The sequence below is a fragment of the Chenopodium quinoa genome, unplaced genomic scaffold (genome assembly GCF_001683475.1).
Source record: "Chenopodium quinoa cultivar QQ74 unplaced genomic scaffold, ASM168347v1, whole genome shotgun sequence".
NCBI lineage: Eukaryota > Viridiplantae > Streptophyta > Magnoliopsida > Caryophyllales > Amaranthaceae > Chenopodium > Chenopodium quinoa.
Genome location: NW_018743878.1, coordinates 1780396 through 1852484, shown reverse-complemented (window position 1 = coordinate 1852484; position 72089 = coordinate 1780396). Strand labels below are relative to the sequence as shown.

General features: G+C 41.9%; 1 protein-coding gene and 1 long non-coding RNA gene across 2 annotated transcripts; one reads left to right on the top strand and one right to left on the bottom strand.

Annotated features, from left to right (window-relative positions):
- The first annotated feature begins 34998 nt into the window (after positions 1–34998).
- On the top strand, positions 34999–42810 carry LOC110686570 (probable carboxylesterase 11). The gene is made up of 2 exons (XM_021863182.1): positions 34999–36239; positions 41862–42810. The coding sequence occupies exons 1-2, from the start codon at positions 35356–35358 to the stop codon at positions 42397–42399; spliced, it is 1422 nt and encodes a 473-aa protein (XP_021718874.1). The 5' UTR covers positions 34999–35355; the 3' UTR covers positions 42400–42810.
- A 2598-nt stretch (positions 42811–45408) lies between these two features.
- Positions 45409–46475, bottom strand: LOC110686569. The gene is made up of 2 exons (XR_002504244.1): positions 45836–46475; positions 45409–45612 (listed from the first exon to the last, which is right to left on the bottom strand). It is a non-coding gene; the product is annotated as an uncharacterized LOC110686569 (long non-coding RNA).
- Positions 46476–72089: the final 25614 nt, after the last annotated feature.

Genomic DNA, 72089 nt, shown 5'->3' with positions numbered 1-72089 from the left:
CTAGGCATCTAGCCGTAATCCCCACAATATGTGAATATTATTATAAGGATTTTGAGCGTTTTTATATTCTTAGAGAGGCCGATTTAGATTTCATAATTCATGGAAAAGAAGTAGATCCAAGAAAATTTGCTTCTTTTTTCTTTAATCTTCCTAAGTCTAGTTATTTTCACATTTATAGAAGAAGAGCCTTTTTATTTTGCATGTTTAGTCAACTTTTTCACACTAATGGTAGTAACTATACGGGTCAAGCCATATTAGCAACAATTATGGAGCAGTTGACGCCGGGAGGAATCCTATGCCTGCAATTGTGGGAGATACAATGATGGGATTCGATGAATTGAAAAAGGATCCTAAAGCACCCCGAGGATCTCCTTTATTATTATAGGTAGAAAATCAATACTTTTAATTACAAAAATAAAAAATATTTAATTTTATAATGTAACAATGTTTAATTTCTATGTTTGCAGATTTGGCTAATGGAGCGAATGGGATTAATCAATCCTCCTGATGATGTTGAAAAGTACACTCCAAATTGCTTTGTGAGAAGGAAGAAACGCTTTTCTACAAGGATGGGCTATCGGGAGTGGAGTAAAATTTTCCAAACTCGCGATTCTCCATCAAGTGGGTTGTTCCATGGTGGAAGATTGAGAAGATGAATGGAGTCAACAATCAACCTTTCTGTCGTATCCCAAGCTTGTCAAAATTGACTTTTTATTTTCCTTCTAGAGTCATGAGACAATATGGACTTGCACAAACTATCCCTGCTGGTGATGATCGTCGTCCTCATGAATATTCTCTTTCAAATAATTTTGAGAGGTTCGATGATAATTGATACTTGAGGCCATTATGGTCTATTGTGTCTGATAAAGCTCCTCCTTTGTCTCAGGAATACAAACAATGGTTACTTGCTCGTAACCAAAATAAAAAGAATAAGGCTCGGAAACTAGCTCCTAAGGGTGCAGAGAAGAGTAGCATAAAAGACCGTCTAGGGGACAAGAGGGCTCCTCCTAAAGATCGTCTGGGTCCAGGAATTGTATTCAAGGCTTCTATCATGCCTAAAAAGAAAAGCGTTATAGAGGGTAAAGGGAAGAGACAAGCTATTCCTATAGAGAAGAAAAAGAAAGTTTGGACAGAGAAAAAGATAGGGGTCTTTGAAAAATGAGAAACTTCTTCTTCAAAGGTTTCAATTTGCTCATTTACAAGTTCAATATTGGTAAAGGAATTACCATATGATGAAGAAACCGATAGGAACTGGAAAAGGGCTCGTAAGGAGAAAGAAGAATAGATTTACAGTATTGTTTTTCTTTTCATTTCATTAGACATTTTAATTTGCAGTTTTAATTTTATATTATATAAGGTGTAATGCCATTAATAATGTAGTTTTCAATTCTTTAATTATCAATGCAATTTTAGCCTTAAATAATATTAAATTTATTCTCAATACAATTTTATTTGAAAAAAAATTCCCGAGTATAGAAGTCAGGAGCAATGGATGAACTTGGGGGATATGTCACATCATCCATGAATCGCATTGTTTGCAACAACCCTCCAAACTGGAAGCTGTAGCCAAGGCCATCAAGGGTCCCTACAGATTGCCAATGATGAAACCCAGTTGCGTCTCAATATTTTTTTGAATAACTTAAATTGAACTACTTTCTTTGGGGATGCCAAATATGAGTTCAATTTCTTATTCTTGACTTCTAAATTTCTCAAAAATTAGTTTACGCATTCATGTAATTTGTAAGTAATCCGAGTACTGAAGTTGGAAAAAATTTCGAATCAATTCGAAGGTAAAGAAGTTGATTGTACGTAGTTAATAGGCACAAAAAACGAATCATAACGCGAGTCAACATGTTCATCGCTAGACGATACCACTATTGCGGCGGGACGGATATGCCGTGGTGCGTCGCTCAGCAAGGCGCGACGATCCTTTTGCGGCGCATTCGGTCCTATTGCGGCATGATAGTGAGGCATTGATTCTTGTTCTTTGTGATTGAGATTTAATGCTTTTAAAGGTGAGACTTTAAGTGTTTAAAGTGGTCGCACCCTACCGAAGGGTTGCCTACGTATCCTTAGTATTAAGGAATCAGGCCAAACGTAGCTCTCTTGGGTATGGAACCCGTCAAATTATGGGTAGAACTTGATAGAGGATCTAAACACATCATTATTTCCTTAAAACCTTATCAACAAAACTTGTAAACACTTCACCAATCCTAATAAAAGTATAAAGGTATCGAGGGTCGAACCACGAGGAATGGGAGAAAGGTTACTATAGCCTAGGGTCAAACAAATTCGAAGAATGGGAAGGTGTTGATTTTCTAAACTATGGTCTCAAGTAACTAAATCACTGAAGAAATTCAATATCAAAAGCATTAGGGATTAGGATCCACATGCAATCAAGATAGGAATGCTAATTTAGGGGAATCGATCAACCAAATGTTGCAAGGGAAAATAGTAAGAACAATCAAGAGAACTCAAAAGGTTATCTCTTAGAAGTCAAGCTAGGTTTCCTCTATAAATGACTAGCAAGAAGAATCACAAATCAAATTCAATCAATAAATGCAATCCCTAAATCTAGTGGTCATGTCATTAGGAATCACAATGCAATCTAGTTTGAAAATCAAGGTTATCTACTCCTATCAATCCAAACACATGCACAATTAAATCAACCAATTTAATCACAACATTCAATCAATCAAAATCCTTTAATTAAGATCCATCATTCATACAGGCTTCACCATCAACCTAGCAAAGAATCTAGTCACTAATCATGGTGAATTGAATAAGCTAAACTAAACTAATCATCAAATTTATCATCATCATTGCAAAACAAACTAATTAAGATCAAATCAATCAATAAACTTGAAATTGCAACACTAATCAAAATCAAATTCAAAGAGATTGAATTAAGAAGAAGAAGAGTCTTACAAACTTTGATCAAATCAAAGGAATTGTGCTTGCATTCAAAGTAGAAGAAGATCAAATGTAGAAATCACCAATTTCTCTCTCAAGTTAATCTCTCTTAAATCTAGTACAAAAATGGAAGTTCAAGTCTAATTTTAGTTGTTCATCAAAAATAGAAGGAATATTTATTTATAGTATAACTAACTAAGGAGAAATAAGGAAGACATCCAAAAATAAACCCGTACGGGCGCGCCCTCTCACGAGCTTGTGCGCCCGCGACAATCTGGGTACATAACAGAGATCCCAGGTGGCGTGCCCGCGCGAATGAATTGCGCGTCCGTGCTGGCGCATAATGGAGGCGCGCCCAAGCCACTTGAATAGGGGAAATCCTCCGCTAGCTTTTCGATGTAGGTGGTGCGCTCATCTTGATCATCACTAGATATGGCAATCCCGAAATGGAGTTTGCAGTGGGTTCAACACCATATTTTCATGCGAGCGCTGCACGCGAGCGCAATCATCAATTCTTGAAGCTAGCCATTCCTTGCCTTGTAAGCTATGTAAGACCTTCCACCTTACACTTTAAGCATCCTCTAACCCGAGAAATCATCATGAAGGGTCTTGGACTCCACCTTATACCTACACACAAAGAAAGGAGAACAAATAAAAGAGAAAGATGATAAAATCTACGAGAAATTGAAGAAAATGTAAAATAAAGATGAAAGACATAAACTAGAGAGTAAGAGGCCAAAACTAAGAAAAAAGATAGAAATAAAGCTATTAAAGAGATCGAAAACATCTCAAAATATCGTCATTTTTCCCCAAGCTAAACTTTTGCTCGTCCTTAAGCAAAATAAAAAGCGGGTAAGGAAAGATGAATGGCTTATTCAACAAAGAAAAGAGAAAAAAGGGGATGGGAATATACACTAACTCACTAACGTAGGAATCACGGTTGTTTTTAGCTACAACAAGCCCTTAAAATCCCAAAGTCGCCAATGAGGACGAGTGAGATCTCGTAAGGGTTTCCAAAAGAGCTTAACCCATAACTCTCAAAGAAAAAAACAAGGCAAAGCTTGAAAATTAAAGTGAAAATGAAACAAAAGAGAAAACACATGCTAATGGATGCAAACCTCCTAAACAAATAAGCGAATGCACGTTCCAAGATATCCAAGATTGATTGAAACATAAAACATGTTAAGCATAGAGAACTAATGAAACACAATTCACCTTTATCCCAAACAATCTTACTGCATTCTCCGTACTAGTTTCAAATCCACCTCTAATGAGCATCTCAATGATTCCTCGAAGGAACCGGAAAAGTAGACATTTAGGGCTACTCGACATCTTGATTATGCAAACCGCTCCATAGGCTTGGCTCCTATCTCCCTCCACTAACTTGTGACTCAACCATAAATTTCTAAAGCTCTTTGAAGGGTTGTAATGTAAGGGAAAAAAGGGTAAAGGTAGGCTAAAATTTGAAATTTGGCGGTACACCTAAAATGTGTAGCAAAGGGTGATCAATCCACAACAACATATTCTATCACCAAACAAAAATTCCAACACCCCCAAGCTTATTAAAAGAAAAATTCACAAACATGTATAAAAAAGTGTAAGAACGCTTCCCCCCAAGCTTAAATAGAGCATTGTCCTCAATGCTCTAAACTAAGGAGATCACATTTTCATCAAAATATTTTTGTGCTTTTTATTATTCTTTTTTTTTTTTTTTTTTTTTTTACTTTTCTCAAAGCATTTGCATATGCTCCCTTTTTATTTCACTCTTTATTTCTTTGTCCTCGCCTTTTTTTAGCTATGGACGGATTTTTCAACTTGCACTTGCCTTTATTCACACAATATACACAACACAAACTTGCTCATCAAATGAACCAAATATCCACACTTTAACTCCAAGAAACACCAACTAACTAAGAACCATAAGCTTCACAAAAACCAAAAATGGAACCAAAAATGAAACATGTTTCAGGGTTTTTGGAGTCCCTCGGGAGAGTTACAATACCGAGAATGTGCGCCGACCGTCTATACCTGCAAAACCACGAAACTCCGGTTGGGTGGAGTTCCGCCTCCGACGATCAAGTTAGAACGTCTCCGGATGTATAAAGGTGCGAAAAGTAGATGGATTTTCTCTCTAATTCAAAGAGAATTCTGCAATTAATATTGCTCGGTTTTTGTATTTGTATATATGAATGTGTAATAAATGAGGATTTTCCTCTATTTATAGTAGAAGAGGATCACTTCCCCTATTAGGGTTACAGTGCCACGTGTTAGCATTCGATTGGATCCCATTAGGCCTCTCTGGGACTTACACGTGTCAGCATGCCATTGAGCCACGTGGCATAGAGTAATTTTACCCCAAACATTTTCCCCTCACAGGTGTGACGTGGCTTTCCACGTGGCACCTGTGACAAGTGTCACATTCTGGGAAGGTGACGGTTCGTCTCTTTCCGTCCAATATTTTATTTTTTTATTTCGAATTTGAATTGGAGGGGGAGGTGACGGTTCGCCTTCTACCCCTTCCTATAAATGGGAGGCTTCCTTCTCTCATTTCAACACTTTGCATTTCATCCAGCTTCTTCTTTTCAAACACATCCGGATACCGTCTGAGTGCTCTTTGCTCAACTCACTAAGGTACCGCCTGACTTTAGTCAATTTTCTCTTCTAGCTTTCAATAGACCCACAGCGGGTCTTTTACCGTGTCGGGCATCTTCAAGCCATTTTCTCCAAAAACGCCTGACCACCCGTTTATTTTCTTTAGCATTCAAAACACGCACAGCCGGTCTCTACTGCTTGTGGTATCTTCAAGCCATATTTTGGAAGAACGGTTGGGTCTTCTACAAGTTTCAATTGCTCTTCAAAGGGGTACGTTCGGGCACCGTCTAGGGTATCTCCAAGCAACAATTCATAGCTCCGTCTGCTAGCTTAAAGGAGTCAACCGCCTTCCAAGATTTTTACAACTTCAAGGTACCGTCTCTGCCCCTTGCAAATTTTTTGAGTTTTTCCCGGTTGTATAGGTTGTTAGAGAATAATGGACTCACCAAACACACACACGGCACGGCCTAGGGCATTTGTCAACCGTTCACCGGACACGGCTGAATCTAGGACTAGGGATGCCGTCTGGGGGTGTTTGGACCACCCTTACTCTTCTGCAAATCCGACCGTCTCTGTTCATGTGCAGGACAGAATGGCTCGAACTAGGTGAACGGTTGTAAACCCGAAGTACCATTCAGTTGATTCAGCCAAAGCTTCGGTTAAAGATGTTCCTTATGACCAACTGGGCATACCTAGCATGCCTGAAGATGAGATCTTGGAGGAATCCGGGAGCTCAGACAGTGAAGAGACCATCCAACAGTCTGACTCCACTAAGTCAACGATGGAGCCGGATGCCCCTCAAGAGGACAAGGAGGCATAAAATTGGCCTTCAATAAATAATCCAATGGAGGCGCACATTGAGCACCCGGAACGTGGTCACCTTAAACGCAACCCTTCCGGCATTTTTGGAAAAACGCCCGGTAAGGGCCGGATAGGAGATCGTAGTGCCGCTTGTGGAGGCAGGAGTCGTCTGGGATGACGACTTAGATCATGCCGATGATTACTTCGGCTGTTATGAGGCGGCATTCAAGGCCGGCCTCCGGTTCCCCCTCCACAACACCATAAAGGCCATTCTAAGGGGTTATGACCCTGGCGTCTGGCAGCTCACACCCAACTCTTGGGTGAATATTTTTGGGTATATCACCGCCTGCGAAATGCAGGACATAACGCCTAGCTGGGAGGCGTTTGCACATATACATTATCTCAGTCGTGCCCCAAGCGGCTGGAAGCGTGGTATACACTGACCACACATTTGGAGTATATGATGACGCTAAAAAATCCGTCTAAGTGGAGCATGTGGAAGAGAAAGTTTTGCATGGTCTCTTCCCCTTATCCGCAATAGAACCACCAGCTACATCACTACAAACAAATACCCGGTTCTCCTAGGAAAGAAGTGTGCCCTCCCAAAAATACCGGAGAGGGCTTGGGATCAAATAATGGAGACAGGTCTTTTCAAGAAGACCACCCTGCTTCTGGATGATGGGACATAAGTCACTGTCCCCAAATACTGGGTCCCTCATCCGGATTAGTTTAAAGACAAGGCGTTCCTTTACGCCTGCGGTCTTAGCACTTTTTGGAGCAAACGTACGTTGATTGCTAACCGGCATCTTATGCGGCCTGTATGATGTTTGAATGAAATCTAATTTTATTTTTGTTCTTTAAAGAGAAAGAGCTGGAAATGGTTCCTCCAGAGAAGACTCTGGCTAAGTCAGCCGCTGAGATCAGGAAGGAACAGCTCGAGAAAAAGAAGGCCCAATTGGCGGCCAAAGATGATGGGGTAAGCACCGGTTGATTTTTACCGTTTGTATGACTTGTAGCCCATTTTGATGCTAACCGGTTACTTTGTTTTCTTTTGCAGACGGGGAGCAAGAATGTAACTCGCTCCCTAAGGCAGATGCTGAAGAGGCTGGGAGAGGAGCCCTCCCAACCTTTTTCATAAAGGCGGAGGGTCCTGATTACCCCTGCCCTTGCCTCTGCCGAATGACCACCAGCTCCTGAGAGGCCTACTTCAGCAGGAAAAAGTCTGCGAGATCTGGGCTAGAGCACAGGGCCGGTTAAGGCCAGAACTAGGGAGCCTGAGGTTCCCTCAAGCTGGGTGCTTGTTGTAGCATCCGGTTCCAATGCGGCTGGGGGTGGTGTGACCCCTCAGCCTGAAAATCAAGGTAGTGCTCTCACCTTTGATTCCCCCTGGCCGCTTGGGCCTATTCTAGTCAAGTCTCAAGCTACCTAGTCAGGGGATTCTTCAGGCAGCCGGCAGAATATAGGCGCTGCATATGCTCAGTACTTAACCAATAAATCTCATGATGTAGATGCCTCTTCTCGTTGGCCGGATCCTCAAAACTATGCAAAGAGAATGCTGAGGACCCTTACCCGGTCCGAAAAAGAGGCAGTACCGGGCATCAACCAGGTCAACATTGACTGCATCAACTCACTACTGGCTGAGGTAATTCACCGGTTAGGGTATTTTAGTGCAACTTTGTTCATTGCCGGTTGTAGCATAACTTAGAAGCTAACTTCTTTCCGGCAAACTTTGCAGGTGATGTTGAGGGTTGTTGGAATGAAGGTCCCCTTGCGGAAAAAGCAAGAGGAGGTAAGGGATGCCTAGAGTCGGCAGCCGAACGAACAGATGTTTCATAATATAACTCCCTTATGCTTGAAATCCAAACTAAAAGCCAGGAGATGAAATAGGAGGAGCTGATCAAGGAGCTCCAACTGCTGTTGATACAGCCAACAAAAAAGCAGCCGACTTAGAACTCCAAGTCAACAAACTCAAGGCTAACGTCAAAGTCTTGGGGGAGGCTGATAAGGAGAACACCGAGCTGCGGGCTGAGGTCAACTGGCTGAAAAACGAGTTGGCCCAGACCTAGGTAGAGCACAAGGACAAGCTAGCGGCTGAACAGGACTGACTGGTCACCGAGAACGAGCGCGACTCCGAGGAGCGCATGAAGATGGCCTGGTCCATGATCCATCCGAACACCGACTATACCTTCTTCGACTTGAGGTACAAATACGCTACTGAAGTATTTGACGCTCAAGTTCTCGGGACCGAGAAGCAAGCGCCCTTTGAAGAGTGGGCTGGCATCCTAGTGGAGGAGGAGCACGCGGAATAGATATTGTCAGGTGAGGCTGGAGAAGCCCAAACCTAGCAGACTCAAGAAGCCCCTTCTGCCAGCCAGGGTCAGCCGTCAGAGCAGCAGCATTAGCTCAATCTATTTTATGCTTCTTGTCTACATCCGGCATGCGTGCCCTGTATTTTCTGTATCTTTCCCCGGACATGGGTCCGGCTGACATTTTTAACTAAATATATATATGTCAACTGTGTCGGTTTTGCCTTCATATTATTTGCTTCAGTTTTTTGCAATTTTTCCTCGCACAAAATCTCTCCCTTTTTTTTAATTTGAATTGATACATGCAGTATGCCGGATGCATTGGCTCTGTCATCCCTTGGACGGTCGTTTTCTTATAGTTAATCCAACTCTAAACAGGCAGCCGTTCATACAAGCATCCTGACTAATAAATAAGCGGTCCTTGACCGTTTTTAAAATAGAATTATTCCTAAGTTGGATCTGCTGGCGGTGCTGGCTAAACCCAACCTAGATTACTCGTTTAACCAGCTGCGGATTACCCTTTGGGTATCTGGCAGTGTCATTGATTGGTATGCAAGCGGCCTGTGGCCGGACGTATGCATTTTAACACATTGTGGATTAAATGACAAGATTTTAACCTTGTTTATGGAATTTGTTGCCGGTTGTACTGCTTTTTGGCAAAAGCCGGCTACAAGCCAAGATTTATTTCACCGTCTGCATTGCCTTGAGGAAATGGCCAGTTGTATCTTGATTTCGATTGATCATTCGAACTGCCATGAGTTATCTTTAACCTAGATAGTCGGTTAAAACCGTTTGAGTTATGACCTGTAGAACAATGTACCACCCGGAAGGGAGATGTTCTCTTTGACGAATTCACCCAAATGGGCGTCGCCGGATGCCTGGTCATGTTAAAGCAGGTGGTTTATAATATGCTTGCCTCCATTTTTTGTAACACAAAGTCCCCCACTTTGAGGGGCCGTTTGTGCACTCTTTTGTTGTAGGCCCTCGTCATTCTCAAATGGTATATTTCATGACTCAAGGCGGCATTGCCCCTGCTCTCCGAGAGTGAATCCAATGCTAGACGCATGGCCTCCCAATTTACCTCTTCATCATAGAGCATGATTCGGAGTGTTAGTTCATAAAGTTCAATTAGCATGACAACTTTAGTGCCGTATGTCATGAGAAACGGGGTTTCACCGGTTGCCCCTTTTTCAGTTGTTCTGATGGCCCATAGGATATGAGGCAACTCATCCGCCCATAGACCGCCAGCCTTTCAATCTTCTTCTTAATGCTGTCTGAGATGAGCTTGTTGAAGGCTTCAACTTGGTTGTTTGCTTGGGGGTTACCAACTGGTGCAAAGCAATGTAAGATCCCTTGATCTCCCAACCAGCTCTTGAGGGTAGGTGTTTCAAATTGAGGGCCATTGTCAAAGACCATAGACTTAGGGACTCCAAACCTGGTGATGATGTTTCTTCAAATGAAGACGATGACATCCTTTGTCTTAATGCCCTTGACCGCCTCTTCCTCAACCCATTTGGTGAAGTAATCTACAGCCACCAGGATATACCTCCGCCCGCCTATAGTAGGCGTATATGGACCCAAGATGTCCATGCCCCATTTTGCAAATAGAACCGGGTTGTAGATAGCCGTCAAGTCAGTTGTCAGACGATGTTTGAGCAGGCCAAATGTTTGGCACTTGTCACACTTTTTCACCATTTCCATGGCATCTGCCTCAAGAGTGGGCCAAAAGTAGCCTTGCCGTCTGACCCTTTTTACTAGAGTTCTGCCGCCTATATGTGATGCACAAAAACTCGAGTGCAGATCCTCTAGAACCTCGTTTCCCCTTTCAGGGGTCACACACTTCAGCAACGGCTGGAGGTATCCCTTTCTGAAGAGTTCCCCCTTGTAGATTTCAAAACTTGAGGCTCGCTTTTTCAGCGCAGCCGCTTCTGAAGGGACGTACGGCAAAGTACCGTTTGCCAGATAATCCCGGATGGCATCCATCCAGGTAGAGCTTCGGTCAAGAACTTCAATGGTATCATGTTCAATGCTTCTTTTTTCCGTGACTTCCCAGAAGACTGACCTAGGCGCATCACAAGTGCCGGATGATGCCAATTTGGACAATGCATCCGCCTTATTATTTTTTTTACCTAGGCACCTGACTTAGATGGAATTTGTCAAGTGTCCCGGCCTCATCTTTGACCGCCTGCAGATACTTGATCATCGCCGGATGGGTGGCCTCATAGTCACCATGGTATTGGCTAACGATCAACTAAGAATCTAAGCAGGCGTCAACTTTTCTTATCCTTGCCGCCTTACACATGCGTATACCGGCTAGCAAGGCCTCGTACTCCGCCTCATTATTTGAGTCCTGGAATTTGAACCGTAGTGCGTATTCATATTTTTCCCCTTCCGGAGACTTGCAAATTACGCCTGCACCACAGCTGTTCATAGTAGAGCTCCCGTCTACATAAACCTTTTAGACCTCATCAACATTGTCCAGCTGAGCTGGTCTTGTCATTTCAATAATGAAGTCGGCGAACGCCTGACCCTTCACTGCTTTTCTAGGTTTGAAGGAAATTTCCAGGCTTTGCATTTCAATAGCCCACTTCAGCATTCTGCCGAATGACTCCAAGGTTGTCATTGGCCGCTTGAGGGGTGGATTTGTGTAAACCACCACCGGATGTGCCAAGAAGTTTGGTTTCAACTTCTTAACTGCCATGGGGGCGAGACCAAATTTTTCAACTAAGGGGTATGCTGTCTCTCTCAGCTAGGAGAACGACACTGAGGGCATGATCTGAGACGGCCAAGTACATATAGAGAGCCTCTCCTGCTATAGGGCTAACCAGCCGTGGCAATGAGTGGTGGTGCTCCTTTAATTTCTGGAATGTCGTCTCAGCATTCTCCCCCATTCAAATCTAGTCTTCTTCTTGATTTCCTGGAAAAAGTAAAGGCACTTGTCACCTGACCGGTTGAGGAATCTCCCCAATGCCGCCAGACAACCGGTAAGTTTTTGGACTTCCTTGACAGTGCTGGGTGACTTCATGTCAATCACCGCCTGTACCTTTTTCGGATTGGCCTCTATTCCCCTTTGATCAAACAAGAATCCGAGAAACTTCCCAGACTCAACACCAAAGACGCACTTTTTGGGATTAAGCATGACCTTATGCCGCCTGAGGGTAGTGAACGTTTCTCGGAGGTCAACAAGGTGATTTGTCCGAAGCTTAGATTTGACTATCTTGTCATCAATGTGCGCCTCTACATTCCTCCCAATTTGATTAATGAAGACCGCATTAATCATCCATTAGAAGGTAGCAGGCGCATTATTCAGTCCAAACGACATCACCGTATAACAGAACAACCCTTGATCAGAGAGGAATGCCATCTTTTCTTGATCTTTTTTCCACAAGGGTATCTGATGGAAGCCTGAGTAGGCGTCCATGAATCTCATCAAGGCATGACCGACTGTAGAGTCAACTAGACTGTCGATCTTTGGAAGTGGATAGCTATCCTTCAGACATGCCTTGTTCAGATTTGTATAATCAACACACATCCGCCAGGTACCATTCGGCTTTTTGACAAGGACGACATTGGCTACCCAATCCGGGTAGTGGCATTGCCGAATGAACCCGGCATCCAGTAGCTTCTTGACCTCGGCGACTGCCGCCTGAGATCTTTCCTCGCCGTGGTTCCTTTTCCTTTGCCTAATCGGCTTCTTTTTTGGATCCTCGGCAAGTTTGTGGACAGCAAGATCTGGGCTGACACCTGGCATCTCTTCCACTACAAAGGCAAAAATGTCTTTGAATTCCTTTAATAGTTGGTGCATATCTGCACCCAACGATGCAAAAGCAACCGTGCCCACTTTTACGGTTCATTCCGGACGTCTGTCATCTAAAACGATGTCAATATTTTCACCAGCCGGCTGGGGACGGAGATCCTCTGATCGTTCCCCGATCAGTGATTGCTATTGCTTCTCTTTTTTTACGGCCACCAGGTAGTCCGCCTTTCTCTTTTTGCCGGCTGCTTTGGGAGCAGGCGCGACTTCTTTGAAATCATCAAGGTCGATGGGTTCCTCGCCTTGGCCAGCTGCGGCCACAGTAGGCTTGACATCTGAGAGATAACACTCCCTAGCCGTCTTCTGATCCCCGTTCAGGGAACCCACTGACCTGTCATCCCTCTCAAATTTGATCAGCATAGGGATGGGATGATGACTTTCTTAGACTCGTTGAGGGTTGGACGGACCAGAATCAGATTGTAGACGGTCAATTCCTCGACCACCAAGAACTTGACGACCATGTGTCATCCTTCCCCCTTATCTCTTAGTCAGATCGGTAGGTCAATCCTCCCCACCGGATGCACTACTCCTCCCCCAAAGCCAACTAGGGGGTGAGAAGCCTTGTGCATGCTGCTAGGCTTGTACTTGAGCTTTGCCAAGCACTGGTAGCTGATAAGGTCAGACGAGCTCCCAGTATCGATGAGGATCCGGCCCACCTGTTGGTTGGCAACCTTGCATTCAATGACAATTGGGTCATCATGAGGCCGCCTAACCTTGCCCCGATCATTCTCAGAGTTGAGGACCTCAAGGAAGGTGTCTTTCGATGCCTAGCCTTCATCCACTGAGTTGACCAGTTTACGGATGTTGTCCTTGGTACCCCGGATGGTAGGACCCCCTCCCGCAAAGCCGCCTGCTATGGTAAAGATTTGCTCTTCATAAGTGTTAGAGCTCACAGTCGGCTTCTTGGACGGTTGTCCATTATTTGTTTTGGGGTTACCCTTGGACTTCACCATATAGGACTTTAAAGCCCCCTCATCAGCCAGACGGTTCAATAGCTTCCTGAGGCTATAGCAGCCATTGGTGTCATGGCCGACATCCTCATGGAACTAACAGTACTTTCTCTTGTCCCGGCTGTTGGTGGGACTCTTCATTGCTGCCGGTTTTTCAATGGGAAACCGGTCTTTAATCTCCATGAGGATGGAGGAGCAGTCCTTGTTGAACTCGTACTTGGGGACGTACGGCTTCAACTCTCACTTTTTCTTCTAGGACGGCTGACCAGAACGGTCCGCCGCCCAGACTTCTTTTCTTTTCTTGCTCTCTTCTTTTTAAGCTGGCTGAGCAGACCTGCTCTCTTTCCTATCGGACCTTTTAGGTTCCGACGATTGCTTGATGGCACAGAGCTCTGTCGCCTGTATGTAGGCTTCAGCTTCCATTAATGCCTCTTGGAGGGTAGCAACCCTCTTTCTGACCACATCGAACTTGAAGGTCGACCCGTCCTTCAGACCCTTAAAGAAGTCTGTATAGGCAACTTCGTCAGACAGCCCTTGAATCTAAATTCTCATTAGATTGAACCGCCTGACATAGGACCGTAGTCCCTCCTTGTCTCCCTACTGAATAGCCCCTAAGTCGAGACTTGTCTTTTTGGCAGGGATGTTCATGGAGAAGTTGGACGCAAACAAGTATGCAAGCGTCTTAAAGTTGTTGATGCATCCGGCAGGCAGATTGCCAAACCATCGTTGGGCTATACCCTTCAATGTTGTCGGGAAGCATCGGCACCAGACGGCGTCTTCCAACCCCTGTAAGTACATGAGGTTGGTGTAAGCCATTAGGTGGTCTTCCGGGTTGGTGGTACCATCATAGGTACCAACCAACACATTCTTAACCTTGGCCAGTTGGGCCGCCTTGGTTATCTCCTTGGAGAACGTCGTTGGCTGTTCCCCAAGGTTTAGCAACCGAAACTGCCAGTCCATAGGTTGGACCTGCTGTGCCACCGAACCCCCAAAGAGTGCCGGCTGCATATATGGTGATCCATATGGCATGTATGGCTATTGGGGCACATACGAAGCCGGTTGGATAATCTAAGGGCCAGTACGTACGGACATGTCACGTGAATGACTCTCTTGGTTCGTCTCCAAATACTTCATTACAGTATTTCGGAAACTGTCTAGGTAAGTCGACGTTGAGGCTGGCTTAGACATTTGTTGACTTCTCTTCTCCTAGATGAACATCCGGGCGTCAGAGTAAGTTTTTTTTTACCCATCTGACTGAACTTACTGGATGGCCTTCCTTTGCCCTGATTTAGGGAAACGAAGTCTGGAAAGGTCGATTACGGGCCCATCCGCCCCCTTTGGTTTAGGGTGAGGAGTAGGCACCCGATCTTTGATGTGCTTCTTCCCGGAGGGAGAAGGCTTCTTGGCCGACTGACCCTTATTGAAGCCAGTTGACTTCTTTATTATGTCCTTGATTTCCCTTTTGAAACTCGTCATGAATTTCATGAGCTCGTCTCTAGTGATGGGGGTTGTACCCTCCGCCACCTGGGGTTGCCCAGCAGGCTTGCAGGCTGGGTTGCTAGGACCAGTTTGTCTTCGCCTCTTTCCCTTGTTTCTTTGGAACGGGTGCGCCTAGATCGGAATGACCCGTCTGGGGCCAAATAGGTGTCGACCTCAAAGTCATCACCACTATCCCGGTCCGTATGGACCTCAGGTTCGGTCATAGGCCGCTTGTCCTCACCAGGTGGTATAGAATCGGATGCCATCTCAAAAGTACTCTCCCCACAGACAGCACCAAATGTTTCGGGGTTTTTGGAGTCCCTCGGGAGAGTTAAAATTCCGGGAATGTGCGCCGATCGTCTGAACCTGCAAAACCACAAAACTCCGGTTAGGTGGAGTTCCACCTCCGACGATCAAGTTAGAACGTCTCCGGATGTATAATTGTGCGAAAAGTAAATGGATTTTCTCTCTGATTTAGAGAGAATTCTGCAATTAATATTTCTCGGTTTTTGTGTTTGTATTTAGGAATGTGTAATAAATGAGGATTTTCCTCTATTTATAGTAGAAGAGGATCAGTTCCCCTATTAGGTTTACAGTGCCACGTGTCAGCATCCGATTGGATCCCATTGGGCCTCTTTGGGTCTGGCACGTGTAAGCATGCCATTGGGCCATGTGGCATAGGGTAATTTTACCCCAAAAAAAACAAATGGCTAAAACGCTAGTAATTATGGCTTGAAAAGATGGTAAAAGGCTCAAATGGTTAGCAAGGAGGCAAATGTAAACCCAAAAACCAAATATATAAAAATGAAACCTAGAAAAGAAAAAATAACCACCCTAAAAAGATGCCTTTGTCTTTCTCAAATGGTTCGGTCGAGATCTCAGGAGATAAAAGTCAAGTTCTAGATAAGGTAAGCGATAGCCAAGAATCCATGCCGCTCATGCAAAGTAGGTAGAAGTCTAGAAAAATGAAACCTCACATGGTTGTAGAAAAAACTCACTATTAGCTTCAAATTCACTATAGGAAGCAACATCGTCTTACCATAAGCAAGTAGACTAGGGCTTCAAGGTCCCAAAAGTTCTAAACACACTACCTTAGCATATACTATCTTAGAATCAACCGAGAATACTCTCAAAGCGTGCGAACTGTTAACATTTATGAAGACAATCATTCAAATATACAAGTCCAAATGGTATTATGTCCAAATCATAAGCAAACACAACAAGAAATGCAAAACTTTGCCTAAAAAAATCTTTATTGGAATTTTCATGGTTAACCAAAAAAAAAAAAAATAAACGAAAAGGAAAGAAAAAAAAAAAGAAGAAGAGAAGGAGAAGAAGAGTTCAAAGGTGCATGCAAAATCATATGGTCATTCGACTACATTGCCAATTGCCCGAAACACCCTCAAGGTATTGAAAGCAAATAACCTCAAACCATTCAACTCGTCCTAATCTAAACCTATACAATGCAAACAAGAAAATAAAATAAAGGAAAATAGAAAGATCTCACCAAGTGATCCAAGATAAGCAAAGAAAATAAGAAAAAGGAAGCTTACACCTCCATGTAGCTCCAAGAAAGCTAAGCTTGATCTACAAGACAAGATTATAACAAAAAAATGAACTATAAACAAAACACATGTTAGTAACTTCAAAATGAAATCAATTAAAGAAAAGAGAAAATAGAATAAAAGAAAAATGAAAAGAGAAAAGTTAGAGGGCCGGGTTGCCTCTTGGGAAGCTCTAGTTTAAGGTCCGCAGCTTGACCCTTCCTCTAAATCACGGAGGGTCAAAGAAAACTACCTTGTACAAAGTGGTGGAGAGAGTAGAATCATTGCCAAGCTTTGGCAAAATCACATTATGAGATTCATTATCTTGCATCACAAAAACCCAATCAAACTTATTGAACTTCAATTTCTCCTTCTTTTTCTTAGGAACTCTCTTTATCTTCTTTGTTTTCTTATTCCTTGGAGCTATGTACTCCACACCATCTATGCTTGAAAAACTACTCTCATTATCATGCAAAGCAAGTCCAAACCAATCTGGCATCTCAATCACATCCTCAAGTCTTGAGGTCTCTTTCTCGCCTTCACTAACAAACTTACTATCAACACTTATAGAAGCATCATCACAACCTTCAAGAACATTATTAGTAGACGACGAAAAAGTGCAAGCAATATCATTCATAGGAAACGAATTAATGCACATAGTTCCTTGCACATAAGAAAGGGATTCATGCATGGGCTTCAGCTTGAAACTAGCCGAATCATTACCAACACACAAAAGTGATAATGCCACCTTTCACATCTGTCAAGGTGCCTGAAGTTTCTAGAAATGGTCTCCCTAAGATTATAGGTATGTTGTCATCTTCTGCAATCTCTAGCACAATGAAGTTGACGGGGATAGTGAACTCTCCTATCTTGAGGGGGACATCCTCAATTCTACCCTTAGGGAACTTGATAGAGCGATCGGCTAATTGTAGGGTCATGTTGGTAGGGAGGATTTTACCTAACTTAAGCTTCTTGAAGACGGAATATGGCATGATACTAACACTAGTACCAAGGTCACAAAGAGAATTTTGAAACAACTTTCCATTGATATTGCAAGGTATCGAAAGGTTACCCAGATCTTTCATCTTCTTGGGTAAGTTATTGTGGATAAGGGCACTACAACATTCCCAACCTTCACCGAATCAACCTCATTACACTCTCTTTTCCACTCAAGATTTCCTTAAGGAACTTAGAGTAGTTTGGCATTTGTTTTAAAGCATCGGTGAAAGGGATAGAATAATGCATCTCCTTAAGCATATCAATAAATCTCCCAAATTGATCATCAATCTTGTTCCTCAAGAATTTTTGGGGTAAAGGAAGTTTGGGTTTGACCACTTCATCTTGCACACTCTCTCTCTCTCTTCTTAGCTTTCTCACTAGAAACCTCACACTTCTTGCTTGACACATCATGTTCTTCATCATTGAATGAATCACTCACCCTCTCATTTTCTTAACTCCTCCTAGAAAAACTCTCTTCAAGGACCTTACCACTCCTAGTGGTGATAGAATAGACCGGTTTCTTGAGTTCAAGGCCTTAGGAGAGTAGAGAAGAGAGACTAGAACTTTCTTTCAAAGCATTGCCTAGTTGGGTGATTTGGGTCTCAAGCATCTTATTATGGGTCATCATCTCATTGAATTTCTTATCACTTACACCCATGTACGTAGTAAGCAATTTAGTTTGATTCTCAACAATTTCCTTAAGATTAGACCTAGATGATGCATTTGGTCAAAGGAATTATCACCTTGAGATTGGGTCTTTGGAACAAAACTGGGTGGAGGGCCTCTTTGTGAATTATTTTGAAAATTGCCCCTTCCTTGGTTGTTCTAATTACGTCTACTTTAGTTTTGGTTACCATAACCTTGGTTTTGATTTCTAAAGTTTTGGTTATGATTACCAAAGCCTTACCTTTGATTTTGGCCACTATAATCTTGATTTTTATAGTTACCTCGGAAACCTTGTTTCCTTGGTTCCTATAACCACCACCTTGGTTATAGTTGTCAAAATTCCCTTGATTGTGGTAATTCCTATTGCCTTGACCTCATTGATTATCGAATATTTGACCATTGTTATTAGACACAAAGTTCACATGCTCACTCTCATTGCTATCAAAATCATCACTTGCATCCGAAAAAGAATGAGGGAAATTAGAAGAATCATGATCATATAAACCATAAATATCACAAAATAAGCATCCACTAGGCATATTATTAGAAGTAGAAAGAGGAGTAGGGTTAGAAGATGTACCTCTCCCTTTATTTTGGGAGGGAAGAATAGGTGCTTGTGAAGAAGCACTCTCTAATTTGGCTTTGATAGAAGTCATCTCCTTCCCTAGGTTTGAAATCTGGGATGACAAATTGTTGATGGGATTGAGATGATCAACGGAATAAACCATGGAGCTACTCTTGCTTGTAGACTCTCTCTCACCATCTTGCCAATCCATGTAGTGCCTCACTACATCTTCAATGATATCAACAATTTCTTCCTCCGTTCTATTCATGATTAGGCCTTTGGCTCCCCCATCTAGACAAGACTTGCCTTGAGGAATCAAGCCTCCATAGAAGATTTGAATTATTTGATAGGTTGGAATCCCATGGTGAGGGCACTCTCTTTGGTACTCCATGTACCTCTCCCAAGCTTTATATAAACTCTCACTTGGCTTTTGCTTGAATCTTTGGATGAGTGTTCAAGCTTCCGCCGTTTTCTTTTGGGAGTAGAATTGAGATAGGAATTCTTTTGTGACCTCATCCCAAGTACGCAACAAATTAGGCTTTACCTCTTTATCCAACCACTCCAAAGCTCTCCCTATGAGTGAGAAGGGGAAAATCTTTAGGTGAATGAATTCTTGAGAAACTCAATTCACTTTGATGGTATTTTAATACTTTTCGAATTCCTTGAGGTGGTTTAGAGGACTCTCGTGCTTGGCTCCACTAAATTGTCGCCTTTTTATCAATGTTATCATTGCGAGTCTTATTTTAAATTCGTTTGCGGTAATGGTGGGCGGTGCTATGCCACTTTCAAACCTATATGCACCGGGTATCCCTAGCTCCTTCAATGTTACTCTCGGATTTTCACCCATGATTGCTCTTTCTTCTTCTTGTGAATGATTGGGGCTCAAGGACCTTGAAGCAACTCTCCTTCTAGAAATTTTCCTTTCAATTTCCAGATCAAAAGGCACTAGTGGTCGGGCACGTGCACTATGCATACAATCTCAAAAGAAACAATTGGTAGCATGGCTACAAATGTAGCCTAAAGAGAAATATTTTTTTGTGTTTTCAAATGTAGCCCAAAGAGAAATATTTTTTTGTGTTTTCAAATTAAATGAAATAGACTCAACAACTATACCAAACAAACTACGCCATTACCCGGCAACAGCGCCATTTGATATAGGATCTAAACACATAGTTATATGCTTAAAACCTTATCAACAAAATTTGTAAACACTCGACCAATCCTAAACAAAGTATAGGGGTAAGTCAAGGGTCGAACCACGAGGAATGGGAAAAAGGTTACTATAGCCTAGGGTCAAGCTACTTCTAAGAAAGGGAAGGTTTTAATTATGTAAACTATGGTCTCAAGCAACTAAATCAATGAAGAAATTCAATATCAAAAGCACTAGGGATTAGGATCCACATGCAATCAAGATAGGAATGCTAATTTAGGGGAATCAATCAACCAAATGTTGCACGGAAAAATAGTAATTGCAATCAAGAGAACTCAAAGGTTATCTCCTAGAAGTCAAGCTAAGAATCACAAATCAAATTCAATTAATAATTGCAATCCCTAAATCAAGTGGTCATGTTTTATGATGGGTTTTCAAGTTCTCAACATACTAACATACTATATAATGATGATTTCGAATGAAAATGTTTATGCGGTTGTTTTATAACTTTAAACTAATTCTTCAGATTATAAGTCCACTTTAGAGTTGCTGAAATTTCATGCTACGAGCCATATTTTCATGATTTTAATATACAAGCTTGTAATTGAACTTTGAATTACTAGCTTTGGCTATTGTGAGCAACTTAAAGACATTATTTCAATGATTTAAGCGATTTTAAAATAGTTTAGTATTGCTGTAATATATGTTGCTTGGGTATTAATTGAGCTGTTGTTGTTCTGTCTAGGAGAGGACTTCGTAGAGGGTGACTTCTAACCTTAAAGTGGCCAATAAATTTGTGTACTCAAGGTACGTACAAGTATACGAAGAACCTTGACTTTAGAAGCATGTTTAAGGACTTGGAAAAGACCTAGAATCATGTTATGAGACTTGTGGATTGGTTGAAATTGTTTGGTAATAAGTTGATTGTTGATAAATGTGATGATTGCTTTAATTCATGTATGAGAAATTGCATTGATGTTTCCTATTGAGCATTATTTATGCAATATCTTGCAAGAGAGCTTAGAAGCAAAGCTACAGGTATATATATATGGAATGAATCGTTATAACTACTTATGCAATTGTATTGAATTGGAATGAGTAAAGAAAGAGTTAAGACAGGATTGTGGATTTGAGGTGCCTTATGCACTTAAGGTGTTTATACACCGAGGTAGTTAAAGGATGAAATAATACATGTTGTTTGTCACTAATAAATTAAGAATTGAATTGGAAACTTGAATGATTTGTATGATTGATGTATGATTGGTTGTGTTGATTGCATGCGAGTCATCACCTAATCTAAACTGGTAAATCACGTAAAGTGCAAGAAGGATGAGCAATAAAACTCTGGATTTGTGCACATCTAGAGTAATGACAAACATGGGTTGGGGTTCACGGGGTATTAGCCGTGTACTTTTCAGAGGCCGTCTGATCTACGAGTCTCTTGTTTAAATTCTTTTAAAAATTATAATGAGTTAGATGAGATCTCATACTAGCTATGGCCACGGAGTCGCGCTCGTCTGCCATTGGATGTTTATTAACGTCTTCCGAAAGGAGGCATAGGGTTTTCATATTTAATGTTCCAGAATGGAGCATAGGGGGACAACCCGGTCTATTGCTTAATCCAATCAATTAATGAATTGATCAATGCTATTTAAATAAAAACTTAGTAATGAGTAACTATGGAGTCATGTGTTCGAGTCAATGATAATATTGTGAGTGTATGGAATGCTTGTTAGTATCATGCTAGAACTATTTACTATATTTCGTAACTTGTATGTACTCAGCGTTGCTGATTGCGTGCTTTTGTGTGTTTTTCTTTGGTCATGGCCTTCGCCTCCAATGACCCTGTAATGATCCAATTATTACACTTGTGATATTGGGGAGCAAATTCATCACAGGTTTTTGCATAAACTGTCTTGCATCAGGGTGATGGGATTTGAGTGGAGAGTTGTTTAACCAGTTAGCTTATTTCATAACACAGATTGAATTTTATTTTGGTGTTGGTTCCATTACTTCCTATTTTACTTGATTTTGAATAAGGGTCGTTATGGTTCCAACTTGTAAGACTTTGAGTTTTGACTTCCAGTTTTGAAACTTATATTCTTTTTAAAAACTAAGTTAGTTTTCCACTGCTGATTTCTGAAACTAGCCTTAATGTTTGAACACGTGGCGGTAGCACTCCAATAATTCTCTTACAGGTTATACAGGTTTCACAGGTTATCACAGGTTTTTAGAGGTTTTCTTTTAGAGAGAATTATTGGGGTGTTACATGTTGAGTCTTCAAGTGGAAAGTCAAAACTGCGGAAACCGTAAAAAAATATGGAATCCGCCGCGACATGGCAGAATTCACGCATCGTAACACACTGCCACGTGGCACGCCAGCTCTGCCGTGTATCGACAGGTGTGCCCACATGGCCACACTTTTGCCGCGTCGCGATAGGTTTGTCGCGTGTGACAATTCTTTTTTGTTGTGCTAGCTTTTCCTTAAATCTTGACCTATTTTCCGACTTAAATTCCTATATATACTGTAGCCTTTCGAGGGTTACGAGCATCATTTTCTGCTCACCTTCTCTTATTTTCTTAATATTTCATCACTCTAATCTTTTACAATTCCTCCTTCAAACACTCCTAGACATCAATCATTCACCCGAAGCTGTATCGGAGGTACACGACGTGAAAGGTTGATCATAAACCCTGAGGGTCTAAACTCAATTTCATTTGTTTTCTTTGATTTAATTTAATTTATTTTGTCTTTTATATTTTATTGAAGTTTACTAACGGCTTATTCATGATGTAGTTGCCAGGTTTCGCAATTGAAGTAAGTAAATTTAATTATTCCTTCGTTTAGTTAATTCTACAATATTTATTCTTGCTAGAATTATGTTTAGGATTGTTATTTTTAATTATTAGTATCATGTTTAGGCATTATATTAGCCTTGTTTGAATTATGCCTAGGATCGTATTAATAATTATTTATTATCATTTTTAGGATGCTTTTAATTTGTTCTTTAATTATTATTGAGTTGTTTCTTATATTTACACATGTTTATTTGAATTATTTCTTGGATCACTTGTATTGCATGTTTAATGGGGAATATGTAATTGAAAATCATGGCTAATAAGATAATTTGGACAATCGATTTAGGTTCCTAGTAATCTTGTTGTTAAATTCAAGTGATCACAATAATAAGATCTATGTGTGTATTAAATTAAATATTCAATCGACTTAAATTAATTCGTTTGGAGTGAATTGACTCTTGTTTATATGTCTTTTAATACATGTTAATACATGTTGCAATTAATACATGTCGTTCTAAAAATCGAGTAGAGGTTAATACGGCGGAATTAACTTCATGACTCAATCTATACCATATCACTAAATATCCAGTCATGGTTCAAGACCATTATGGAGTTAGTAATATCATGAATTATGAATGAGGTGTGACCTTCATGGATCAAATCATTATTGCCTTCGGTTTGTCCCCTTTTCGTGGTTGTCTTTCATGATCTATGAACGGTTTACAAGTTCCTTAAAAACCTATTGACGGCTCCTTATTATTTTTGTCCCTAATCGTATAATGTCAATCCAACTTCCTACGATTGTCAAGCATATTCACCACATGCTGCACATAGGCACATTTTAAGCAACGCCTACGCATGTATTAAGAATCAAAGAAGTACAATACGAAGTAAAGATTAATCCCACAATTATATTTTGCCAAACAAGGCCTAGATTGGAGGGGATAAAAAGGAACATTGAATAGAAAATTGATTAAAATAGGAAATCATAATAGAAAATGTATTTATACTCCCTTAGTCCCATAATATAATTACTGTTTTCCTATTTCGGTGATCCAAAATGTTGTTCTTGTTTCTATTTTTGGATAGTATATAAAAGACTATTGATTAGGGGATTTTGCTCCCACCAATCGGAATGCGCCACGTGGGCCAATCAGGTCCTGCCAAGTGTCCTCCAGTTGGAGCTGTCAGGGTTTGCCACGTGGCACACGTCTATTTGTCCACCCTGGACCTATTATGTCATGACACGTGGCATCATCCATGCCTAATGGAGAAACCGGCCACCTAGGCCCAACTTCCGAGGGATGCCCAATCAGCCCTAGGTTAACCTAAACCTAGGATTGGCACGTTTCCCAAGGTTATAAATACCTCCCTTAATCCTCATTAGGGGGGATTACGCACATTTAACACTCTCACCTAGAGAGACCCAATCACTTTTATTTCCGCATTAATTACTCCTTAATCAAGTACTAACTTGACCGTCAGAGGCGGATCTCCAATCATCCGGAGCATCCGTTTGTTTTGCAGGTACAGGCGTCCGGTTCCAGTCTCGGAATTGTAACTCTCCCGCAGGACATCAGAAAACCCCGAAACATTTTGGCGCCGTCTGTGGGGAGAGTACTTCTGAGATGGCATCCATGTCTGTACCGAATCCTGAAGAGAGGCGTCCCCTAGACGACCCTCAAGTTCAGTCGGACCATGATACTGAGGAAGAATTTGAAGTTGAAGCTCACACAGCTTCAGACAGGACCCTAAGGGCCCGACGCACCCGTCATACCGAAAGGAGGGAACGGGAACATCTTCAAACTGGACTCAGTGATCCAGCCAGCGCACCGCCTGTTCAGCAGCAGTCGGCTGATGGGTCTGCTCCCATTACCAGAAACGAACTCATGACCTTCATGAGGGGCTTCAAGGGAGAGATTCAAGAGTTGCTCAACAAGAAGCCTGCTCTGGCCAAGGAGCAGTCGGCTAAGAAACCTTCCACTTCAGGGAAGAGGAAGCCAGTCCAAGGGCGAGAGGCGACCCCTCATCCTAACTCTAGGAAGTAGGAGCCGCCTGCCCTTGATTTCACAAAGTACCGTTTTCCTACTCCAGGAAAGAGGAAACCTGTTCGTCATATTCAGGCGGACGGGTCGAAGAAAACATACACAGATGCTCGGTTATTGCTAGAACAGAAGAAGAATGACCGATTGTCAGAGTCGGCCTCTATTTCAGACTTCCAAGACAGTCTACGTAATACCTCGATGAAGTATACTCAGTCGTATCATGAGAGTCAGTCAGGCGGCACCTCCCGTCAGTCCGGCTTTCATAGTGACCAGGCGGTACCAAACTTACCATTTGTACCGCAACAACAATATTTTTTGCAGCCACCTCTGTTTGGTGGGCATGCAGCAAAGAATGTCCAACCTATGGACTGGCAGCTACGGTTTCTTAGACTTGGGGAACAGCCGTCGGCCTTCTCTAAGGAAATTGCTGAAGCCGCTCAGCCGACCACAGTGAAAAATGTATTAGTAGGCGCATATGACGGCACTACTAACCCAGAAGACCATTTGATGGCATTCACCAACCTGATGTACCTTCAAGGGTTGGATGATCCCACTTGGTGCAAGTGTTTCCCAGCGACTCTCAAAGGAATCGCACAACAATGGTTCGGCAACCTGCCGACTGGTTGTGTGAATAACTTCAGGATGCTTGCTTACTTATTCACCTCCAACTTTGCCATGAACATACCTGCGAAAAAGACGACCTTTGATTTAGGAACGATTCAGCAGGGCGAGAAGGAGGGGCTTCGTTCTTACATCAGGCGGTTTAACCTGATGAGAATACAGATTCAAGGGTTACCGGATGAGTTAGCCTATAATGACTTTTTCAGAGGCCTCAAAGACGGATCGACATTCAAATTTGATTTGGTCCGAAAGAGGGTGGCGACTCTTCAAGAGGCCTTGATTGAAGCGGAAGCCTATATACAGGCGTCTGATCTTTGTAGTACAAAACAGTCGGACAGGAAAAGGTTCGACAAAAAAGAAGGGCGACAGAAACAGTTGTCGAACAAAGATGAAAAGAAAAGAAAAGAGGTCTGGGCGGCTGATTCCTCTAAACAGCCGGCCCAGAAGAAGAAAAAAGAATTCAAACCATACTCCCCAAAGTATGCGTTTAACAAGGATAGCCAAGCTATCCTAAAGGAAATCAAGGGACGGATCTCAATTGAGAAGCCAGTCCCCATGAAGGGTTCTGCAAGCAACCGGAATAAGAAAAATTTTGTGATTATCATGAAGATGTTGGTCATCACACCAACGAATGCATCAGTCTCATGCGGTATCTGGACCGCCTGGCTGAGCAAGGCGATCTTGACTCTTATGTCAAGAAATCTACTGGGAACACTTCCTCGAAAAAGCAGTCGGCCAAAAAGAGTCAACAGGCCGATAGCTCTGATATAGATGATGCAGTCGTCTACACCATTGCAGGCGGCTTCGCAGGAGGCGGTCCCACTATTAGGGGCAACAAAGACAATATCAGGCGGCTAGATGTAAATTCCGTTCACCAAGAACGGCCCTCCAAATATTCATTTCCTGAGATTGTCATCACTGAAGAAGATCTAGGAGGGGTAAGCGGGCCGCATGACGACCCTATCGTTATTGAATGTAAAGTGGCCAACCAGAGAGTTGGCCGAATCCTTATAGATACAGGAAGCTCCTCAGATCTTATCAATAGCAAATGTCTGTCAAAACTAAAATATCAGACTGATTGCATACATCCGGCATCCCACCCTTTAGTAGGGTTTGGAGGAGGAGGAGTCCACCCAGTGGGACGAGTGGATTTACCCATCCACCTGGGTGAAAAAGGGGAAGGACGACACATGGTAGTCCGGTTCCTGGTAGTAGAAGAACTCTCGGCCTACAACATGATTCTGGGACGACCAACCCTGAATAATTCCAAGGCTGTTATAATCCCATCTCTTATGTTGCTCAAGTTTGAGAGGGATAATGGAACAGCCGGGTCCCTAAGGGGGGATCATAGGATGGCCCGAGAGTGCTATCTCTCGGATATCAAGCCCACTGTTATGGCCGCTGGGTCAAGTGGTGGAAAAACAGACCTTGACAATGTCAAGGAGAGTGCGCCTGTTCAAGAAGCAGGCGGCAAGAAGAGAAAGGCAGCCCAGACGGGGGCCGCAAGAAAAGACAGAAAATAGCAATCATTGGCAGAGGAGCGGTCGGATGAATTCCGCCCTCAGCCGGCTGGTGAGCATACGGACTTGATCTTAGACGACTCACGTCCTGAGCGAACAGTCAAAGTTGGGGCGACTGCTCTGAAAATCCTGGGTGACGATTTTCACAAACTATTGAAAGAATACAAGGACATCTTTGTATTCGAAGTCCACGAAATGCCAGGCATTAGTCCTGACCTGGCGGTACATAAACTGGTTGTGGATCCGAAAAAGAAGCCGGTAAGGCAGAAGAAACGGAACCATGGCGAAGAAAGAAGTCAGGCTGCAGCCGCCGAAGTTAAAAAACTACTTGATGTAGGGTTCATTCGGCAATGTTACTTCCCAGACTGGGTTGCAAATGTGGTGCTTGTTAAAAAACCGAATGGCACCTGGCGAATGTGTGTAGACTACACAGACTTAAACAAGGCATGCCCCAAAGACAGTTACCCTCTACCTAAAATTGATAACATGGTCGACTCAACAGCCGGCCATGCTTTGATGAGCTTTATGGACGCCTACTCTGGTTTCCATCAAATTCCTTTATGGAAGAAAGATCAAGGGTTATACTGTTACACGGTTATGTCGTTCGGTCTTAAGAATGCCCCGGCCACCTTCCAGCGAATGATAAACACTGTGTTCTTTGATCAGATTGGGAGAAACGTCGAGGCATACATTGATGATATGATTGTCAAGTCTAAGCTTCATATAGATCATCTGTCGGACCTCCGAGAAACTTTCGCCACACTCAGGCGGCACCATGTCATGCTCAATCCCAAGAAATGTGTATTTGGAGTTGAGTTTGGGAAATTTCTCGGATTCCTTATCAATCAAAGAGGAATAGAGGCGAACCCTGAGAAGGTGCAGGCGGTCATCGACATGCAGTCGCCTCGTACCGTCCGAGAGGTTCAAAAGTTAACAGGTTGTCTGGCGGCCTTGGGAAGGTTTCTAAGCCGATCAGGCGACAAATGCTTATATTTCTTCCAAGCCATTAAGAAGAAGGCAAGGTTTGAATGGGGGTCGGATGCTGAGGCGGCCTTCCAGAAATTGAAAGTTCACTTGCATTCCTTGCCGAGGCTGGTCAGCCCTTTGCCCAAAGAAGTACTCGGCATGTACCTGGTCGTCTCTGATCATGCGTTAAGCGCTGTTCTTCTTGCTGAAAGAGACGGTTGTCAGCTACCGGTCTACTTTGTCAGTCATGTACTAAAAAATGCCGAGTTCACGTATCCTTTAGTGGAGAAATTTGGTCTTGCACTTTTCATGGCTGTTAAAAAATTGAAGCCCTACTTTTTGGCACATGCAGTCGTCGTGTATACAGATCAACCTATCAAGCGGCCACTGACCACCATGGAGTCGTCAGGGCGGATGATCAAATGGGCCATAGAAATACAGAGCCTCGAAGTTACTTTCGAGCCTAGAAAAGCAGTGAAGGGGCAAGCCTTTGCTGACTTTATTGTTGAGATGACTCGTCCCCCTGATTCTCGAGATCCAAACCAAGTCTAGAAGGTATATGTGGACGGAAGCTCTACTTCAAATGGTTGTGGAGCAGGCGTCATATGTCAGTCGCCAGAGGGCGACAGGTACGAGTATGCTCTACGCTTCAGTTTTCAGGCCTCAAACAATGAGGCAGAATATGAAGCTTTACTAGCCGGAATCCACATGCAAGGCGGCAGGGGCACGAAAGATAGACGCCTGTTCCGATCCACAATTGATAGTGAGTCAGTATAATGGCGAATACGAAGCAACCCATCCGGCCATGATCAAGTATTTACAGGCGGTACGAAAAGCAGTCGGATCCCTTGAAGATTTTCATCTGACTCAAGTGCCGAGATCAGAAAACAACCAGGCGGATGCACTTTCAAAATTAGCATCATCCGCCTCTTGTGATACTCCTCGAACTGTTTTTTGGGAAGTAATGGAGAAGAGAAGCATCGAGGAAGACCCTATTGGAATCCTAGACAGAAGCTCAACCTGGATGGATTCAATCAGGGCATATCTGACAGACAGTACCCTGCCGGATGATCATCACCAGGCGGCAGCGCTGAAAAAACGGGCAGCCAGTTTTGAAATGATAAAGGGAGAACTTCACAAAAGAGGGTACCTTCAACCCTACTTAAAGTGTGTTACTCCAGAAAAGGGACGAGAGATACTAGACGATCTTCACTCTGGTTTCTGCGCTTCCCATATAGGTGGTAGGTTGCTTGCTCAACGGACAAGGCGGCAGGGCTACTTTTGGCCTACTTTAGAAGCAGATGCAATGGAGATGGTGAAAAAATGTGACAAGTGCCAAAGGTTTGGCAAACTAATTCACCGTCCGGCTACCGACCTCACTACCATTCATAGCCAACTACCGTTTGCTAAGTGGGGCATGGATATTCTGGGTCCTTATACGCCTGCTACAGGCGGAAGGAGGTACATACTTGTTGCAGTCGACTAATTCACTAAATGGGTGGAGGCGGAGGCTGTAAAGGGAATCAAGACGAAGGATGTAATTTCATTCATCTGGAAAAATGTCATCACTCAGTTTGGGGTTCCCATGTCTATGGTTTTTGATAATGGTCCCCAATTTGAGACGCCTGTTCTCAAAAGCTGGTTGGGTGACCAAGGAATTGCACACCACTTTGCATCAGTCGGCCGTCCACAAGCAAACGGCCAGGTAGAAGCCTTTAATAAAATCATCTCAGACGGTCTCAAGAAAAAGATTGAACGAGCAAGCGGCCTATGGGAGGATGAATTACCACATGTTCTCTGGGCCATTAAGACGACTGAAAAAGGGGCGACTGGAGAAACTCCATTCCTCCTAACTTATGGTGTGGAAGCTGTTCTTCCAATTGAACACTATGAGCCGACTCTTCGAGTAATGATATATGACGAAGAGACAAACTGGGAAGCCATGCGCCTGGCATTAGACTCACTCCCAGAAAGGAGGGGCAATGATGTCTTGCGCCATGAAATTTACCGCCTGAGAATGACCAGATCATACAACAAAAAAGTACACAGGCGTCCACTCAAAGTGGGAGACTTTGTACTTAGAAAAATGGAAGCAGTTGGTAGGACTAACTCCCAACTGGGAAGTACCCTACCGAATCTATGAAGAGGTCAGGGATGGTACCTACCGTCTGGAAACACCAGACGGCCAACCATTGCCTCGAACCTGGAATGTAGATAATCTTAATAAATATTTCTTTTGAATGATGTAAATAGTCGAGGGCTACTTAATAAAAGTTTGATGTTTCATTCAATTTTGTACTAAGAGGGGCATGCCTACTGACAAACAGTCGGCTACTCTCCATGTTTAATTTTCGTTCTTACCTAAGAGGGGCATGCCTACTGACAAACAGTCGGCTACTCTCCATGTTTAATTTTCATTCTTACTTAAGAGGGGCACGCCGCTTGTTTCATACAACCGGCTACTCTCCCATAACACAGTTCACCAAGAACTATCAAAGGCTCATAGCTAAAATGATCAGACCAGGCGCCAAGCCAATTGATCCAAATATAAGTTTAATTCGACCTGTCCCAACATTATAGCAGGCGTCCGACGACATCCATCTGGATGAAATTCGTCGCAGAGAGCAGCTCCCTTTTGGGTGGAACATTGTTCTATAAAATCATTACACGGCACCTATACGACTGTCTAACCAAGAAAACCACGTAGCCGTTTCCCGGACAAGGATACCTCTCACTTAACTGACTAATCAGGTCAAACAAGTGTTCGCAGTAACCGTCCGTGTCAACCAAACCGACTGAACTACTTGGGATAAGAACAGTCGGTATCTTATGAGTTAATAGCCAACAAACATTGGTGAATAAAGGGGAACAACTGGTAACCACCGCTTGATACCTCTACTACTCATTCACTTGGCGACTAGGTAACAATCATGTTTACTTGGTCACTCCTTAAAAATTTAGTATGAAACTAAAAAGGTGTTCATACAGCGCCTGTTCACACTAGATTAAATGTGGCGGGGAACAGTCGGCCTGGACCGACTAGAGTCTCTAGCTTAAAAAAACAAAAAAACAAACAAGGTAGGTAGGAAACCACCTTCCTACTTGGTTGAAGGAGATCCAGTCTTTAAAGTGGCCGACTGATCGCTTAGCCTGGAAACAGACAACCAGTCGTCCAGGGGCATAGGTGGCGTGACTAACTACCTCGTACCTGTCCGCAACTATCGGCCATGCAAAACAGTCGGTATAGTATGCAATTGGATATCAAAGTTTCGATACTTAGCAAAATCGAAACAAATTTAAACGAAACATTTTTTGCATAAACATTCATACCCCCGGCCCCTTGGCCGGGTAAAAGATACAAAAGAAGCCGGTCATTAAGACCGGCAAAATATTCAAAACCCCGGCCCCCTGGCCGGGTAAACAGAAACAAACGGCACGCAGGCCGTGAAAAGAAGACATAAAGCTTAAGAAGGGGGCAGATCTTCAATAGTAGCAGCTGCCGCCTGGTCAGCACTCTTTTTGCTGGACTCGGCTTCAGCTGCATCCTTCTTCGATGCATCTCCCCCAAGCGGCACAAGCGCCACTACCGGCTCCTCCTCCTCCAACGCCTCGTCCTCAGCAGCCGCCAGGATCTCTTGATTATATCTATCAGAACACTGGCGGTACGTTTTTTCCCAGGAGGAAAAGTCGGCATTGGGGAAGAGGCGGCCCCAGGTCAGGCGCTGGATTTGAGCAGAGTCTTCCATCATCTCTCGGACCAGCTCCTTCTTTTCTTGCTCGGCCTTTGCCGAGAGCTCCTCAGTAAGACTCTTCTACTGGGTCACCAGGCGTTCCTTAACGTGCGCCAAGGATTTCTCCAAGGTGTCGTATGAGGACATTTTTTGGCGAAGAGGTCTCAGTTCGGCCTTGAGATTGTTGATGGTCGCCTCTAGCTCATTATTTTTCTTCTGGGCCGCCTCTAACTGAGCCCGGATAGCAGAAGTAGCCTGCGCCTGATAATAAAGAATATCAATTGTCAAAACCTCATTTTAGGCAATTTGAAACATTGCCTTATCACAGTCAGAGGCGGTCATAGCTTTTGCAGCCTTTACCTCTTTGTTCTTCCTGTCAAGCGGCTTGCGAAGGCCGTTCACTCGGAGCAGAGCCTAAGTAAAAGGGCACAGGCGTCAGTTTTCAAACAAAAAACAGGCGTCCTGGAACTTAAATAACCAAAAATATGCTAAGTATACCTCAGCAAGGACCCCTGCAATCCCGTCAAGGTCAAGGGTGCCAACACCCCTGACCGCCTCCCTCTCAGCTGGAGGGACGGCTTTGATCATAGACTTGGCCACCTCGACCAAGTCTGGCTCCTGAGGGCCGGCTGCATCAAGCATAAACAAACGGGTTAGACCTAGTAAAGAAGGGAGCAAGTCTAAAATTCACAAGGACAACTTCATACTTCTAGGTGGCCCGATTGGAGTTTTAGAAGGAGTGGACGGCTGTTTCTCAGTCGCCGCATGTTTCCTGGCAGAACCAGGAGAGCTCGCCACAGTCGTCCTCCGGGTCTTGGAGTCCGGCTGTTGGGAAGAAGAGGCTCTTGGAGTGCCCGTCTGAAAAAAAAAAAACACTCGGTCAGTATATGCATAAACCCAACTCCAAAAAGAGAGTGAAAGGTTCGGAGCTCACCAAGGGTGCCCCCTTGTTGGGGGAGTCGGTTGAGGATTGTTGCATGATGGAGGCTCGCAACATGGCCGCCGCAGTCTTGGAGGCGGTAATTTTGCTCATGGCGTCCGCTGCAAGAACAAATAGCAAAGTTAATAAAAAGTCATAACAGTAATGCATGGAAAAACAAAGTATTTGACAGGCCGGCTACCTCTTGAGCACCGAATGCTGAGGCCACAGGCGGCCTAAAAGTACTCGTCGTAGAGCCATTTGAAGCTCGGGACGCAGTGCAGGGATACTTGCTCTCGTACCCCTGAAGTAGAGTCGACCTTCGACTCTACTTTAAAGAGTCCTTTATCCAGGATCTCTTTCTTAGCCTTGGGGGGAACAGGCGGCATGCTGTGGCCGCCTGCAAGAAGAGGCGGATTCCTGTTCCACCTGTTGAAGCGCCTGTTCAGATCTGTGTCTGAACTTTCAATGATAAGGAAGGTGCTTCGCCAATCCTTCCACTTGTTTGCTTTACCTCTTGTCATGAGGTAGCCTCTGTGGCTCGTCAATTGATACCAGCCGGTACCGCCTGCCTTAGGGGTCCGGCTGAGGTAGTTCATGTGGGCGAAAGCCTCGAAGTTTGGCTCCATCCCGTCCAGTTCGCAACCCGGCCACATAGCCGAGTACGTTGACCCAGGAGTTTGGGGCTAACTGCCATAACCCCAACTCATACCCATCCAAGATCCGCTGAACAGCCGGATGTAGTGGGAAGCGCAGCCCAGCCTTGATGGCCGCCTCGTAGCAGCCAAAGCAGGCGCCATCATAACTAGTACCAGCCGCCCAGACGACTGTGTCCTCTGGATCCGGCACGAAAACTAAAAAGTCGGGGCCCATTGTGTGGTTCGCAATAAAGCTCCCCACTTTCTCTTGCATGGCCATGATCCGGCCCCGTGGGACAGTGCAGTAGTAGGGGGTATTCTGCTCTCGGTAAGAGGTGGATGGCTCCGCCCAATTGTCTCCCTTCTCAACTGCGTGAGAAAGTCTCGCCTCTTGTAGGCGGTTGTTTTTCTCTTCTGTGTCCAGAGAAGCATGACCAGAAGAGTTAGACTCGGATTCGTCCTCTGACGAGTCCGAAGAGGACGACTCCTCCCCTCTCCCAGAGGGGCCCGCCTCCTCTCCTTCAAAAGGAGCAGGAGAGAATGTAGACTTGTCAATTGTAAAATTGGAGGGGGTCACTTTAACTCCTCCCTCAGAACTGTCGGCTTTCAAGCCCCTTTGGTTCACTTCCACATCTGGCGCCTGATCAGATGTTTCACTAATCGGCACCCTGTGGGAGGAGCCGTCTGAGTTCGAAATCCTAGCAGTTCTTTTTGTTCTGGCCATCATGTTCTGCATAGACATAGAGACAGTCAGACTTTGTATAAAGGGCAAAGATGGGTCCGGAAAAGGGCAGGCGGCACTCCTAGTCCTAGATTCAGCCGTCCCCGGTGACCGGCTGATCACTAACCTAGGTCGTGTCGTGTGCTTCCGTGGTGCCATTTCAAAAAAGAATAAAATAAAGAAAAAATTAAGAGTAAGAGAACCGACGGTTACCTGAACGAGTGAAGTTGACGGAGTTCTGGAAATCTTGTGAAGTTGGCTTGTCAGAGCAGGCGGTAGGCAGAAAGGGTCCGAAATGTCAGAGCAAGTTCAGGGGTCCGAATGTTCTCTCTAAAAAGTTCTCAAATGTGAAAATGACTGAAGTCAACACCCCTTTATATAGGCGAAGTGAGAAGTCGAAGGGTCCCTTCCAATATTCAAAATTTGGGCGGGAGAATCTCTTGGCCTTTCGCCGAGTGACACCTGTAGCAGGCCGTCGCCTGTCACAGTGCGACACCTGTCACAGGTAACACGTGACCAGTCACGTGCCACCTGTGAGGGGCAAATGATTAGGGGATTTTGCTCCCACCAATCGGAATGCGCCACGTGGGCCAATCAGGTCCTGCCAAGTGTCCTCCAGTTGGAGCTGTCAGGGTTTGCCACGTGGCACACGTCTATTTGTCCACCCTGGACCTATTATGTCATGACACGTGGCATCCTCCATGCCTAATGGAGAAACCGGCCACCTAGGCCCAACTTTCGAGGGAAGCCCAATCAGCCCTAGGTTAACCTAAACCTAGGATTGGCATGTTTCCCAAGGTTATAAATACCTCCCTTAATCCTCATTAGGGGGGATTACGCACATTTAACACTCTCACCTAGAGAGACCCAATCACTTTTATTTCCGCATTAATTACTCCTTAATCAAGTACTAACTTGACCGTCGGAGGCGGATCTCCAATCATCCGGAGCATCCGTTTGTTTTGCAGGTACATGCGTCCGGTTCCAGTCTCGGAATTGTAACTCTCCCGCAGGACATCAGAAAACCCCGAAACAACTATTATACGCTCATTTTTTTTAACTTTATTCATTGTAATTTCTAAATTACCCTTGAATTTTCCACTTGCTTTATACTTTTCTCTACTTTTTCTCTCCAACTTTTGTCTTTAATTGTACTTTTCACATATTTTATGTACTTCATTCTTTTTTTTTCTAACTTTTGTCTCTTATTGTACCTTTCACTGTTTTTTTATTATTTATTTAATCTACTTTTGTCTCCTATTTTTTAAATTTCATGAAAAAACATAAACAGTAACTATGTATTAAGACGGAGGGACTAATATTTTGTTTGTTGCATAATTCATAATCGAATATGACTACGGAAACATACAGGTTGGGGGAACTATTTTAAAATATAAAAAAAAAAAAAAAAAATTGACAAGATTGTGATTTGGACGACATCTTCAATCATCCACAAAGTGCCCCAGAAACAGAAGAATATTCAATGTAGGTCGAATTTAATTTGATTATCACAAAAAAAAAAAAAAAAAAAAAAAAAAATTGAATCTCAGATTTTCAAGAAATACACCATAACAGATCAACAAACAGAAAGGGTGGAAAATCAGAGGTGAAAGAGGATGCCAAGCGTAGCGGTGAAGTTATACAGCGTTTTCTTCAAATTCTTGTTGAAACACCGCCTTCAGAATCGTTTCCAGAATACGGCGGATGATTCGGTAAATGGAAGATTAAACAAAGATTTTGGCGTCACAACTCGGCCTGATGAATCGGTTGTAGCAGCAAATCCAGTATTTACCGACGGTGTTGCGACCAAGGATATACATATTGATCCTTCTACCTCTCTTTCCGTCCGAATATTCCTTCCTGAGACGGCTCTTTCGTCGGAACCCAGGTCGAAAACTAGGGTTTTTAATAGAAGGGTTGATGCGATTGTGGAAGATTCTGGATCAAATTTACATCGGAGGAATAGTTTTGGACCGTCTTCTGTTGATCTGGGTAATGGGGATCATTCGTTGAGGAGGAGTAGTTATGGTAATGTGGGTGGTGGAAATGGGGGATATAGAGGTTATTTGCCGTCGATTGAGCATAGTAAGGGTGATAAGTTGAGGAAATTACCGGTGATGTTGCAGTTTCATGGGGGTGGTTTTGTTAGTGGGAGTAGTGATTCTGTTGCTAATGATTTCTTCTGTCGCCGGATTGCGAAGTATTGTGATGTTATTGTGTTGGCTGTTGGGTATAGGTTAGCGCCGGAGAATCGCTACCCGGCTGCTTTTGAGGATGGTTGGAAGGTGTTGAATTGGCTTGCTAAAACGGCAAATTTGGCAGAGTGTAGCAAATCATTGATCAGTAGAGGTGGGGGTGTCGTTGGCGGTGGAGGCACTGGTGGCAGCGGTGCTGCTGGTGGCGATACCAAGAAATCTGATGTTCTTCGGCAAACTGTTGCAGATACTTTTGGTGCATCAATGGTGGAGCCTTGGTTGGCTGCACACGCGGACCCTTCCAGGTTAGTTTCTTGTTGTATGTAATCCTTCTCTTACTTTGATCTGTTTTTAATCAACAATTACTATGATTGTTAGATTATGGGACTATCTCACACTTAGCTTGTCTGATGCATTGAGCTAATTATAGGATTTCAATTAGCTTCCTGATGATTGATTAGGTTGTCATTGTAGTTTACCTCTGTGTTGCAATCTCATAGGCATTCTAACTTATGTACACACCTTAGATAATGTACAAAGCTTAGTGATTGCTTGATTCCTCTCAAAGACGAGGATTTCTTCCATTACAATCATCAAAGTAATACAGGTCTTAAACCCTTTCGTTGTATATATATAGGATGTGTGCAGTACCCTCTAAACCCTGCTTATAACATATTTAGTAATTGTACAATTAAGATTATTTTTAAATCATGAAATAGGGTGCTGCAGGGGTCTTGATTTTCGACCAGACTTAGTCATTGGTAAAGCCTAAAGGTAATTGGCAATTTATTATTATGATCTTAAGTTTCACAAGGCATAAAACGTTGAAGTTTGCTTACCAGCAGAAGAAGCCTACACTTTCTTCCATATTCTTTACTTTAAGAATTTCTTCTAGATGACAGGGGTCTAGAGCCCTTCTGATGGACCCTACCCAAAAATATGGGTATGTTTCCTTTTTTTAGACCCTATGCTTCCGAGTAGAGTATGGTTCTAGGTGGCATCGAGTATTGTAAGGGTCCAGGTATAATGTTTTTTGACCCCAGCCCTACCGACCCAAACCCTACCCAGACCCATACGTAGACCGTGCAATATATATCAAATAAAGAAGTTTCAAAATTGAATAATAATCAGTCATGGTCTCATGTTTTAGTTTAAATTTTTTCACAAGCGGGTATTGGCCAGGAAAGAATGGGTGGCTCCCGGAAACTACCTAATTGCGATTGATACTCCAAGTTTATCTAGAATACCGCGGTATTCAGCAGCAACCTTACTGTCAGCAATGACATTACATACAATCGTACACTAATTAATAGACAATTAAAACTTGGGAAAAAAAAGTAGGTAAAGGACCCAAATTGGACCCCTGCTAGACCAATAGGGTTTGGGTAAGGGTTTTAAACTTTAGACCCTAAGGGTTCAGGTTGGGTATGGATATGGATGAAAAATTCCGGGTCTAGGTCCGGGTTATACTAGACCGTACTCATTGCCATCCCTTGCTACTACCTTACCGCTGTAGCCTGTAGGTGGCTGCAGGTCTTGTTTATCCCAATATTAAACCTGGTTCAATTGATACCCCTGCACCGGGGTTTTTGTTGTTGTTGCCTGCCTTGTTTTGCAGTTTTAGACTTCTTGCTGTTGCTGACGATTCTTTATTTCTGGTTTTATACCTTCAGTCCCTTGAGAGTTGAGACCCCTGATCTCATTGCTTATAACTTGCTTCACATATGACTTGAATCATCATTTGGTATAGGAAGGTTATGTTGGTCGTTGTCTTTATACTAGAGTTACTATTGGAAGCTGGCCGTATTATTTTTAGAGTGAAAAGGTGTACTGAAGTACCTTTCAACCCCTATGTGGCAATTAGCGAAATAGGATAAAGGTATAAATTTTCCCTGTAGAATAGAAAATTTATTGGGAACTTTTCGGCGTTATTTTATCTGTTGAAAATTCTTTTAGACCAATTCTTTAAGTGTCCAGACATCTCCAAACCCTTTCTAACTTGTATTGGAGTAACCATATCAAAATCTGATTTTTTTTTTATCTCTGCAGCTTCTACTCCTACTTCATCGTTGAGATACCTCAATCAGAACTTAAATTTATGTTTTTGTTCCTGCTTTTGCTGTGTACAGTTGGCAGCATATTGGCTTTTCCCCTTTGTATGGTCTTTTGGAAGGACGCCCTTGCCCTTCCTCTTGAACATTGCTCTTATCTTTTTTACCACAGTAGTTTTGGTCTGTATTTCAAAAGCAGACTATAAATAAGCTCCTCTTCTACTAATGGTGTATGAAATTCTTAATTTGAAGTCTGACCTCTGCTTTTATAGATTATTGGACCGTATACTGTTGAAGCTGTCTAATTTGTCCAAAAGCACAAGCAGCTTCTCACAAATCTCAAGCCCCTCACTGTCTAATTCAATTTTAATATTATCTTTTCCATGCATAAGTAAATCACGTGATTCCTTGATATCGAGGTTGTGTTTGGATAGATTTGGTAAGGCCTCGTTTGGGTGTTTTTTAAAGCTCACTGTCACCCTAAAGCTTTGATATCACTGACGCACCCCTAAACACCTCGTCTGGGACTACAGATACTGACTTAGAAGTTATTAGTGGGTTTATAAGGTCGCAACTGGAATGAAAGCCAGTTAGTTGGACTATTAATATAATTAGAGACAATCGCAGAGGATCAAGACATAAAAGAACAGTAACTAATGCTATGTTCTCGTCACCTAAAATAAGGTCTGGTCTTTTTTCTGATCTGATCTCTGAATATTTCACTGAAGTTTGACCATGCTTTTTACATTCATCTTGATGAGGGTATGACCATGCTGGTCACATTCCTCGGACTGAGTACATTTCAAATATACAATTTTTATAATTTTTAATACAGATCAAATAGGTATTCGACAAAATAAAAACAGAAATAAGTTCTGGTGAATTTTCTGGTCTAGTTTGATTTTGATCTAGTTTGATTTTTATAAGATTAGGGAATAATTATCTAGAATAAGGTGAAGAGAACATAGCTTAATTTGATATTCCTGTTAGATGCCTGTGGATAACTTAATTCTGCCTCAGGAGCTTAGACACAAGGTGGAGATGCCTTACTTTTGTAGGTCAGGTGCTCCTTTATTTTTTATAATATACTTTCCTTTTGTGATTCAAAATTCTAAAAGAGCCGCACATTATGTTAGTGAAAAAGAGGCCCATAGTGAATTAATGTATGGGTAAAAAATAATAGATAGCCAACATGTCCCATTGTTACATGAATCACTTCATTGTAATTTGGTGGGGGACCTACCTAACTTTATTTACAAAATTACAGTAAAAAGGAGTTGAACAGGCCCACCTGCCCTGTACTCCATAGTACTCTGTAGTTGCCTGAAAGAAAAAGAAGGGAAAGGATGAAGAGAAGTAGAGAACTAAATGAGGAGATCATTGAACTGAAGAGGCTAGATTGTTGACAGCATCCGGAGGTTATTACTACGGAAATTGCCTGTGATGGCTTGCTGTGAATTCTCACAAGTGACGATCATCAATTCGTATTGACTCACGAATTAAGTTCATACAAGATTGCAGCTGTAAGGGTCTTTAGGGTTGGAATTGTACTTATTGTAGCATAAAATGTAATCTAGTAAGGATTATTTCTCAAAGTTGAAATACAAAACTTGGGGTACATTGGCATGTGCCGTTCATGCCATATCCTTGTCATGTCATTTTAACTTCATGCATAATTCTAATATCTACCGTATATGTAGCTTTTTTTTCAAATGACTGCTTTATATAGAGATGATTTATAACTAAAATCTTATAAATTCAGAATAATAAATCTTTACTACACTTGTCAAAATCTGTTAAGTGCTCCATGAAAGTGGATCACATGTCTCATTCATTGGCTGCTACATTTTATGGTAATAACTGCCTTAATATCCTGGAAAAAAATAATATAGTATTTGCTACCTCTTCAACTGGATGGATTCCATTAAAAGTGGTTTGAAAATCTCAAGTTTATAAGTTTATTATGCTGCTAGGTAGATTTTATCTGTTTTGCACTTAATTGTCATAGTTGCAGTGATTGTTTTGAGTATATTTTGTATAAGGGGTCTGTTATGATACAATTAATAAATGCCTCTTATATCTGCAAATTGCTTTGCTATTGTTTCATTTACTCTAGCCCCGCTTAATTTGCTTTAGCATAGATGCTTGCCGTCAAGCGTCAACCATCAACCATAATGCTTTTAACCCTATACTTCCTCCGTTTCTTTTTAGTTGACACGTTTGTTTAGTCACATTTGCCAATGCACAATTTCAACCATTAATATCTTTAATTGGCAATAACCAAAAATTATAAAAAAAATTGATATTTTAAAAATATATATCGTGACGAATCTAACAAGATCCCACATGACTATATTTTTCATTTCGTATAAAGCACAAAACATGTCAAAGGGAAGTGAGTAAATAGTGCTAAAGTCAAAACGTGTCAACTAAAAAAAAAAAAAACAGAGGTAGTATATATGTTCATGGAGCAGAGCATGAGAAAAATAAATATGCTATCTGAAAAGGGTTCAATACATGCTGAATGACATTGTTTACTTTTTTTTTTTTTTTAGGAAGCATTCTCCAATTGTTTTTCCAGACATGCTGTTTTTGTAATTAAGAAATTCTCATTTCAGTGGTTTTCATTTCCGCGGTTCTTGATAGTGGTAATTATCTCTCTAGGATTTGTGTAGTGATGGCAGTTCTGGATGTATACCCCCTTCGTTCTTTTAAGATCTTTCCGTTTGCAATTTGCGTTGTTCCCATTGTATTATTTTGACCATTAATATCTCTAATCTCAAATTATAATAATTTAAAAATGTTAATATTATGAAAATACAAATTGAAACGAATATAGCAAGATGCTACGTGATAATATTGATTCTTGTTAATGACAATCAAGTTTGAGAACATGAATAGTGATAACAACTGTAGGAACAATCAGAGCCTTAATCCCAAAGATGAGGTTGCTTATATGAACCTTGTACTCGCTATCCATGATCCGCTCCATTCATTCCCTTATGTCCAATCATGTGCTCTTGCAAACCCAATTTTTTCACATCCTTCTCAACTCCTTCCATTCAAGTCACCTTTGGTTCTGCACTCTTGCTGTGACTTGATCTCTATTTTCCTTACTGGTTCGTCTTCTCCACCTGACGTTCCCAAACCAACGCAATTAGTTCTATCTTTTTAATATCCTTGATGTCCTCAACTACAAATTTCTTCTAAAGTTTGTATTGAAAGGTTGTTGGTTTCTTTTAGGTTTTGTTTAATTGATTAGATTGGTGTCAAATGTGCTAGAAGATTTATTTTTATTTTTTTATTTTCTCTTTCTGCATGTTTGGAAGAAAGACATTGCTAAGCTTGTCCTCTAGACTTGACGCCTATGTTGCTTAGACTTGAGTACTGGTCTTTCACATGGGTACGTGACCAATTATAATGCTATTTTGTGAATTTTTTCAGTAAATTTAGGATACTGAAGTATCCCACCCATGTCTGAGTGTTGGACCAGTGTTGAGGGTCTCCAACACTGGGTACTTTAGGTTTTAAGAGTAGTTCAAATCACATGGCGGCTGCCACTAACTTGCATATGAAAGTTCTTTAAACATATTGGCTAGATTTTTGGATTAAAGTGCGAGGATAATCTCAACCGAAGTTCTCATTTAAAAAATAAATTAATATACATATCATCGTTTTAGTTATAGTTGTACTTTAGCTGTTTATCTTGGCTTTATTTCTTGTACTTTATCTGCATTATCTCTAAATAATTTTTATAGAACGAAGTCTCATTTCTTTTTGGGAAAGGAGTGGGTATATATGTTTCTAAATTGATCATGCTGCAATTATTTATCTAACTTGAGGTTTATAGTACTGATACAAATACTTGTTCATCAGATGTGTTCTACTTGGTGTTAGTTGTGGGGCAAACATTTCGGACTATGTGGCTAGGAAAGCTGTTGAATCTGGGAAGCTGCTCGACCCTGTTAAGGTTGTAGCACAGGTGTTAATGTACCCATTCTTTATCGGCAGCGTCCCTACACATTCAGAGATAAAGTTGGCCAATTCATACTTCTATGATAAGCCTATGTGTGTGCTCGCATGGAAGCTCTTCCTGCCAGAAAATGAGTTCAGCTTAGACCACCCTGCCGCGAATCCTTTGATTCCAAATAGAGGACCTCCATTAAAACTTATGCCTCCGACACTGACTGTAGTGGCAGAACATGATTGGATGAGAGACCGGGCCATTGCCTACTCAGAGGAGTTGCGAAGAGTTAATGTGGATGCCCCGGTTCTGGAATACAAAGATGCAGTCCATGAATTTGCAACCCTTGACATGCTTCTGAAGACCCCTCAAGCCCAGGCTTGTGCTGAAGATATTGCCATCTGGGTTAAGAAGTACATCTCAATTCGTGGTCATGAATTCTCTTATTGAGTACCAAATTCATATGGACTTTTTAAGATTGCTGTCCATAGCTCTGTGCTTGTGCTCTCCTCGTACTCGTCCTTTTCCTTGTCCTTGTCCTTCGACGTCAAATCATAGAGTTGAAGCTGCTGTATCAGTCAGAATTGGCATCAAAGGGAAATTTTCTCTCTTACCATAGAGTCAATACTAGTCTATATGGTGTGGTATTTTTTTAATTTTATTTCATTTGTTTTTGGCTGTAATATAGGGCTTTGCGGTGTAGAATTTAGCTACTTGTAATTTGCACTTACCAACTGACGGTCACCAATTGGTGACGGTTTTGTGAAAAAATTCTCCTGCATTATGCTGTAATCATGTACGGATATGAAATGAAATCGTTACCTATGCTTCTTGATATTGAAATGATATTCTTTTGATGACACGCCTATATTTGAGCTTTTGAGTTTGGGGAGGAATTGATTATATAATCCACAATCCTTAAATAATTGCTCCATCTAGAGTTTATACTCGTTATTGTACACGTTTAATTGCTCCACATAAATGAGGCCTGAGATTGCGACATGTCATAAATTTAAAATCTCAAATGAGTGGCAATATAGAAGGCAAAGACGGGATATATTTTGGCCTTTTTCCGCCTGCTGAGTTTCTAAGCGTGATTCCTGAGCAAAGGCCATTGGCGTCAAAATTAAAAACTTTCCTTTTATCATGGACACATCAATTACAGTGGTCACTAGTAAACTCCCGGCGAAATACACCATTGTTGAATGTGACTCCGGCAACATCTATTTATAAAGTTGTAAATCAAGAGCAGTTCTGTGTAATTTAAATGTGCCATTCGTTGTTCTTATTTAACGGTAGAATTACTAAGAGTGTATCTTCATATGAATTTTATACTTTATTGTTCCGATGAGAATATGTTGTAATGGTTAGACCTCTCCCAATGGTGGGCAAAAATAATGCTTGCTCAATCTCTCTCTACCCACTTTCTCTCTCAACAAATCAGTTTTTGCCCATGAGCAACTCTTTTTCACAATTTCTCTCCCAATGGTGAGCAAAAATAATGTTTGCCCACCACTCTCTTTCTCTTACTTTTTCAATACCCCACCATTACTTTCTCTCTCCTACACAACACTTCTTTATTTATTAATTTCATTTATGTTTTACAATATTACTCCAAATAAATTAAAACTAGTCTAAATTTTTTTAACTAAATTTTTTTATTTGTGTCGTTTTTATCGGTAAAATATGTCGTTAGATTATGTACGTTAGATGAAATAATTTTAACAAAACGCTAAAATTTCGTAAATGTTATTATTTATTTTAAAAGCGGTACAGTACTAAAAACCGATTACATTGGGAACGTCATGCGTAATTAAACTTGACGAATAAAATAAACAAAACAATTAAAAAAATACACGACTGCGTACGGAAAAGTAGTTAGGCCATATTAGTTGGCCTTTTTTAAGTCGTGCTAATTTTTTCCTAATTAGTTGGCCCGTATTGTAACCAAATATGTTCGACTAAATCACTTTTCAGAGATACATGAATTTCTCTATCACGGAGGGAAGCTTTTCGTTGTGAGAAATGAGATAAAGTCAAAGTTGGTAGGTCGGCCTACGTTGAATTCAAACGGTGGCGTTGTAGACGTTGATGTTGTTGTTAAATGTTGTTGATTTTCTTCGTAGAAGCTTCTAAGAACTTCGGCTCGAGTGTAGTTGTGCCGCTTATCTTCAACAATCATGTTGTGCATAATGATACATGCTTTCATTATGTCACGTAGTATGTCCTCAACGTACGGCAGTGACGATTTTCGTAATATTGCAAATCGAGCTTGCAGGAACGCTAAATGCTCTTTCAACGTCCTTCCGAGCAGCAGCCTGGTGGTCAGCGAACAATTTATCCTTCTAAACTTGAGGGTGCGTGATACCTTGAATAAAAGTTGCCCACTTTGGATAAATGTCGTCGGTTAAGTAATATGCCATGTTGTATTCGTGGTTGTTAACCGTGAATTTTACCAGAGGAGCTCGTCCATGAAGAACCTTATCGAACACTGGGGAACGGTACGACACATTAAGATCATTACAAGATCATGGAATACCAAAAAATGAATGCCATATCCATAAATCTTGATCCGCAATGGCTTCCAGTATTAGCGTTGCTTTTTTATTTCTGCCGGCGTACTGCGCTTTCCAAGCCGTTGGACAATTCTTCCATTCCTAGTGCATGCAAATGTGCAATCAATGCTGCCAATCATCCCTGGAAAAGCACGCAATTCATTTTGAAGCAGTATTCGGGCCAAATCGGTAGTTGTAGGATTGCGTAGGTACTCGGTGCCGAACTGCTGAATGACCCCGGCATAAAAACGTTGAAGGGCAACTCAAGCGGTTGACTGACTGATTCAAACATATTCATCAACAGCGTCTGCAGCCAAGCCGTAGGCTAACATTCTTATTGCGGTTGTGCATTTTTGCAGAGGAGATAAGCCTAACCTTCCAGCTACATCCCTACGCTGCTGGAAGTAAACATCCCCTTCTACAACCTTGTTCATAATACGCTCAAACAGAGGTCGTTGCATCCGAAATCTTCTTCTGAATTGGTTGGTGTCGACACAGGGTTATCTGAAAAATAATCATTAAACAACCTAGCATGTCCCATTTCCCTATCTCTTTTGTTCGTATCCCCTCTATGTGTTTTCGTAGGGGATTGAGATTGTGTGTGGGGCATCAGGAAAGTTCACTAGTAGAATAAACTAAATTGGAAGCGGTTCAAACCCCCTAATTGGAAGCGATTTTGAACCGCTTCGGTTTGGGGGGCTTCCCATAGCAACTTTAAATGGGAAGCGATTCAAACCGCTTCCAATTTGAGGGAATGGGAAGTGGTTTGATGCCTGAACCGCTTCCCATTATAGCTCTAAAAAAAATAAAAAAATTTCACCAAAACCTTTCTTCAACCCAACGAACAGGGCATCCAGGCTAATAGAACGAAGGAAAATTGATAAAAATAAATAAAAATAAAACATAAGTATGAAAATATATACTACGTATTTCCATTAATAAGTTGTAATATTACATTTATAATTCGTCCAAAAAATTACATTTATAATTCAGAAAAAAAATTACATAAGTATGAAAATATATACTACGTATTTCCACCACCACGCATCTGTAATTCAGCCACCACCACGCATCTGAAGCCACCACCCATCTAACGCCACCAACGCATCTGACATAGAATTGAAACAAATCTCAACAAATTTACTCATTATGCAAAAAAATTGAAGCATAATTGAAACAAATTCATTAACCCATCAACTAATTTACGAACCCTAACCAAATTTCAACTCAATAATTGCAAATAAACCATAAATCGAACCGATTCAAGGCAATCAAACATAAAATTTGAGGATAAATTTTGAAAAAAAATTAAACTAGATCTGAATTCTTACTGAAATTGCGTTGTCGGTGTTGTTGTTGTTGGCGTGGCGTTGTTGCTCGGTGGGTTGCTCGCTTTTTCTCGGTGGGTTGCTCGTTGTTGTTCGGTGGTTGTTGCTCGCTGGTGCCCGGTGATGTTGCTCGGTGTTGCTGTGTTGATGGGGTGCAGTGGTTGTCGTGGCCAAAGGAGATGGAGAGAGGAGAAGGAGATGGAGAGAGAGGAGAGAGGAGAGAGGAGAGAGCAGAGAGCAGAGATAAGGGGATGGAGAGAGATGAAAGGCGTGAGAAATTAGGGGAATGAGGAGAGAGAAGATGAAGGCGTGAATTTATTATTGGTAGCCCGATTTTATTTGGAAAATGGGGAGCGGTTCATGTTTAAACCACTTCTAATTATAATATTTGGGAGCGGTTCACCCCGCTTCCCATTTGTATTTTTTTTTTAATTTTTTTTAAATTGGTTTTTTGGAAGCGGAATTCAATAACCGCTTCCAATTTATGGCTTCCAATTTAGTTTATTCTACTAGTGGTTGGGGGCAAGAATGAGAACAATGCATCAACGAGTTCATCATATTCTTCATTATTTGAAGAAGATGAACTTGAACTGGATGATGGTCTGGAATACATTTTGAATTATTAAAGATAGAAGTTTATGAGTTGATGTGTTTCTGGTTATGGAAAGGTTTCCTGCTCACTGTATATAAAGAAATGTGACAAATGAGTATGTGGTCACTAATATAATTGACCACACCAAGTAAAGGTATCAAATTTTCAGCCATGGATTAAGCATAATAGGTTATCAGAAAAAGCAACGACAGAAGTGACTTTACAAGGAGAGTAAATCAATCAAAAAAAGTGACTACTCACTGACATGATTAAAGTGACTACTCACTGACATGATTAAAGTGACTACTCCATGATATAAATGATGATAATAGAGAAGTGACTACTCAATGACATGATTAAAGATAGAAGTGATTACTCCATGACTAAAATGAAGCCAACTTGTAATTCAATATTGGAAAATCAGAATACAAGTTTACACACTACATTGTAATTCTACAAGGACATAAAACAAAAATACTGAAATAAAAGATTACAATATGCTTAATTAAACACACTTAAATAAACTACGCATAATTAAATACTTGACTAATACTAACTCAGACCAAGGACATGTTTATAAACCTCCTAATTTATTTAGCAGAATATTCTTGTACGCCTCTTCTTGAGGAGTGAGTGGCGTAGGCGAGTTCTTCAGAGTTTGTAGCATATCGAACATGGTTTTCATCTTCAGAATATCAAGTTCCTCTCTTTTCCTCAGCTCCTTTTCTTTCTCCATTTTAATCTTCTCTTCTTGAATTGTAGAGAACACCTTAATCCGTTCGCTAAGGTCAGAAGAACTGCTGTCCGTATCTACGGCTTTTCCTTTACGTTTGGTCTTTGATTCTTCACACCATCGGGCCGACGTAATCCTCCAGATGAAAAACCATCGGCAGGTGTATCATCACCTTCAACATCATCCCTCGACCTCTTATCACTACCACCACTTCCTTCCTCCTCTACATCACACACAACTTTTCTTTCCTCCTTTGACAAGGCCCATCTCAACTTTGGCCTCCATTTTGGATCTTGATTGAGCATTTGAACTGCGTGAGCTGAGGAAAAGTAAAATTGTGACCGGTGGCCAAATGAAACAACTTAGATGCACTTTTCACTCGATCAGCTTCGTTATACCCACTACCTCCCTCGGGAAGTCTACCCGCTTCATCATAACAATATATCCACTGTAGTGTGTCTGCTGCTAGCTTTCTCCAGTGCGATGACAAACTCTTCATAGGTCTAGGCGGAAGTACATTCGGTTTCTCCGCCTGTGCCCTTTGATAGGTAGCGTGGACATTGCGCCATAGGTCAGAAGCTTTCTGATTCGTACCTAAAATAGCGTCTTCCCTAATTTGTAAATACAACCCAATCAAAGCTTCATCTTCCGCAACAGACCAAACACGAGTCGCTCGTGCAACAACCTGGTTGGCTTGCATTCTAGGAGCTTGTGGAGGATATTGTGGCGTCTTCGGTACGTCTTCATCCTGACTATCATCGAATTGGTTGTTGCTACCAACATCAGTTACAGGCGTACGTGCTTCATTTTCATTGTTTTCGTAGGGGAATTGAGTAGCTGTCTCATGTTGTGGAGGTGGATGCAGAGACGTATTTCCCATTCTTTGCAAGAACATTTGAAACTCGAGATTAGTTATGAAATCATCACTAAAACCGGAAAATTGTTGACGAAAATTTGGGTTGTTTGGATCCATTGAAATAATCTGCATCACAGGAAAAAAAACATATAAATTAATAAAAAAAAATTAGTAATTAAACATATAAATTAAGCTAATATTTACAACTTTTTTTAATACCCATATTAGAATACATTTATTAAATTAACCTCACATTGACAACATATGAACAAAAATTAATCTACTTGCAACAATTGTAACTAAAAATTTAAACAACAATTTATAATGACCAAAAAAAATAAAAATCAGTTGAACATAATACCACAAACTTTATAAAAAAATACAGCAACCACGATAAAAAATTAAAGAGTTCAACAATCCAAAAAAAATAAAAAGTATCCAGTAATATAATTTGACATAATTAACTACTTAAAAATTAAATCAAACTCATATAAATTAACAAAAATATTGTAATTAAGCATTTACAAAACGAAAATAACATTACCCACAAAATTCCCAATACCATAATATTACATTAAATTCGAATTATTTAATATATGAACAAAACAACACCAATTTCCTAAATATAAATAAATAAATACTTGCAATACCTTAATACATTACCCAAAAAATTGCATATACCATAATACTACATTTTTAATTTTTTTAAAAAAAATGTAATTAACAATATTAATTACTAACTGAATTTAGCTAATAAAAAAATTAATTTACCTGAATTTTGGTTAAAGACAGCAACAATAACTATAATTTAGGAATAATAGGAAAATTAAAAAGCAAGAAGGATTTATGGTATTCATGAAATTATACTAAAATATAGTAAAATGCATGTCTATTTATAGAGAATTAAATTTTATGACCGTTGGTAATTTTTTTTTAAATAAATATTTATTTCAGAAATTAAATTACAAACAATATTACCGTTGCCAACAGCTAGAATTTTCCTATTGGCCAGCTTCCTGCACCTACCACGTGGCGCTCTAGGATTCGCCCTTGGTCTGCCACGTGTTAGGACACTTTTTTAATTTTTTTATTCAGACACCCCAGATTAAAACGCACCGTTTTGATCTTGCTTCTTCTTGCGTGCAACATCAAACGCACCATTTTAATGCCTTCTCCACCCAATTTTTTTATTTTAATCAGCTACATGTGGGGCCCACCAAATAACTATTCACATGAATTTCTGCCCAAGTCTTGAGCATTTTTACACATGCCCATGGGCAACTAATATTAAGCCCATTGTAACCCAATTTCTCACAAGCTTGCTCACCAAAATGCCCATGAGCAAAAATAATGCCCACCATTGTGGGTGCTCTAATAATATAATCGATCAGAATTTTAATAAAGTAAAATAAAAATATAATTGATGACATCATTTATAGTTTTGGAGGGATTTTTTTTAATGATAACATGACATGTGTTTAATTTTAGTATAGAATGATTTCAGCGGTTGCTATTTTAGTATTAGTTATAGATTTATCTTCTATTGAAAATTTATAATATATCAAAGAGCTAGAGAGATTAGAAAGAAAATATAGTATTAGTTGTAAAATAATTTATGAAATTTTTATTTTATATGTCCTCATAAGTCTACCCATCAATTTTAATTTTCCAATTTTAACCTTTTTTTAAGACCCGGAAAATTGCTATCATTTTGTAACACCCCTATATTCCTCTCTAAGAATACAGTAGAATAATACATATGAAATACTGTAGAGAGAAGCTTAGGCGTATCGCTACGTGATTACTTAAGGCTATATTCAAAAATTCTAACTTACTAAAATTAACAGTGGAAAATTCTCTAACATAATTATTAACTAAAATCAAACCATTATCATTGAGTGATCAACATGAATAAAGAAAATACTTAGAAAAATACTTTATTTACTACGTATATGAATCATGCACTACAAGAAAATTGTCTTTTTGTAGCGATTATTTCGTAACGATTTTACATTCGCTACAATGCACATATGTTTGTGAAATAGTAGTGGAATTCGTATTATTTTACAATCGATGTAGTAAACCCATATGAAACTAATACGAAAATAATAATAATATTAATTCACCATTTTTATGTACATTTATAAAATTATGGAAGAGCGTATCGTTTACAGTCGCCACTAAAACCCAAAAATCGATACAGAAAGCCTTTTTTACATTAGATTTTAAAATTTTGTTTGACAAAGTGAACATAAAATATGTCATATTGGATAAACATTTAATATTAAAGCTTGAGGTTGCATGTTCGAATCTTGTATAGATCATATGTTAAATGTTGTTTTCCGTATCGATTAATAAGGATAACCCTAGGGAAAGCGAAAAACACTATTAAAGGCTATGGGAACGACATATATTGTATCGAATAACCATCTGCGGGAATTTTTTTTTGTAGCAATTACAATAGATACGAAATGTTAAAATAATCGCTACGGAAAGGTATTTTTCTTGTAGTGATGAAGGAATTGTGTTCTCGACTCTAGTGCAATTACTAAGTATATTAATAATTCGTTTATTTGGGTCATCTTTATGTCTTGCTAGAGAACGCCATAGACTTTTGGGTTAGAAAGAAATAAACCCAAAGTCCCTCGAAACGGATCTTACAAGGTCACACATTAGGTTTGAATCAATAAAGAAACCCAAGGCATAAAGTGGGCCTTAGGGTGGCCGGCCAAGAGGGGGAATGAGATAAAGAACCTAACCTAATTAATCTAATGGGATTATATTATTTTAGGTACTCAAAACCGGTTTTCAAATCCAATAAAGTGTGGAAGGTTCTCCCGTATAACTAGCATTGGTGGAGTATTAATTCAAGTTGGTGGCTCGAAAATAGGATCACATTATGAGGCTCTTTATATTCTTTAGAGAAGAAAGCTGCAGAGAGTAAGGTCTTGTTTAGTTCAATTTATTTTTACTAATTTCAGAAAAAATAAGTTCAGTTCTGAAAAAATAAGTTCTAATCAGATCAGAAAAAATAAGTTCAGATCAAATTATCGTTTTATGTGTGATTTTTTATCGCTAAATATCTTTAATTTCATAATGAAAATAATTATGAAAATTACATTTTAATAAAATACACATTATTCTGAATGTAACAAGACCCTACTTGATGTATTTTTTCTTTATAGATTATTGTACACATACAGTTAAAGTTTGGTCAAATCACACAATCGGATCAGATCAGATTAGGCCAGGTTAGATCATACCACATAAGCAAAAATAATATGAACTAAACAAGCCCGAATTCATGCATCAAAGGTTAATTTTGAACTATTATGCGATCTTTTATTTGTATATGCATGAAATCCTATTTAGGTGTGTATGCATATAATTCGTGAAATTCCTCTTAAAGTACCTAAAATAACCCTACAAATCAATATTGTGATCCCCAATGCGCACATTGATTCCACACCTAAAATCACGATTCCTTACCAAATATGGCAAGCAGGACGAACCAAACTAAAATAGAAAGTATGGGTTAGCAAATAAACTAAGTACATTTAAATGCAAGATAAGTAACTCATTTTTATTAATTACACATGCTTTGTAAATTTCCAATACAAAATCCATGATTAAATTTATCCTTTCAAAATATAAAATTCTTTTCCAAACTCAATTATTCCAGCAGATCCAAATTCATTTATTCTAAAATCACAAGATTACAACATTGATTTCAATGTATTCAAAATCAATTCCTTTATTCCAGGTTTCCTCTCTAAGTGTACACCCCCAAGGTAGTATTTTTATATAGAAAGGCTATCTGATGAATTTTATTTATATACAATTTTTAGCACGTCATGCTAGTTTTATAGCTTTTCTTAATCTTTTTGGTCGTTTTTAGAGTCGTGTCTGCATAAGCTACCATTTATTTCTCTATTATGCTTCTTTTGTGTTTTCTTAATGTTTTAGGTGATTTCATAATCATTTGGATTCTTTAGAAGTATTTAAAGTTGATTATGATATTTGGATGGAAAGTTTGAGGATCGAGTTCGTTGATTGAAGGGATTTATGCTCTTGGATGTTGACTTTGAGGATTTTATACATGGGAAATGAAGATAGCATATCACAAGAGTCGTTATACACTTTTTGAAAATAAATTTGAGTTAGAAACGAAGTAAAACGATGGTTTACAAAGTAGTAAAACTGATCCATGTCCACTCTCGATCGAAATTGAAGTTTTATAGATCGGATTAGAGTGATTTAAGCTCCGTTGGAAACTAGACTTGAAAATCTTTCCAACTATTGGTTAATGCCCCAAGAAGCCTCCTAGGACACAAGTTGTGGCCGTTTCAATCCGAGTAACGCAATCAACAATGAAGTACACAACTGAAAGGCTAGCTTGATGACTGCCATTTCGTAGGGTAGATTTCTTCTTTACTTTATGCTCGTTTTTAGCCTTTTTAGTCTTGTTTTCATGAAATAATTCTTGCTTTGCATGCTTGTGTGTGAGTTTAGATAAATGCGTGCTTTTAGTTGTTTTCTTATCATTTTACGCATTTCTTAGTTAATCTCTCGCTTTTCATTTTGTTTGACTTGTTTTTTAGGTGTCTCGGGATTTTTCGAGGCTCAAATGTCAAGGAGGAAGCCTAACACGAGCTTTAAAAGTCAACGAAACTGAGTTCGAGAAGTTAGAGAGCAAGCAAACCAAGTTAAAAGTCAATGCAAGGTTGCTTGGCAAGCACCTTCACCTGCCCAAGCTACTCCTCGCATACTCCTCACTCAAGAGCCCTCGCAGCAGCCAGCACAAGGCCAGCCACAAGCCTCGCACCAAGCAGCCAAGCAGCAGCAATCCAGCGCATCAATAGTAGCAATATGGCACAGCAGTGGCTGCCGCGGCACGCCACATCCACCATGGTGCGACAATCACTGCCGTGGTGTAGCAGTTGCTACCGTGTTGCAACAAGGTTCATCGTGGTGCAGTGCCAGCTTTCGTGGCGCGGTAGTTCACATCTTGGGAGTGGGCGCGCAATCAAGGCAAATAAGGCCGAAATGAGGTAGTAAGTAGCCGCGGCCTTGGAGCGCTTTCACCGCGAGTGTGGACCTGCCGTCACGGGAGCAACCCTTGCCACCTTGTTTACAGACCCTGATTTCCGTGGGCGCGGCCTCAACTGACGCGGGCGCGCAGCCTTGTTGTGCGGGCACGCCACTGCGGGTTTTGATCCTATTTTATTCAACTTTTGTTGTTTTCTTCGGAAAACTATAAAAGGGGGTCAAGCCTCCTATTTTAAAGAACCTTTTTCCAAATTTCATTTTCTAGTTTTAGGAGAGCGTCTCTCTCTAGGTTTAGCTTTGGATTAGAGTAGTTTAGAGAAAGAAAGTGAGGATTTTTCAATGAGAGATTGAAGATGATGAAGATTTAAGAGTGGCAATTGCATTAGAAGCTTCAAATATCAATCAATAAGAAATTCTTACCTTCTCTTCTCTGTGAGTAATCTCTTTTGCTAAGGTTTTGGGGATGGTATTATTGAAGCTTGGGCATGTTCTAGTTGTAGAATTTGGTTTGATTATGATTAAAGTCTTTGTATGTTTGATAGTCTTCAATTTGCTTCCAAAATGCATGTTGTTTGTGAATTGAAGGTGACTTGATGCTTGATGATGCGATAGTGGACCTTGCTAGATACATTGTTGTCGATTATGCTTGATTATACCTTCTAGCATATGGTTCTAATAGCATAGAGGCTATGTTAGGAGAAACCAATTAACCCCGATAGGTGGCTAGATTGGACCTTAATTTGGCATTTATATATACATAGTTTGTGATCATTCAAATTTTATACCTATGCTTGCTTGAGTGAAGCTTATACGTACCCATCTCCTTAGCATTTTAGCTTTTATCTTTGTCTAGTCTAGCCTTCTAGTGTTAGTTATCTTTTCTTTCCCCTTTTTGGCCTAGCTTAGTTGTTGGTGGTGATTGTGGTGATTAGCCGTTCTCCGTGGATCGACCCTTGAATTTTTATTAGACTCTTATTTAGTGTTAGGTTTAGGTATTATAAATCTTTGTTTGATTGAAGTTGTTTTAAAATCCAATGACCTAAAATAATCCTTCATCAAAATGGCGCCGTTGCCGGGGAACGACTTCCATTATCGTGTCATTACCTTATTGAGTCTAGGCCTTTGTGTAAATTCATTTGGTTGTTTTCTTTTTGTTTTTGTTTTTGTTTGTTTATAACACTTGAGCTTTCTTGTTTGGTTGCTATTTGTTTATCTTCATTGAGTTATGAATCAATTTGTCCAAAATGAGATGTCTTGTTCTTCTTTGCCTCAATTTGAATACGAACCCTTTTGGGTTTATTTTAATAGGTTTGAAGAATTCTATAATTGCCATGGTTGTTCCTTATGGGAGGCTTGTGAGGTCATTTATTGGGGCTTGAATGAGTACACAAGGGGAAGTGATTGAAAACATGTTCGATGGTGAATTTCGAGCCAAATATTTGGATGAGGCTTGGGATTTCTTTATGTGGTTTGCTAGGGATAGTTTTAAGCAAGAGAATTATTCTAATTCTCATAATTTTTCTTGCTCTTGTATGAACTCTAATGATGATTCTTATGGCCCTTATGATGGAAATCCCTCTCCCTTGTTTGCTAATTGTGATGCATCCCAATGTTGATAATGTCCATGCTTTGTCTCAATGTTCTTCAAATGTGTTCCCGGATGTCAATGATGCTCCCTTTACTCCAAATACTCACATGCATGATCTTCTCTCTACCTTTTCTTATTCTTACATGATTCCAAATGAGTTCCCCTATGTATCTAATGAACATTTTCGTGAGGGTAATTTAATGGGACATAAAGGGGAGGGAGAGTTGATGGAGATGCTTGCCGAGATGTTGAGGAAGCAAGTGGAAGAAATAAATGATTTTAATAAGGAGATGAAATATAGGATGAAGGAACTTGGGAGACAAATTTCCCACCCAGCTCAATCCTGAGCAAATGCCCTTCAACTTGAACCTCAACACTCTTTGCAACACATTGAAGATCCCATTTTGGTGGACCTAAAAACTAATTTGAGGTTTTTAAGAGAAAATATTGGTTATGGTGATTGTTTCAGGGTTTTCTGATGTCCTGCGGGAGAGTTACAATTCCGAGACTGGAACCGTGCGCCTGTACCTGCAAAACAACGGAGACTCCGGATGGTGGGAGCTCCGCCTCCGACGATCAAGTTAGTACTTGCTTTAGGAGTAATAAATGCGGAAAAAGGTAAAGTTTTTTCTCTAGGTGAGAGTAATTAATTGGCGTAATCCCCTTTAATGAGGATTAATTGGAATATTTATATGTCTTGGGATGCGTGCCAGTCCTAGGTTTAGGTCAACCTAGGGCTGATTGGGCTTCCACAAGACTGTGGGCCTAGGTGGCCGACTTTCCCATTTGGCATGGGGGAGGACACGTGTCGTGACACAACTGGTCCTTGGTGGACAGATTCACGCTAACACGTGGCAGGCTCCTATTGGCCCACGTAGCTGACACATGGCAAAACCTGATTGGTCCACTTGTCTGACGGTGATTGGTAGGGAAAAATCCCCTAATCATTTGCCCCTCACAGGTGGCACGTGACTGTTCACATGTCACCTGTGACAAGTGTCGGCCTGTAACAGGCGACGACCTGCTACAAGTGTCGCCCTTTGACGGGCTGAGCATTTTTCCCGCTCATTTTTTGAATTTAGAGGCGACTCTCCGCATTCTCTTTTGCCCTATATAAAGGCATGTTGACCAAGTCTTTTGTTCACATTTGCGAACTTTTTCAAGAGAACTCTCGGACCCCTGAACTTGAGCTCTGACACTTTGCAACTTCTGACCTGCCAGGACGACTGTTTTACTAGGCGCCTACTTCATCAAGATCTTCAGAACTTAAGTTTCAGGTAACCGTCTGTTCCTTTACTTTTTTTGCTTTTACACTTTATTTCTTTTTGAAAATGAGACCTCAAAAGCATCCGGCACGGCCTAGGTTAGCAATCAGCCGGTCACCGGGGACGGCTGAGTCTAGGACTAGGGGTGCCGACTGCCCTGCGGTTCTTCAAACTTTGCGCAAGTCCCGGAATCCAACTGTCTTTGTATCTATGCAGGACAGTATGGCATGAACAAAGAAAACCAAGAGAATAGAAAACTCTGATGGCTCCTCTTTCCGGGTTCTGATTAGTGAAACATCGAACCAGCCGCCTGATACCGCAGGGACCCAAGGCGGCCCTTTAGCCGAGAGCTCTGAGGAGGGAGCTAAGGTAGCTCCTTCTCACTTTACTGTTGACCTAGCCAGTCAGCAGACGACCCCCAAAGAAGAAGAGGGGTCGGCCCTCTCAGGGAGTGGGGAGGAGTCGGACTCTTCTGACAGCGAGTCTGGCTCTAGCTTGTCAAGGCGCCTATCCATAAGCTCAGAGGAGAGGCATGCTCGCTTGCATGAGGCAAGAGCTTCTCATGCGGCTGAAAAAGGAGAGGCCTGGTCGGAGTCATCCGCTTCTCATAGGGAGTTGAACACTCTTTATTACTGTCATGTACCCAAGGGCCGGATCAAGGCCATGAAAGAGCGAATAGACACCTTTCTTTCGGACCATACGATGGCTCCGGATTATCAAGTATTTGTGCCGGATGGCGAGGACACAGTCGTCTGGCCCGAGGGTTCCAGCTATGGGGACGCCTGTTTTGGATGTTACGAGGTGGCCATCAAAGCTGGATTACGATTTCCCTTGCATCTGGCCGTTCAGCAAATCCTTGATGGATACGAAGTGGGGCTTTGGCAATTAGCCCCGAACTCATGGTTCAACATCCTTGGCTATGTAGCCGGATGTGAAATGCACGGGGCGGAGCCTAATTTTGAGGCGTTCGCCCATATGAACTACCTCAGCCGGACCCCCAAGGCAAGCGGTACCTGCTGGTACCAAAGAACAAGTCATAAGGGCTATCTTATGACTCAGGGCAAAGAAAATAAATGGAAGGATTGGAGAAACACCTTCCTCATCATTTCCAACCCCGAGCGTCTGCTGAACAAACGCTACAATAGGTGGAACAAGGATCCGCCTCTTCTAGCAGGCGGTCGCAGCATGCCGCTTGTTCCCCTCAAGGCCAGGGAAGAGATCCTGGACCGAGGGCTTTTTAAAATAGAGACTAGGGCAAACTCTACTACTGGGGTACGAGAGCAGGTGCCCCTAAACTGCGTCCCAGAGTTTCAATGGCTCTATGACGAGTTTTTCCTGGCTGCTTGCGGTCTTAGCAGTCGGTCCTCCAAAGGTAGCCGACCACTTGAATATATGCACCCCTCTTTTGATTTGTTTTCAAATTTTTTTCTAACTCTTATGGTTCTTGTTTTGTAGCTGAAGCTATGGATCAAATCTCTGCATCCAAAATGCGCTTGCTATGCTGCGAGCCTCTATTATGCAACAGAAGCGGACCTCTACTGATTCTCTTGCCAAGGAGACGCCCATTGTAAGTTTCAAGCCTTAGCCCTTGTCTTGAAAAGTTGTTTTTAATAAGTATTGACCACTCGTCTTTTTCGCAGGCGGACACTTCCAAACCCTCATCCTCCCACCAACCGGACTCAAAGGTTTGGAATACGACTTGTGGGAGTACGCCTAGATCTTCCAGGAAACAGTCGGCTGACAAGCAGCCGGTCACCCCACAAAGTGTGGGGAACCCACCACTTGTTCTCACTCGGCCGCTGAGAAGTATAGCCTGCTCTGCTAGACTTGCTTATTTCTTCATCATTCCCTTTCATGTTTCTTATATTTTTCTTTGTTTTTGATGCAGGCGGCCCTTCAGAACCGGACTTGGTTCAAATGGCCAAGTTCATGATTAAGGCCGTCCCTCAAGAGGAGAAGGATGCGGTCAAGGGGGTCGGCACCCTTGACCTAGACGACTTCATGGGTCTCCTTTCTGAGGTAAAATTGGAATGTTTTTCAAGTGCTGACTTTTCGTGCCGCCTGTTATTCTTAAATATGACGCCTGTTTTCCCTTTTTCCAGACCATACTGCGAGTACACGGCCTCCGGAGGCCGATCAACGCCAAGAACAAAAAGGTAAAGGCTGCTAAAGCTATGGCCGCCTCTGACGTTGATAAGGCAATGTTTCAGATTCCCAAAATGAAATTTTGACAACTGATATTCTTTATTATCAGGCGCAGGCCACTTCTACCATCCGGAATGAGCTGGAGGCAAAGGTCAAGAGCCTCAACGATGAGCTGCGGCCCCTTAAAAACATTGCCTACAAGGCTGAAGGTCTGCAGATGTCTCTTAATACACTCAAGGAGCGCCTGGAGAACCAAGAGGCGACCATCTAAAAGATCTTAATGCGAAGGCCGAGGCTGAAATTATGGCTTTAGCTCAAGCCATGATGGAGGACTCGGCCCAAATTATGAGGATGACTTGGACAACCCTCTTCCCAAAAGCTCACTATGCCGCCTGGGAGAAAAAAATTCAACGCTTGTACTGAAAAGTACAACCAACAGATCATGAGGCAGGCGGTTGAGGAGGACGAGGCGGCCGAGTCCAGTTCAGAAGAGGAAGTGGAGGAGGTGGCCCTGCGGCCGATTGTGGCAGATGCATCTAAGGAAGTTGTCCCTGATGCCGAGACAAGTAAGAAGGATGCCTCTCAGAACCAGGCGTCCCTTGCTGATCAGGCGGCAGCCAATACTGAAACCCTGCCTCAATCTTAAAGCTTTTATATCTTTAACTTTTCTTTGGCCTGCGTGCCGTTCATTTTTGTATCTCTTTACCCGGCCGGGGGGCCGGGGTCTTGAATATTTTACCGGTCTTTATGGCCGGCTGTTTATATGAATTCAGCGACCATCTTTTTGGTCGTCCTTGGTTATTGAATTTCGAAATTTGCTTTGTTTTCGAATTTTTTTTGCTAAATGTCGAGGATCCTTGATATTTGCTTGCATGTCATACTGACTGTTTTGTAAGCCAATAGTTGCGAACAGGTACAATGTAAGGGCTGCCTATGCCCCTGGACGCCTGATTGTCTTAGTTCCAGGTTAGGTAATCAGTCGACCATTTTTTAGGTAATACGTTAGGTTTGTTTAACTTGAAACGAGTTATAAAGGAATAGGCTACTTATAACTAGTCCACCTGTTAGTGAAAATAGAAATAGTTCTTGAGTCCTTGCTTGCCAAAAAGTAGTCGACCTGTGAACCAGCTTTTCAAACATGTTTGGTTTGAAAATAAATCACCTTAGCAGGGCCGGGATACGAGAGCTCTGGTTTGCCTTTAGGCAGGCGGACTCGTCATACCTTTTGAATCCTGGCTAAGTATGAGAGAGTGATTATGGGTAATCTTTGGGGTTACTCACTCGTCATTTTTATGCTTGAGTAGTAGAGGTACCAAGCGGCGCAGGCCGGCTGGACCCCTTGGTTCACCAATTTTGTTGGTTGGCTATTAACTAAAGAGGTACCGGCTGTACTTATCCCAAGTAATACAGTCGGTTATCCAACGCGGATGTTAACTGCTAACACTCGTTGGATCAGTGATAGAGTTATCCTTATCTAAAAAACGGCTACGTGGTTGTCTATGTGGATAGTCGTATAGGTGCCGTGTAATTAGTTTATAGAACAATGTTCCACCTAAAAGGGAGCTTCTATCTGCGACTAATTTCATCCGAATGGATGCCGCCGGACGCCTGCTATAATGTTGGGACAGGTCGGATTAGTTTTTAAAAGTTGGATCAGTTGGCTAGGCGCCTGGTCTGATCATTTCGGCCATAGGCCTTAGGTAGCTCATGGTGAACTAAGGATGGGAGAGTAGCCGACTGTATAGGTACAGGCGGCATGCCCCTCTTAATTGAATGCGTATTTGAAAAGTATGGAGAGTAGCTGACTGTTTTACCAGTTGGCATGCCCCTCTTAGTACAAAATAGATGAAGTGAAATAGTAAACTTTTATTAGTAGCTCTCGGCTATTTACATCATTCAAAAATAATACTTTTTGAGATTATCTACATTCTAGGTTCGAGGCAAGGGTTGGCCATCTGGTGTTTCCAGGCGGTAGGTACGGTCTCGAACCTCTTCATAAATTAGGTAGGGTCCTTCCCAGTTGGGAGTTAACTTGCCTGACTCATTAGCCCTACCGACTGCTTCCATTTTTCTTAGAACAAAGTCAGTCACTTTGAGTGGACGTCTATACACTCTTTTATTGTATGACCTTGTCATTCTGAGGCGGTAGATTTCATGGCTCAGGGTTGCATTACCCCTATTTTCTGGGAGTAAGTCTAATGCTAGGCGCATGGACTCCCAGTTTGCCTCTTCGTCATACAACATTACCCGAAGAGTCGGCTCATAGTGTTCAATTGGGAGAACAGCTTCTGCACCATAAGCTAGGAGGAATGGAGTTTCTCCAGTCGACCCTTTTTCAGTCGTCCTAATGGCCCAGAGAACATGTGGTAGTTCATCTGCCCATAGGCCGCCTGCTCGTTCAATCTTCTTCTTAAGTCCGTCTGAGATGATCTTGTCCAAAGCTTATACTTGGCCGTTTGCTTGAGGACGGCCAACTGATGCAAAGTAGTGTGAGATGCCTTGGTCTCCCAGCCAATATTTGAGAACATGCGTCTCAAATTGGGGACCATTATAAAAAACCATAGACATGGGCACCCCAAACCGAGTGATGACATTTTTCCAGATGAATGAGATCACATCCTTTGTCTTGTTTCCCCTAACAGCCTCTGCCTCTACCCATTTGGTGAAGTAGTCTACTGCAACAAGTATGTACTTCTTGCTGCCTGTAGCAGGTATATAGAAACCAAGGATATCCATACCCCACTTAGCAAACAGTATTGGGCTATGGATGGTAGTGAGATCAGTAGCCGGACGGTGAATTAATTTGCCAAACCTTTGACACTTGTCACATTTTTTCACCATCTCCATTGCGTCTGCTTCTAAGGTAGGCCAGAAATAACCCTGCCGCCTTGCTCGTTGAGCAAGCGACCTGCCGCCTACATGAGAGGCGCAGTATCCAGAGTGCAGATCTTCTAAGACTTCTCACCCTTTCTCTGGGGTAACACATTTCAAGAAAGGTTGAAGGTACCCTCTCTTGTAGAGTTCCCCTTTTATCATCTCAAAACTGGACGCTCGCTTTTTCAGTAAGGCCGCCTGGTAATGATCATCCGGCAAGGTGCCGTCTCATAAGTATGCCCTGATTGGTTCCATCCAGGTTGAACTTCGATCCAGAACCCCAATAGGATCTTCTTCAATACTTCTCTTCTACATAACTTCCTAGAAGACGGTTCTTGGAGTATCACAGGAGGCTGAAGAGGCCAGCTTTGAAAGAGCATCCGCCTGATTATTTTCAGACCTAGGCACCTGAGTCAGATGAAACTCTTCAAGAGATCCGACTGCTTGTCGTACTGCCTGCAAATACTTGATCATGGCCGGATGGGTGGCTTCATGTTCGCCATTATACTGACTCACTATCAATTGTGAATCAGAGCAGGCGTCTATCTTTCTTGCCCCAGCCGCCTTGCACATGCGGATTCCGGCCAGTAAAGCTTCATATTCTGCCTCATTGTTTGAGGCTTGAAAGTTGAAACGTAGAGCATATTCATACCTGTCGCCCTCTGGCAACCAACATATGACGCCTGCTCCACAACCATTTGAGGTGGAACTCCCGTCCACATAGACCTTCCAGACTTGGTCTGGAATTTGAGAATCAAAAGGCTAAGTCATCTCTACAATAAAATCAGCAAAGGGTTGCCCCTTTACTACTTTCCTGGGCTCGAATGTGATTTCGAGGCTCTGAATCTCTATCGCCCATTTGATCATCCGACCTGACGACTCCATGGTTGTCAGTGGCCGTTTGATTGGTCGATCTGTGTACACGACGACTGAATGTGCCAAGAAATAAGGCTTCAACTTTCTAACGGCCATGAAGAGAGCAACACCGAATTTTTCCACTAAGGGGTACCGCAACTCGACATTCTTCAACACATGGCTGACAAAGTAGACTGGGAGCTGGCAACTGACAAGCGCACATTAGGGCGCGCTTTAAGGCATATAAATGGGTGATTTTGGATGTATTTAGGCCCGTTTTGGTCGTTTATTGCCTTGTTACACTCGTTTCCTTCATATTACGTGCTTCACGGGTTTCGGTCTGTTTTTGGTGTGTTAACAGGTATAGTTGACCAAGTTATGTCGAGTCCCAAACCATTGGTGCGTAATCAGGCTATTATCGATCCTAGTCCACCAAGCTAAGGCTTTGCTGCGGTTCTCAAGGCCTTGAAAGGCAAGTTAAGTAGCAGGGAAGGCAGAACAGCTCACAAATATGACACCTGTTCACTATTTTGCTCACAACATTCGGTATACAAATGATAATGGAATGATTCCAATTGCATTGGAAAGTAGACTTGAAGAGCTTTCCGACGATATATTGCACGCCTCAAACAGAGCTCTGGATAAGACGTTGTGACTGTTTTAAGAAGACCAAAGTGCCTGCAACCTTCCTGCCTATGCTGCACGGCCGTGCCACTTTTAGCACGGCCGTGCCAAGCCAATTTCCATGCCCGTGCCAGTGCCAGATTCAGCACGGCCGTGCCAGATTCAGCACGGCCGTGCCAAATTCAGCACGACCGTGCCATAATTGAAGATATTGCGGATCAGCTACTGCCATGCTTGCACGGCCGTGCCGATTCACGAAGGGCAGCTTGCGATTTACTTTCCGATTTAAAACATATATATATATATATAGCCCGATTGTAAGGGTTAACATACAGTTTTAGAGATAGTTTTGAGAGCCTTTGTAGAGAGTTATTGGAGAACGTTCTTAGTATTAGAGATTCATTAGTTTTCTTAGAGATATTTCTAGAGATTTTAGTTTTCTTGGATTGATTTGAAGCAAGATTTGCGAAGATTCTTTGTATTATTCATTGACGACGGATATCAAAGTTCTGAACTTTTCCATTGATTCGCATCAATACAATTGGTATTATTCATTCTTGTTTATTAATCAAGCTTTATTATTCCTTAATCAGAATTCATGTTTATATCTATTATGCTTTTGGAATTCATTATTGCTTTGATTATGAATATGTTTGAGTAGTCTCCTAGCTAGGGTTTCGGGATGAAACCCGACCTAGGTAATCTATGTAATTGAGGATTGATTTTGATAAACGGATTGTGATAAAATTGATTATATGCGATTGCATGTTAATTCATTATAATAGGAGTAGCTAACCTAGAATCTTGAATTTGATTGCATGATATTCTTGATTTGAACAAGAGATTGTGAATTGAGTATTTCATTATTGAATGTGGTTTGATTATGTATCGAGTAATGTTAAGTGCATGAGAAATCCAAGCTTAGTATTGCCCGTTGTCTTCCTATCACATGATATTGATCAGACTTATAGTCTTTTCATATCCCGTTTGTCTCTGTGATTCCTTGTTGCTTAGTTACCAATGGTTAGGCGGATTCCCGTTCTCCCTAGTGTCTTAGTTTATTGATTTATTCCATCTTATTAGTATTATTTTAGAACACCATTTTCCATTGATTTCGAACTAGCTTAGGTTTAAGATTGATTTGCAATTACTCTTGTTCCTCGTGGACCGAACCTTTATTTGCCATTGTACTTGGTTATAGGGTGTTCGTATAAGTATTGTTTGATTGAGAGTTAGATTGTAGCGACCGATTTAACTCTTGTCAGCAACCGTCTCTTTCAGTAAGGAGAACGACACTTAGAGCATGGTCAGATACTGCCAGATACATGTAAAGCACTTCTTTGGGCAAGGGACTGACCAACCTTGGCAAGGAATGCAAGTGAACTTTCAGTTTTTGGAAAGCCGCCTCAGCATCTGGCCCCCATTCAAACCTTGCCTTCTTCTTTATTGCCTGAAAAAAATAAAGGCACTTGTCGCCAGACCGGTTGAGAAATCTTCCCAAGGCCGCCAGACAACCTGTTAATTTCTGAACCTCTCAGACTGTGCGAGGCGACTGCATGTCAATGACCGCCTGCACTTTCTCAGGGTTCGCCTCTATACCTCTCTGATTGATGAGGAATTCGAGAAGCTATCCAGACTCAACCCCAAAAACACACTTCTTGGGATTGAGCATGACATGGTGCCGCCTGAGTGTGGTGAATGTTTCTCGGAGGTCCGCCAAATGATCTGTCTGAAGTTTGGACTTAACAATCATATCATCTATGTATGCCTCGACATTCCTCCCAATTTGATCAAAGAAGACCGTGTTTATCATTCTTTGGAAGGTGGCCGGGGCGTTCTTCAAACCAAACGGCATGACCGTATAACAATATAGCCCTTGATCATTGACGAAGGCCGTCTTCTCCTTATCTTTCTTCCACAAAGGAATCTGATGGAAGCCAGAGTAGGCGTCCATGAAGCTCATTAAAGCATGGCCGGCTGTTGAGTCGACCAGACTGTCAATTTTAGGCAAAGGATAGCTATCTTTGGGGCACGCCTTGTTCAAATCAGTGTAGTCCACACATATTCGCCGGGTACCATTCGGCTTCTTTACTAGTACCACATTTGCAACCCAGTTAGGGAAGTAACATTGTCGAATGAACCCTGCATCAAGCAGCTTCTTAACCTCGGCGACTGCCGCCTAACTTCTTTCTTCACCATGGTTCCGCTTCTTTTGCCTGGCCGGCTTCTTTTTTGGATCCACAGCCAATTTATGTACCGCCAGGTCAGGACTGATGCGTGGCATTTCATGAACTTCGAATGCAAAGATGTCTTTGAATTCCTTCAAAAGTTGGTGAAAATCTTTACCCTAAAATTTCAAGAGCAGTCGTCCCAACCTTGATTGTTCGGTCAGGACGTGAGTCATCCAGAATGACATTCGTATGCTCACCAGTCGGCTGAGGGCGGAATTCATCCGACCGCTCCTCTGCCAGTGATTGCTACCTTTTTTCTCTTCTCTCGGCCCCTAATTAGGCAACCTTTCTTTTCTTGCCGCCTGCTTTTTGAGCAGGCGCATCCTCCTTGATAAGTTCAAGGTCAGTTTTTTCACCACTTGGGCCAGCAGCCACCAAAGTGGGTTTGATATCCGAGAGGTAACACTCTCGAGCCATCTTCTGATCCCCTCTTAGTGAACCGACTGTTCCATCATCCTTCTCAAATTTGAGCAACATAAGAGAAGGCATAATGACAGCCTTAGAAATGTTTAGGGTGGTCGTCCCAAGATAATATTATAGGCCGAGAGTTCTTCAACTACTAAGAACCGAACCACCATGTGACGACCCTCACCTTTCTCACCTAGGAGGATGGGTAGATCCACTCGTCCTACTGGGTGTACGACTCCTCCTCCAAACCCTACTAAAGGGTGAGATACCGGGTGTATGCAATCAGTTTTGTACTTGAGCTTTGCCAAGCACTTGCTACTGATGAGATTAGAGGAACTACCAGTATCTGTGAGGATCCGGCCAACTCTTTGGTTGGCCACCTTGCACTCAATGACAATGGGATCATTATGCGGCCCCTTAACTCCTTCTAGATCTTCTGTGATAACAATCTTTGGGAATGAACTTTTGGCGGTCCATTCTTGGTGAACGGAATTAACATCTAGCAGCCTGATATTGTCTTTGTTGCCTCTAATAGTGGGGCCACCTCCTGAGAAGCTGCCTACTATAGTGTAGACGACTGTGTCATTTGTATCAGAACTGTCGGCTTGCCTATGGTTCTTTCTAGCCGACTGCTTGTTCATTGGGGGAGCATTCCCCTTGGACTTCTTGACATAGGAGTCAAGGTCGCCTTTTTCAGCCAGGCAGTCCAGGTAGCGCATGAGGCTGATACATTTGTTGGTTTCATGACCAACATCTTCATGATAATGACAGAATTTATCCTGGTTCCGATTGCTTGCAAAACCCTTCATGGGGGCCGGCTTCTCGATTTAGATCCAGCTCTTGATTTTTTTTCAGGATAGCTTGGCTATCCTTGTTGAACACATACTTCGGAGAGTATGGTTTGAACTCTTTCTTCTTTTTCTGGGCCGGCTGTCCAGAAGAGTCGGCTGCCTAGACTTCTTTCCTCTTTTTCTCATCTTTATTGGCCGACTGCTTTGGTCGGCTTTCTTTTTTGTCAGACCTTCGTCCATCCGACTTCTTTCCAGTATTACAGAGATCAGTCGCCTATATATAGGCTTCAATTTCAATCAATGCTTCCCGGAGAGTCGCAACCCTATTTCGGACCAGGTCAAACTTGAAGGTCGACCCATCCTTAAGACCTCTGAAGAAATCAGTGTAGGCTACCTAATCCGGCAGCCCTTTAATTTGGATCCTCATCAGGTTGAACCTCCTGATGTATGAACGGAGCCCCTCCTTTTCACCCTGCTCAATGGTCCCTAAATCAAGGGTCGTCTTCTTTGCAGGAATGTTCATAGCAAAATTGAAGGTGAACAAGTAGGCAAGCGTCCTGAAATTATTCACACAACCAGTTGGCAGGTTACCAAACCATTGTTGTGCGATTCCTTTGAGAGTCGCTGGGAAACACATGCACCAAGTGGGATCATCCAACCCTTGGAGGTACATTAGGTTGGTGAACGCCAACGTCTTCAGGGTTAGTAGTGCCATCATAGGCGCCTACTAGCACATTCTTAACTTTGGCCGGCTGGGCGGCCTCTGTAATTTCCTTGGAGAAGGCGGACGACTGTTCTCCACGTCTTAGCAACCGTAGTTGCCAGTTCAAAGGTTGAACGTTTTTTGCCGCCTGTCCTCCAAACAAAGGAGGTTGCAAAAAGTATTGTTGTTGCGATACGTATGGCATGTTTGGTACCGCCTGCTCTTTATGAAATCCAGACCGACGGGAGGTACCGCCTGTCTGACTCTCATAATGTGACTGAGTATACCTCATAGAGGTATTGTGCAGACTATCTTAGAAGTCTGAAGTGGAGGTCGACTCAGACAGTCGGTCATTCTTCTTCTGCTCTAGCAACAACCGAGCATCTGAGTATGTTTTTTTTGACCCATCCGCTTGTACATGACGAATGGGATTTCTCTTTCCTGGTGAGGGAAAACGATGCTTTGTTAAGTCGATCACAGGCGGCTCCCACTTCCTAGAGTTAGGGTGGGGGGTCGCCTCTCGACGCTGTACAGGCTTCCTTCTTCCTGACTAAGAAGGTTACCTAGCCGACTGCTCCTTCGAGGGAGCAGGCGTCTTCTTATTAATCAATTTTTGGATCTCTCCCTTGAACCCCCTCATGAAAGTCATGAGTTCATTTCTTATAATAGGAGCAGATCCTTCAGCCGCCTGTTGCTAATTAGGCGGTGAGCTAGCTGGATTGATGGGTCTAGCTTGGTAATCTACCCGTTCTTTCCTTTCAGTCTGACAGGGTCGTCGGGCCCTTAGGGTCCCGTCTGAGGCCGTGTGTGCTTCAACCTCGACCTCATTCTAAGTATCTTGGTCTAAGTAGACTTGAGGGTCGTCCACTGGACGCCTCTCTTCTAGATTCGGTACAGACTTTGATGCCATCTCGAAAGTACTCTCCCCACAGACGGCGCCAAAATGTTTCAGGGTTTTTTGATGTCCTGTGGGAGAGTTACAATTCCGAGACTGGAATTGTGCGCTTGTACCTGCAAAACAACGGAGACTCCGGATGGTGGGAGCTCCGCCTCCGACGATCAAGTAAGTACTTGCTTTAGGAGTAATAAATGCGGAAAAAGGTAAAGTGTTTTCTCTAGGTGAGAGTAATTAATTGGCGTAATCCCCTTTAATGAGGATTAATTAGAATATTTATATGTCTTGGGATGCGTGCCAGTCCTAGGTTTAGGTCAACCTAGGGCTGATTGGGCTTCCACAAGACTGTGGGCCTAGGTTGCCGGCTTTCCCATTTGGCATGGGGGAGGACACGTGTTGTGACACAACTGGTCCTTGGTAGATAGATTAACGCCTGACACGTGGCAGGCTCCTATTGGCCCACGTGGCGGACACATGGCAGAACCTGATTGGTCCACTTGTCAAACGGTGATTGGTAGGGAAAAATCCCTTAATCAGTGATGATGAGATACTCATGTTTAATCATGTTGAGTTGGGAAATGTTGAGAATGAGAATCAGGCTCTTGTTGAGAGTGAAAAATCCCAATTGGTGGTTGAGGATGGTGAAGATGAGCTAGAAGAGAAAGATTGTGTTTAAATGCAAGGTGGTGTGAATGAAGTTATGAGTGAGGTACCCATTCCCATTCTTTCAACCTACAACCCTTTTTCAAGGAAGCTTGACAACATTCCTTCTTACCCCATCTCACTTCCCTATTTTCTCAAGCATCCACCAATTGAGGAGCCCCTTATCTCTCTAGCTCTTCATAAACTTTTTTTTGAACTCAATGATGGGATTTCATCTTCCAAAAAGCAACAAGTTGAGTTTGCTCCTCCCTTTCCCTTTTCTATTTTTAGTTTTGATTTTTCTTATTCTTATTTTCTTGATTTTTCTTTTGATTCTTTTACTTTTTCTTTTCTCCCTTCTCTCAAGAATAAAGTCTCTTTGCACTTTATGCTTGCTTGTCATATTAGCATTGCGTGTGCTCTATATCTTGAAATGTTTTCTGGTGCATATGACAAGCTTTTGCGCTTTTTGTTGGGTTATTTACTAGAAAGGTCATGCTTGGATGTTAAGCAAGCCTTTCTCGGGAAGTAACCCGTGTTTTATTGCTTTCATTTTTTTTTCTTTTAGATTAGATTTTCTCTCATGGAAATGTTTTTGTGCCTTGTTCTAGGTACATGACTTGATATACTCTTATGCATTGGTATTGGATCAAGAATCAAGGAGGTTTGATCTCACATTTGCTAAGCATTTGGCATACAAGGCATAGCTTTGGAGGAAATTGGCTTTGAAAGATTTTATTGGCTCCTTTGCGGGTAGTTACACCTACCTATATTCGGTAATATCTTTCCTTGCTCTTTCTCTAATGGTTGGTGACTTGTTGGACATGTGTTGGTAATGCTGGATTGATTTCTTCCTTTTCCCCTCCCATGGATTCTTTGGTTTATGTTTGAGCATGTTGTCTCATTCAAGCTTGGGTGTGGGTATTCTATCATGTTTGGTGGGAAGTTGATTCATTTATGCTATGCACAATTGTATATGCATTTCCATGTTCTTTGTTTTGAAAATTCTAAAAAAAGATTTTTGTTTCTATCAAGGCAAATTTGCAATGTGTTTTGTGTTTGTTCTTGCTTTGGACATAATAACATTTATACTTGCATTCTTGAATGTCTTTCTTCCTAAAAAATAGAGGTGTGCACGGTTTGCGAATATGGTTTGTTGATTTTAGGATATGTTATGCTAAGGTACACTACTAAAAAACAGGCCATTTTCGACGGAAAAATTCCATCAAAAACACCTTGAATTCCGCTGGAAAACCCGTTTTCGACAGAATTTCAGTCAGATCTGGTTGTCGAAAAAGAATTTGTAGAGAAAACGACCTTTTTCGCCGAAACCAGTTTTTGGACGGAATTCAGGCATAGGAAGAGATTTTCCGGCCCGGAAAAGTTTGTCGGAAATTTCCGAAGGAAATTCTGTCAGTAAAAGCTTTTAAAAAATTTAAAAAAATCACACCACCCCACCCATACCACCATCACCGTACCACCACGTCCAACACCTTTTCTCACTTAACCACCAGCCCAACCCGTTTTCCAACCAAACCACCTGCCCCGAGAAAACCCACCCACCCACCACCCTAACCCTGACCCGTATCCCCTCCCCACCACCCTAACCCGTATCCCCTCCCTACCACCCAAACCCACCTCCTAACCCTAACCTAACCAAATCCACCACCTTAACACACCCTACCTAACCCTAACCCTCCCAAACTAAACCCGACCCACCCACCACGATTAAAAAACAAAAAAAAAACATAGACCACATCCACGGCACCAGCCACCACATCCACACCCACCATAGAAACAACCGAAAATATTTAAAAAAAAACACAAAAAAAACTTAAAGACTAAAAAAAATACCTTAATAACCGAAGTTGGCTTTGAATTCTTGAATTTGGTTTAAATAGGCCAAATTTGACCAAAAAAACATTAGTTTCTATAACATCGAGAACACAACATCGTCACACCATTCGCCGTCACCCCCGCCGGAAAACATTGAGAAAGAGAAGATAAATGAGGAAAGAGAAGGGGTGTAGAGGAAGAGAAGGAGAAGGAGAGAGGAAGAGAAGGAGGAGGAGAGAGAAGAGAAAAGATGAAATGAGAAAGGAGGAAGAGAACGAGGAGGAGGAGAGAGAAATAGTGGGAGGAACTAGAGAAAGAGAAATGAGAAGGAGAGAGAAAAAGAAAGAGAAAAGATCAGATGAAATGAAGGGGGAGGGGCGTTGGTTCATCTGGTAAGGGTTGGTTTTTTTTATTTTTTATTATATAATTATATATCGACGGAATATTCGGAAATTTTCGACGGATTTCCTACAGATTGTTAAAATTCGTCGGAAATATCCGATGTAATAAAAATCCGTCGGAATTTCTAATTGAAAGGAATGGTGTCCTTCCAACAAGTGTATTATTCCGACAGAGGGTTCAGAATTATTAGAAAGCTAATTCTTCAGTGTGGTCAAGTGATCGGAATACCTAGGTGGAGCCCGCTTCTGATTAGTAATATTAATGTATAATTAATGTTACGATTTAATCTTGACTGAACCCTTCGGGTCGCACCCCAATTTAATAACAAATCCGAGACGACGAATCAATCCGAAGGATTAAATGAGTCATTAGAGTATTACGAACAACTAACGACGTTGGATCTCTAGCTTAGAGCGTCGAAACCGAGCGTTGCAAGTCGAGTCGAGTTTAGAATTCGACGAGACGGGAAATAAAGCAAGCGACAAGTTCGAGCTAGGCTGTAGCCTCGCATTGGGGTGGGCTAGGCCAAGCATGCTAGCATGGTTGGTGCTGCTGGCCGCAAGCATGCTTGCAGCTAGTGCATGCTAGCATGCTAGTGTGCTGGGCCACGCACCCAGCCGCAAGCAATGCACAAGCAGCGCACTTGCACAGCACAAGCATCGCAGCAACGTGCTATGCGTGTTGGACTGTGCATGCATGCTATCGTAGCAGCACCAAGCAGCCTACGCATCGCATCACAGCAACGTGTTGTATGTGCGTGTGCTATGCGTGCTTGCTAGTGTAGTAGCACCTGGCCACGCCTCTCGCATAGTAGCACGCACCAAGCAGCACCATTATAGCAATGCATGCGTGGCCTTCTAGCTGCATGCATGGGTGTCCTCGCTGGCTGTGTGCTGGCTTGCTGGGCTACCCAGCCTTGGTGCTAAGCGCTAGCTGGCAGCCTTGGCAACCAAGGCACGCTGCCATCCAGTCATGTGGCGTGGTCAACCCGGTCAAGGGAGGGGACCATTTGCTTGGTGTTTGGCTTGGGGAGCAAAGTGTTTTGGTCCCCCCCCCTTTTGGTGGTCCTCACCAACCCTTGCTCTCCATGTGACACTTGGAGCTTATTGGTTGCTTTGCATTTTAATTTGTTTTTGATTAAAATAAATTGGTGGAAAAATGCAATTCTCCCACATTGATGGGAGAAGGGAGATCAAGTCTCCTTTCCCTATAAATACCCAAGTTTTGGGTTTGGGAAAAATCACTTGAGTTGAACTCAATAAGGCATCTCATCATTAGTGAGAAAACCTTTAAGTTCGTAATACTTTAGTTTTATTTGGTCAAGTCATGACTAACCTTCGGGATTAAGAGCGCTTTGGTCGGGTCGAGGGTGCCAGCCGTCGGAGGCCTTCGCGCTTGCGAGGTTAAGCTTTCAAGTAAGAGCTCGTTATCGAGCAAAGCATGCTTCGAGGGTAAGATCGTCTTTTCTCTTTCTCTCTCTTTTGTTGTTTAATTATGTGATTGCATGTTTAGTTGCTTTAATTAGTGGGCGGGTCTTGGGCGGGTTTGTCTTCTGCGTAGTGTCGGACACTACGAAACCCAACACTGATTTTTCCGGCATAAATACTTGTTCGTTGGAAATAGTCCGTCGAAACTCGGCATATTTCTAGTAGTGGTAGTTGGTTAAGAACATTGGGACCTTGAAGCCCTAGTTCACTCGTTTGTGGTAAGATGGAGTTGCTTCCTATGGTCAATTTGAATCCAAAAGTGAGCTTTTGCTACAACCATG

Excerpts from the sequence above, each read along its gene's own strand:
- LOC110686570 (XM_021863182.1), top strand. The coding sequence starts at position 35,356 with ATGCCAAGCGTAGCGGTGAAGTTATACAGCGTTTTCTTCAAATTCTTG. Across the intron at positions 36,240-41,861 it reads GCACACGCGGACCCTTCCAG|ATGTGTTCTACTTGGTGTTA; the intron begins GTTAGTTTCTTG and ends CTTGTTCATCAG.